This window comes from Anomaloglossus baeobatrachus, chromosome 7 (assembly GCF_048569485.1).
Source record: "Anomaloglossus baeobatrachus isolate aAnoBae1 chromosome 7, aAnoBae1.hap1, whole genome shotgun sequence".
Lineage (NCBI taxonomy): Eukaryota > Metazoa > Chordata > Amphibia > Anura > Aromobatidae > Anomaloglossus > Anomaloglossus baeobatrachus.
Window position 1 is genome coordinate 33,869,256 of NC_134359.1, and position 72,089 is coordinate 33,941,344.

The 72,089-nt window shown below is 44.6% G+C and overlaps 1 protein-coding gene across 1 annotated transcript; it reads right to left on the reverse strand.

Annotated features, from left to right (window-relative positions):
• Positions 1-14,254: 14,254 nt before the first annotated feature.
• Positions 14,255-50,006, reverse strand: RND3 (Rho family GTPase 3). Its single transcript, XM_075317187.1, has 5 exons — positions 49,681-50,006; positions 48,689-48,776; positions 20,009-20,118; positions 17,443-17,577; positions 14,255-16,029 (listed from the first exon to the last, which is right to left on the reverse strand). Exons 1-5 carry the CDS (start codon positions 49,951-49,953, stop codon positions 15,778-15,780), a joined length of 858 nt encoding a protein of 285 aa, XP_075173302.1. The 5' UTR covers positions 49,954-50,006; the 3' UTR covers positions 14,255-15,777.
• Between the last annotated feature and the right edge of the window lie 22,083 nt (positions 50,007-72,089).

The following is a 72,089-nucleotide window of genomic DNA, read 5'->3' on the forward strand; positions in this document are numbered from 1 at the left end:
CCGAATATTGCACAGATCAGATCCTAGGAAAAATGGACATTTTCCATCACAGTAGTGAGCCTGTTCGTTCATGATTTATGGTACATTATGGCAGAGTATGCGAAGAGTTGTAGTCTTATAATAAATAAAATAAAATAATAAATCTTTATTTTTATATAGTGCTAACATATTCCACCGTGCTTTACATTCTTCAGACACACTGTCCCCATTGGGGCTCACAATCTAAATTCCCTATCTGTATGTCTTTGGAGTGTGGGAGGAAATTGGAGAACCCGGAATAAACCCACGCAAACACGAGGAGAACATACAAATTCCTTGCAGATGTTGTCCTTGGTGTGATTCGAACCCAGGACTCCAGCGCTGCAAGACTGTAGTGCTAACCACTGAGCCACCACAAGACTGCAGTGCTAACCACTGAGCCACCACAAGACTGCAGTGCTAACCACTGAGCCACCACAAGACTGCAGTGCTAACCACTGAGCCACCACAAGACTGCAGTGCTAACCACTGAGCCACCACAAGAATGCAGTGCTAACCACTGAGCCACCACAAGACTGCAGTGCTAACCACTGAGACACCACAAGACCGCAGTGCTAACCACTGAGCCACCACAAGACTGCAGTGCTAACCACTGAGCCACCACAAGACTGCAGTGCTAACCACTGAGCCACCACAAGACTGCAGTGCTAACCACTGAGCCACCACAAGACTGCAGTGCTAGCCACTGAGCCACCACAAGACTGCAGTGCTAACCACTGAGCCACCACAAGACTAGAGTGCTAACCACTGAGCCACCGTGCTGCCCTGATAATATAGAGGATAAAGAGTTTGCAAATAAATTCGGGCCTGATTCATCATTTGCGTTTGTTTTTCTAAGTCACTTTTTTTGTGTTATATTTATCGATGCTTTTTGCTCCAATTTTTTTTTTAAAAATGTTGCATGTGGTTCATTAATTTTGCACAAAATAAAAAATGCTCTTAGTTTTTGTCTTTAACATCTTTTGCAAGTTTTTAGCACAAAAAAAAAAATAAAGTCGAATTTTTTAAAAAATATTTGAAGCATACATAAATGAATTTCAGGGAAGGACTGAAGGACATTTGAGCAAAGTTTTTTGCAATTTTTTGAAAAGTCGCAATTGCTGAATCAGCAGGAAAACAACTGGAAATCAGAACAGAGACCATAATGGCGAACATGAAAAGAAAAATGAAACAGGCAAATATATAAAATAGACAATAAAAAGGATAAAACGCAAATGAAAAACAAATATAAAAACTAGCGCTGCAAGGCATCAATTCATAATTTGCAGCCACATTTGAAGCAACTTTTCTTTCTTTGTCTATTTGTATTTGTTTCTATTTTTTTGCTCCGAATTCTTCAAAATGGAATACACAGTTTATGAATTTTGCACCAAGTCAAAAATTGTTTTTACTTTTGTTCTTGACCGGTTTTGTGATTTCTTTAATTGCAAAATATCCATGTTTTACAAACTGGCCCAGACATTTTTCAAAAAGTTCAGATGTATAAAAAAAATCACTTAGAATAATGAGAAGTGGAGTACATTTGTAATCAATTTGTCAACTGTTACAAGCGTCGCAAATAATCAAATCGAGCGAAAACATCTGGAAAGTCCAAACCCTACCCACGATGATAAACATAAAAGCAAAACACATGGACGCTAATGATGAGTGAGCGTGCTCATCACTGCTCAATAGTTGACTGAGCATCATGGTGCTCGGGTACTCTCTGTGCTCAGCTGAGTAGCGCCAGTACTCAGATGCATCGTTTGTGAAATATCGAACAGAGAATGATGCAAGCCGGCAGCAGTGAAAGCCACTTGCTGACTCTGAATGACCCTCCCTGGGGGCTATAATGTTTTCAAATGTAGTGTGTCCCCCCGAAAAATAACCTGCCCAATCATTGACTTTAGTTATGGTCGTTACTCAGGTTCAGTCCGACTTGAGTAAAGAGCACTAGAGCATCGCAGTGTTCGCTCATCATTCCTCATTGTCAGTACAGAGCATGGTAGTGCTCACTCATCACTAGTGGACACTTAAAATAGTGATGAGCGAGCACTACCATGTTTGAGTGCTTGGTACTCTTAATGAGCAGTTGAATGCTCGGATGGGCGCAATTTGAGCTTCTGTGTATAATGGAAATCAATGGGAAACCCAAGCATTTTTCCGGATGAATATACTCAAGTCATGCCTATCCAGCTGCTTGTTATGAGTACGGAGCACCCGAGCATGGTAGTGCCCACTCATCACTAGTTACGAGTACAGAGCACCCGAGCATGGTAGTGCCCGCTCATCACTAGTTACGAGTACGGAGCACCCGAGCATGGTAGTGCCCGCTCATCACTAGTTACGAGTACCGAGCACCCGAGCATGGTAGTGCTCGCTCATCACTAGTTACAAGTACCATACTGAGCACCTGAGCATGGTAGTGCCCGCTCATCACTAGTTACGAGTACTGAGCACCTGAGCATGGTAGTGCCCGCTCATCACTAGTTACGAGTACTGAGCACCCGAGCATGGTAGTGCCCGCTCATCACTAGTTACGAGTACTGAGCACCTGAGCATGGTAGTGCCCACTCATCACTAGTTACGAGTACTGAGCACCTGAGCATGGTAGTGCTCACTCATCACTAGTTACGAGTACTGAGCACCTGAGCATGGTAGTGCCCGCTCATCACTAGTTACCAGTACTGAGCACCCGAGCATGGTAGTGCTCACTCATCACTAGTTATGAGTACTGAGCACCTGAGCATGGTAGTGCCCGCTCATCACTAGTTACCAGTACTGAGCACCCGAGCATGGTAGTGCTCACTCATCACTAGTTACGAGTACTGAGCACCTGAGCATGGTAGTGCCCACTCATCACTAGTTACGAGTACCGAGCACCCGAGCATGGTAGTGCCCGCTCATCACTAGTTACGAGTACTGAGCACCCGAGCATGGTAGTGCTCACTCATCACTAGTTACGAGTACTGAGCACTCGAGCATGGTAGTGCTCACTCATCACTAGTTATGAGTACTGAGCACCCGAGCATGGTAGTGCTCACTCATCACTAGTTACGAGTACTGAGCACCCGAGCATGGTAGTGCTCACTCATCACTAGTTACGAGTACTGAGCACCCGAGCATGGTAGTGCTCACTCATCACTAGTTACGAGTACTGAGCACCCGAGCATGGTAGTGCCCGCTCATCACTAGTTATGAGTACTGAGCACCCGAGCATGGTAGTGCTCACTCATCACTAGTTATGAGTACTGAGCACCCGAGCATGGTAGTGCTCACTCATCACTAGTTACGAGTACTGAGCACCCGAGCATGGTAGTGCTCACTCATCACTAGTTACGAGTACCGAGCACCTGAGCATGGTAGTGCCCGCTCATCACTAGTTACTAGTACTGAGCACCCGAGCATGGTAGTGCTCACTCATCACTAGTTACGAGTACTGAGCACCCGAGCATGGTAGTGCCCGCTCATCACTAGTTACTAGTACTGAGCACCCGAGCATGGTAGTGCTCACTCATCACTAGTTACGAGTACTGAGCACCCGAGCATGGTAGTTCTCACTCATCACTAGTTACGAGTACTGAGCACCCGAGCATAGTAGTGCCCGCTCATCACTAGTTACGAGTACTGAGCACCCGAGCATGGTAGTGCTCACTCATCACTAGTTACGAGTACTGAGCACCCGAGCATGGTAGTGCTCACTTATCACTAGTTACGAGTATTGAGCACCTGAGCATGGTAGTGCCCGCTCATCACTAGTTACGAGTACTGAGCACCCGAGCATGGTAGTGCTCACTTATCACTAGTTACGAGTATTGAGCACCTGAGCATGGTAGTACCTGCTTATCACTAGTTACGAGTACTGAGCACCCGAGCATGGTAGTGCCCGCTCATCACTAGGTACAAGTACTGAGCACCCGAGCATGGTAGTGCTCACTCATCACTAGTTATGAGTACTGAGCACCCGAGCATGGTAGTGCCTGCTTATCACTAGTTACGAGTACTGAGCACCTGAGCATGGTAGTGCCCGCTTATCACTAGTTACGAGTACTGAGCACCCGAGCATGGTAGTGCCCGCGCATCACTAGGTACAAGTACTGAGCACCCGAGCATGGTAGTGCTCACTCATCACTAGTTATGAGTACTGAGCACCCGAGCATGGTAGTGCCTGCTTATCACTAGTTACGAGTACTGAGCACCCGAGCATGGTAGTGCTCACTCATCACTAGTTACGAGTACTGAGCACCCGAGCATGGTAGTACCTGCTTATCACTAGTTACGAGTACTGAGCACCCGAGCATGGTAGTGCCCGCTCATCACTAGGTACAAGTACTGAGCACCCGAGCATGGTAGTGCTCACTCATCACTAGTTACGAGTACTGAGCACCTGAGCATGGTAGTACCTGCTCATCACTAGTTACGAGTACTGAGCACCCGAGCATGGTAGTGCCCGCTCATCACTAGTTACGAGTACTGAGCACCCGAGCATGGTAGTGCTCACTCATCACTAGTTACGAGTACTGAGCACCCGAGCATGGTAGTACCTGCTTATCACTAGTTACGAGTACTGAGCACCCGAGCATGGTAGTGCTCACTCATCACTAGTTACGAGTACTGAGCACCGAGCATGGTAGTACCTGCTTATCACTAGTTACGAGTACTGAGCACCCGAGCATGGTAGTACCTGCTTATCACTAGTTACGAGTACTGAGCACCCGAGCATGGTAGTGCTCACTCATCACTAGTTACGAGTACTGAGCACCGAGCATGGTAGTGCCCGCTCATCACTAGTTACGAGTACTGAGCACCGAGCATGGTAGTACCTGCTTATCACTAGTTACGAGTACTGAGCACCCGAGCATGGTAGTGCTCGCTCATCACTAGTTACGAGTACTGAGCACCGAGCATGGTAGTGCTCGCTCATCACTAGTTACGAGTACTGAGCACCGAGCATGGTAGTGCCCGCTCATCACTAGTTACGAGTACTGAGCACCCGAGCATGGTAGTACCTGCTTATCACTAGTTACGAGTACTGAGCACCCGAGCATGGTAGTGCCCGCTCATCACTAGTTATGAGTACTGAGCACCCGAGCATGGTAGTACCTGCTTATCACTAGTTACGAGTACTGAGCACCTGAGCATGGTAGTGCCCACTGATTACTATTTACGAGTAGCATGTTAGTGCTCGCTCATCACTAATATTTATAGGGAAAAAAAAAAAAAAATATAAGGAGAATAAGACCTAAATGAAAAACAACAAAAACTAGAAAAAAAAGTTGTAAATGCAATAATGAATTGTGCCCTTTTATATCTCAATGAAAGCCCAAAAAGAATGTCTCATTATAAGAATTACATTAGAGAAATATGTCCGTCTGCAAATTTCAGGATAGTTTCCCGGTTCTGGCTCGTCCCCGCTCTTCTACATGTGCACAGTATGTACAGTCATGCCCGTCTTATCCTGTTCAGGACATATAATCTCCAGTGACAGAATTCCTATTCCCTTTATGGAAAAAGTTGAGATTGAAGTTTCCCATTGTTTCTGGAGGACGCCATATTAGGGGGCCCCCTTCGTGTGTCCGGGGTTTCCTCTGAATTCAGCCACACGCTACTCTTCATGGAACTGGTTCTTCTTCTCTCTGTGTCTTAGCACATCTCTATATGACTCACCCAGCGGTAATTATAGAGCTAGATCTAAGCCTTAGTAAACAATAGCTCGGGGGATGTAGAAGAAGATATATTTGTCTACAGTTTACATTGCGCAATTGTTTGGATCATTTCACTAATAACCTAGTATGGGCAAAGCAAAATATGCATCTGAAGGAATCCGGAGTAAGGCGTCACTTGGCAGCAACTAATGGATTTCTAACTTCTCAATTTTGACATCTGAGTTAAAGATGTAGAACAGGAAGAGCTGAATTTGCCATTGAAGCGTTACTTTAGAATGATTTCTTTGGAAAATCACAAGTAACACCCTTGTTGCGACATCAAGACAAACTTAGCTCTGTTTGATCTGTGTAGGATCAATGGCAAAAAGCAAAGGGGTTCAGGGGTGTAGACTATCATATGGCCTGGTCCTAAAAAAGTTGTGTAGCGCCCCATGGGGCAGGTGGTTAACCTACTCGTCACCGGGCTGTTTTGGGTCGGGTCAGGCGTTGTCACGGGGTGGCCTTGCTCGGTTTTGTTCCCCCGAGGCGTACAGTAAATGGTGGGGGAAGCGAGGTATTGGGAAAAGTTTGTCGTGATGCCACCTGTTGTATGCGTCACTTTCCAGACAGGAGCATCTCAGCTACATAGAAATACATGCAGCTATCCTTCTCCTGTCAGGAGAGTGAGCGGCAATGCCGGGTGGTGCCGATGCAAGACTCATGCGAGTCACTTACAAGTGTGACTCCGGTCTAACATTGACGGCCTATCCTTAGGATAGGTCGTCAATGTATGATCAGCTGGGATCCGACATCCAGGGTACCAGCTAATCAGCCATTCTCTGTGCTAGTGGCCGGTAATGCTCAGTTGAGTTGGCATGTCAACTGATAGAGGCTGCAGCCGGATACTGCACATCAGCCTCCCATTCAGATCAATAAAAGGTGAATGTTCAGTACTCGGCCACAACCTCTATCAGAAGATGGAGCAGCTCCAGAACTAAGCATTTCCTGCTACCCCTGGTGGCACCGGGGCTGCTGGGTGTCGTACCATGACCGATCAGACATTGATGACCTATCCTAAGGGGCCCTTTGCACACTACGACATCGCAAGCGGATGCTGCGATACCGAGCGTGATAGTCCCCGCCCCCATCACAGCTGCGATATCATGGTGATAGCTGCCGTAGCGAACATTATCGCTACGCCAGCTTCACATGCACTCACCTGCCCTGCGATGTCGCTCTGGCCGGGGAACTGCCTCCTTCCTAAGGGGGCAGGTCGTGCGGCGTCATAGCGACGTCACACAGCAGGCGGCCAATAGAAGCGGAGGGGCGGAGATGAGTGGGACGTAAACATCCCGCCCCCCTCCTTCCTTCCGCATAGCTGGCCGGGACGCAGGTTGGAGATGTTCCTCGCTCCTGCGGCTTCATACACAGCGATGTGTGCTGCCGCAGGAATGAGGAACAACATCATAACATCAGTCTTTCCAAATTCATGGAAATGACCGACGCTACACCGATCATACGATTACGACGCTTTTGTGCTCGTTAATCGTATCGAAAATGCTTTACACACTACGATGTCGAGAGCGACGCCGGATGTGTGTCACTTTCGATTTGACCCCTCCGACATCGCAGCTGCGATGTCGTAGTGTGCAAAGGGCCCCTAAGGATAGACCATCAATGTATAAATAGTTGACAACCTCCTTACTGATACATAAACTGTAGGTATTATTAAGTCCTTAAGAATTGGACAATTTCTTGTTTTTGTGAGTTTGTTTTTCCTCCTCTTGTCCTAAGCGCCATAACTTTTTTATCTTTTGGCAAACATAGGCATATGAGGGTTTTCTACTTTTGTGGGATGAGTTGTACTTTTGAATGACGCCAGTGATTTTACCATGAAGTCTACTAAAAAAAATCAAAGTGGAGGGGCGGAGATGAGCAGGATGTAAACATCCCGCCCACCTTCTTCCTTCCGTATAGCCGGCGGCGGCAGGTAGGGTGATGTTCCTCGCTCCTGCGGCTTCACACACAGCGATGTGTGCTGCCGCAGGAACGAGGAACAACATCGTACCTGCCGCGGCAGCGTAATTTTGAAAAAGTCGGAGCCTACACCGATGATACGATTACGACGCTTTTGCGCTCGTTAATCGTATCATCTAGGATTTACACACTACGATGTCGAAAGTGATGCCGGATGTGCGTCACTTTCGATTTGACCCCACCGACATCGCACGTGCGATGTTGCAACGTGCAAAGCCGCTCTTAAGGCTGCTCTACACGGTACGACCGATTGTGCAATTTCACAATCGATCGTACCCGCCCCCGCCCTTTTTGCGTCACTGGCAAATCGCTGCCCGTGTCGCACAAAGTCAGTAACCCCCCGTCACATGTACTTACCTCTCGTGCGACCTCGCTGTGGGCGGCGAACGTCCACTTCCTGGAGTGGGAGGGACGTTCGGCGTCACAGCGACGTCACACGGCCGCCGGCCAATGGAAGCGGAGGGGCGGAGATGAGCGGGACGTAAATATCCCGCCCACCTCCTTCCTTCACATAGCCGGCGGCGGCCGCGTGACGCAGGTGAGCTGCTGTTCATCGTTCCCGGGGTGTCACACGGAGCGACGTGTGCTACCCCGGAAACGATGAACAACTAAATTAAACGATATTATGGAACCTAGCGAGCAGTACACGACTCACGATTTGTGAGCGATACTGTGTCGCTAGGAGGTGTCACACAGGCCGGCATCGCCAGCGATGCCGGATGTGCGTCACAAAAACCGTGACCCCGACGATCTATCGCACGATAGATTGCCTGGTGTAAAGCAGCCTTTAGACCTGCAATTCAACCCAATTAGTGAGGTTCCCATATATTACACCACCTACATCCCAATATTTATTGCCTCTTAAAGTGGTAGCATGAATAGTAAATCAACAAAAAATGTCTTTGATTTTTTTTTACCCCCTGATAGTGAATACTTGAAATTCCACGCAATATATATGTAAATATGGAAGCTGCCCAGTCATCATGACATCTATGGAATAAGCACCTGCAGGTTTTTGCGGAAACCAAACTTTCTGCCATGATATAAAACAGGCAGAATTTTAGCAAGTCTCCTACTAAAGCACAAAGCTATCTGCACTGCTGCACCGTTATATATTTCAGCTCTTATCTCCATCCAGCTGGTGCGCTTTGCTCAGCCAATGACTAAAGGCCGCTTTACACGCAACAACATGGCTAACGAGATGTCGTTGGGGTCACGGAATTCGTGACGCACATCCGGCCTCGTTAGCGGTGTCGTTGCGTGTGAAAAGTATGAACGACCGTTAACGATCAAAATTAATTACCTTATCGTTGATCGTTGACGCGTCATTCCTTTCCCGAATATCGTTGCTGTTGCAGTACGCAGGTTGTTCGTCGTTCCCGCGGCAGCACATATCGCTGTGTGTGACACCGCAGGAACGAGGAACATCACCGTCCCTGCGGCCGCCTGCAATGAGGAAGGAAGGAGGTGGGCGGGATATTCCACCCCCTCCGCTTCTATCGGGCGGCCGCTTAGTGACGTCGCTGTGACGCCGCACAAACCGCCCCCTTAGAAAGGAGGTGGTTCGCCGGCCACAGCGACGTCGCTAGGCAGGTAAGTCTGTGTGACCGTTCTTAGCTATGTTGTGCGCCACGGGCAGCAATTTGCCCATGACGCACAAACGATGGGGGCGAATGCTTTCACCAGCGCCATTGCTAGCGATATCACTGTGTGTAAAGTGCCCTTAAGACTTTCATCCTCCATTTATCTTTCTGTATGTCTTCTTCTGTGCTGCACCTAGTTCCCAGAATTTACCCCCCCAAAGGCTATTGCTCCTAACATTCCCAGTTTAAATTTTTGCTCAGCCGATGATCTACAACTTTCATTCCCCATTTATCTTTTGGAAGGTCTTCTTCCGTGCTGCACCTATTCTCCAGTATTTACCCCCCAAAAACTATTAGACTTGCTCCTAACATTCCCAGTTTAAGTTTTTGCTCAGCCAATGATCTACAACTTTAACCCTCCAATTATCTTTCATAGGTCTTCTTCCGTGCTGCATCCATTCCCTGGAAATCACTACCCCCATAACATAAGACTTATTCCTTACAGTTCCACTTTCAATAATATTTTGAGACTTAATTTAGGTAAAGGAGTTCTAGATCCTTATCATAATCCATGTCCTGTAAACTACCTCACCTGATCACCGATATCGCTACTCAATCTTCATTTATCATTGCATTTCTGCCAAATTTTTGGGGCCTGAAAACTTATCAATTAATGATTTTTTGATTTGCGCCAAATTTGACAAATATTTTTCCCCCTCTTTTTTTCCTAATTGTCATTTGTGGTTTAGTTCATTTTCTGATGTTTATGTCAATGTAGCTTTTCCAGATGTTTTAAAGGGAATCTGTCAGCAGGTTTTTGCTCCCCCATCTGAGAGCAGCACAATGTAGAGACAGAGACCCTGATTCCAGCAATGTGTCCCTTACTGAGCTGTTTACTGTCATGTTCTCTGCTGCAGATCTAGCAGTTATACAGAGCTCATGAATTTGCTAGAACTACCTGCAGCACTCCAAGTAGTCCTGTAATGATAATCTCCTGCTGATTAAACAGGGCTTTTATCATAACTACACTAAGCAGCCCAGTAAGTGATACATCGCTGGAATCAGGATCTCTACCCCTAAGTTATACTGTTCTCAGATTTTTAAAAGGACGCAACATTTGTCGCAAATGTACTCTGCTCCCCTCCCTTGAGTGATTTTACATCTGTCAGCTAAAAAAAACAAACCATTTTTTAAAGACATTTTGAAAAACATGCAACTTTTCGGGCTACAAAAGTTGCAAAAACAGTTAAAGACAGAAAAAGAAAATGACAATATTGTCTTTGCACAAAATCATTAATCGTGTGCATCCTTTAATTGAATTTGGAGCAAATTACCTTAAAAAAAATAAATAAATAATTCGCAAAGGAAATTTCCCCTTTGTAATTTTTCATTATTGAAGGAGGGACCCTCAGCAATGAACAGAGTTGTCCAAAATATCCAGGTTTTTTTTTTTTATACTTTGAGATTTTCCGTGTCCTCTATCCAGCGACTTTCTTTGACCCATCATCCTACTCGTTCCGGTCACGTTTCCATTCCACGTTTATAATTATCTAATGCAATTAATAAGTTAAGTGACACCAATGATGCCAGCTGCTAAAAACCATATTAGCATTTTATCCAAGGGATTCTGGAGGAGATCCAAAACGTCTATCCTTGTGACGGCAGCAGAGGACGTTATCTCTCAGGCCACCACCAAACAAGGACCACAGACCGGGGAAAATGCCATCATCCGATTAATGGAAAACAAAACCAGAAAATGTAAAAAGACACATCGACAATATTGAATGTAGAGCAACTGGGGGCGACAAATAGTCGAAGAGTACGGTCTTATGTATGATGAAAAAAGTGTAAAATCAAGAAACATGCTCAGCTGAAAAAGTTGTCAAAGTCACAACTACCGAAGAATTGTGACCGAAAATGGACTATGAAGCACTGACCATACGTGACAATAATGTCAGAAACATCACAAGTCTTTCACACGCCAGTAACACCCACTAAAAATGACTCCTCTACGACTATTTATTCAGCGGAAAACATGAAGCATGAATATTCAGTCTGGTTTCTCCGAGCTGACCCCGGGCATTGTTAATCTTGCTGAATGTGCCAATCCGCTTCATGAGCAATGTTCACTTGTGCGATTTCCATAACTCAATTAGGGACCATCTAATGAGTTCCGCCCGTCTTCTGATATATCGCAGGCTCATAAGCGCGCCATTATGGCCGTATTATGCAGCTTGCTTATTGTTCTATGCCATATTTTACTGTCATCGAATATCTCACAGCTCTACGGGATTTTGTTTAGATGATTAGGAGAGATTCCAATCTAGAAAGAATGATAGATGTGTTCCCGCCATGATTTCTTAATGGAAATATTGTGTAAATTAGGCCATAGCGCTGGTCTATCCAGAGATGACAAATGATCTCGACACCATCGCAATGAATGGTAACAAATTTGGTATGTGTGGGGGTGGATAGACAGAAAAAAAAATATTGGGACACAGATCATCATTGATTTCAAGTCTTTCATTCCGCCCCATTGTCCTCGCGGATAAAATCCATCGCATTGTCCCTGGTGTATAACATCCGGCCCCATTGCCCCCAGTATTTAACATCCAGCCCCTGGCCAGGCTTTCTGCATTTACCAACATTTAATTACTAAAGAACAAAAAGTGCAATAGGGTTTTATCCAATTGAAAAGTCAGTAAAAGTGCAGGAAGAAACTCAACTGCTGGGTTTGTGTACCCCCACCAAAAATCAGAAATATGCCAGAGAGGAGTAAGTGGACTCTGCACTGCTAAAAGAGATCCAAAAGAAAATCCCAGGAGATTATATGGATTATTGAGGTTTATAGTCAACATGTTTCTGTGGCTCCCATGAGGGTCCAGTCGCCACAGAGGTACTGCACCTCAGCCTGAGGTGTGATATCCCATCCCTGGTAACAAGGAGCACACAGATCACAGTACACACACACTCTTAGTACAGCTACACTCCATCAGGCCGTGGTTAGAGCGAGACTGCTCATTGGGGAGAGCACAGTCCTGGAGCCAGTCTGGAAGTGGAGTTAGTTAGTGGGTGGACACTTAGAACGGAGTGCAGAACGAAGAAGGAAGCGGAGTGGAGAGGTCCTGAGGACTGGAGCCGGAGGAGCTCATCCTAGGACCAGGAGGAAGAAACGAAGAAGACGTCCTAGAGCCATGGGAAGTGAGAGATCTACCCGTGGACTCGCATCCACAGCCGACTCACTGGTGTGGAGGGACTAGGCCGCAAAGGGGACTGCCCCTAGACTAGTGGAGAACAATCAGGCTCAGCTATCAAAACCGGAGGCTGAGGTAACTTCATGTGCCGAAGCCACAACCACGGTATAGGGCAGAAGAGCCTCCCAGACAAGATCCGCGGACACCGGTTCAGGGCACTGTGTGAGGATGCGGGGTAGAAGGGCAAAGCCAGCATAGGAAGACGACCAGGAAAGGGACAAAGAAAGTGACACGAGTCATGTGCCTCCAAATGACCTGGGGATTGGCTGGATCCCTACACCGCAGGACTCAGCACTCCAAGGGCAGCATTTGACCGGCTGGCCATGATAATCTGGAACTGACAACTGTGAGTAAAAGAACTAATTACTGCATCCCACTGCGTCCTAGACTTATTGCCTGCGCCACTAGTCCCGCGCTGTTCAAACACTTCATCGGCTAACAACTGCCTACGGTTGCCCTGGGATCCCAGCTCCACCTGTGGAGCGCTGTACCATCTAAGTTGCGTCACCATCTGCCCCAGCGCTTCTGTCTAAGCAGCGTTGGCCATACCTGGCCGAAGACCACAGGTGGCATCACGATTCATTATCTCCTGTAAATACATTCCCCTGTATCTTTAAATGACACCGCCAGGGCCACGGATTTGGGCCCTGTTGCCGTGACATCCTCCCAGAACAGAACCGGACAGGTTCCTAGTGTCCCCTCAGACGGTCTTTGTGGGGCGTGTCATTTCAAAGTCATCCGACGTCTTCATCAGCTCAAATCGTATAAGAGAGCAAGTATGAGCTCTAGTACATGGTTTGTCCAGATAAAGTCAGATGATATTGAAACGCGTTGACAAATCATGTTTAGCGAGCACTACCAAGCTCGGGTGCTCAGTACTTGTAATGAGCAGTTGGATGCTTGGATGGGTGTGACTCTAGTACCCGAGTATAATGGAAGAGTTCCAGAAAGAGTTCCGGAAGAGTTCCAGAAAAATGTCAAGTTCCCTATTGACTTCTATTATACTTGGGTACTCGAGAAGCGCCCATCCGAGCTCCAACTATTCAACTGCTCGTTATGAGTACAGAGCACCTCATCACTAGTTACGAGTACCGAGCATGGTAGTGCTCGCTTATCAATAGTTATAACTGCTGAGCATAGTAGTGCTTTTTCATCACTAGTTACGAGTACTGAGCACCCGAGCATGGTAGTGCCCGCTCATCACTAGTTACCAGTACCCGAGCATGGTAGTGCTCACTCATCACTAATAGTAATCCATCTAGTCTACTGGGATTTTCTTGTGGATCTCCTTCAGCAGTGCAGAGAGTTCACTTATTCCTTTATGGAATATTTACCAACATGTGAGAACGGTTTCTGATAAAGACCTCACCGATACCAACGCAGTCCTATAATAGCAGCCACCGGGGTAACAAGTCAGTTAACGTAATTTCTCCATTCCTAAATCTTCCCCCATCACCTTTGAGAAGTGGAAGGAAGTGCAGCAACTCAGCCATGAAGAGGAGACCCCCCAAATGTTACAGAGAGAGGTCCTCAGCTGTTCAGGACCAATCAGATCTGTTTATTACATATACAGCTTATTATTTCAGAAGGTACCATGTAATTCTTGATGTCTCCTGTGATGGCGCTGCAGGAAAACAGATTATTGTTGAGGTCACAACTCGTGTCTTGTTTTAAAAAAGGACCTTTCCAATAAAAATGAATTGCCAAAAACGGAGAGTGACCTTAATGAAGCCTTTATTACATAAAGGAGAAAAAAAAATAAATGTAATAAATACAGCAGAAACATTTACAAATCAAAACATACAGAGTGACAAACATTGAACGAAGAAAAATAAAAATAAAAAAATGTAACGTTGTCCAGTTTTAAGACCGATATAACTCATCTTGGTTGGTGCGATATTTAGAATACAGAGAAAGCACTTGCTAGCTATTTTGTTGTAATACTGCCCAAAGCACGTGGTTGCGGTATGGAAAGTGTACTGCGGTGTTTAATATTGGAACCTTGTGGAGAAGGACAGGAGTAGGATCTATCATCGGACATTCCAGAAGAGGCTGAAAAACGTCTGGAACGTCGGGGTTTCCTCATGCTGTTGTACAGATGTGACACAGTGCTTGTCTACACATGAAACAAGAGTGTTTAATGGTCATAACACAGATCCGCGCTTCAAATAATGAAGCCATTAATGGAGAAAATGCTTGCATTCAAACAAGCAACAGTCTGCAAGATATCTACTAGCTGAAATCTTTGTTTAGGTGAAAGGACCTCCCAAGAAAAGCTTCGAAGACTAAAATTCCGACACGGCCGTCTATATATTTTCATCTGCATCCCAACAAACTAAAGGGAGTTTAAACAGTTTAATCATCTCCTTAGCAGAATGCTCAAACATCAAGGCTGGCAAGAATCTAAGCTTCCAAGAGATTCGCAACGGTATATATATTGTCCTATGTAAATTGGGGAAGGGGGTGAGGGGAATTAATTAAAAATCAAGACCATATTTAAGCCAACGGCTAATATGTTAACTTTCAAAGACCTGTAATTCTTCGAGTCTCCGACCCTCTAACTGATAAGCACTTTCCAAAATCATTTATACAAAAAGGAATTCATGCGTTTCGTTGCCCGGATCCTTCCCAGTTGAAATAACAGCTATTCGTATCTTTTATTTTTTTAAAGGAAAACAAAAATATGAACATTAAAAAGCTAAAATCATAAAAAAGTACCATGAGCTACCTAGGTCTACATTATAAATTTTTGGAAAGCTAGGGGGAAGGGGGGGAAGTTATCAAAAGACTTTTTCTATAAAGCATTGCAATCAATCCTTCCGGCATTCTTCTACAGGTCATCTTGTATAGAACTCTTTGTGTAAGAAGAGCGCGAACCCCGGCACTAAAATAAAACTAGAGTACTCAAGAGAACTTTTGAACTTTTTGGCTAAAAAATGGGAATAGATACAGGGAACTGAAATTTGAGATTGAGTTTTTTGAGAAAGAGAGAGCGAGAGATGAAGACAAAAATTTCCTTTCATCCACTTCATATTTTTTTTGGTCTAAACTTCTTTCCAAAGTGTCCAACTTTCTTCCTCTGCGCGGTCAACATGCTTCGTCGTTACGTACCAAATCGAATCTGAAGAAAATCCTTAACGGCTCTGGTTTACCAACAGTATAGTATCTAACACTTTGGCAGTGACCTTCATTGAGTATTCAACCAAATCTTCATTTTAACTCCATCCGCTAAGAAGCCCATCACATTACACTGCAACTCTTGGCTTTGTCCTTTCTCAAGTCCGTGGACACTGAGGTCAGTTCTGGTCTGCTTGGCATGTGTGAAATTCTTTTTGTGGTTCTCTGCGTTTTATTCCTTTTCAGGTTTTTATTAGATTTGTTTACACATGCCAGGGTTGCGACATGAAATATGTCCCTTACGCTGTTCTCAGACTGTAGGGCCGAACATTCTATATAAGTGGCTGCTCCGATTTGCTTGGCCATGTTAGCACCCTATGAAAAAAAACAAAAAACGTGAGAAAACAAGACCACCAAAGACAAATAAGGATTAATGAACTTGTCTAAAGCTTTTTGTACATATGAAAGAACTCCCAGCTGAGCTTACATGTGTCTTCAACTTGGAAAGAGGATAAAATTGCTGCCAAACCTCTTTGGCAGAAAGCAAAAAGTATCAGGAGGTGAAATTCCAACTGTTCTATTCCCTTTCCTCCAAAATTATCTGATGGAGTAGATATAAGGAGGGTGGAGGGGAAGAGTCAGGAGGCCACATGTCCATCAGATGGTCATCTGGTTCCACCGAAATCACCGAACTTTCATCCAACTTGTATGGGGTCCTTAACAGTTTTCGGTAGACTTGAGACTAGTCATCCCAGCTATTAAAAAAGCGTTGTCCGGTGATTGGTGGAGTCTAACTGGTAGAACAGGAAATTTTTGATCCCCCGAAAAATAAAATAGTAATAATTGGAGCAATAGTTTGAATGCCCAACTGCAGCTCCATAGTGAATGAATGAAGCAGTCAAGTATATACACTCCAGGTTCATTCTCACAGGGCTAAATCCGTGTCGGTCACAGTGGACGGACCCCACCGATAAACAAGTTATCACCTATCCTGTGGATAGCTGAAATCTTGTTTTCAGTGGACAACCCGTTTTAAATATATTTCATACACACATTTATATATATTTTTTTACACATTATATTCTGGATGATTTTAAACTCAGAGTACTATTCTCATGACTAAGGCCACAGTGTTAACCCCTTGCTCGTCATGCTGCCCAGTTTGTAAAAAATATCTTGACAAGTTAAATTAGAGGCAATTCCCACCTCTTACACTATATCATCATAGATGGTTGTGAAAAGCAATGGCAACACACAACATTTCATCAGAATGATGTCATAATATGACATCATCATGAAGTCAGGAAATACAGTATGTTACATCAGGTATTATTGTAAGTCAGATGCCTGTTCCCTACTATACACCAATGGTCATATAAATGCTAATAAATGTTCCCCATGTAGCGGACAATGAAGGAACACACACAGTCACCCTTACTCATACGTTCTTCTTATATAATTTGCTCCTTATATAATATTCACATGAGCCGCGGCCTCGTTCCAGAGTCACATTCCAGAATTCCTTCTTGAATTGTACAAAGCTGAATCCAGCCAGATGCTAATTGCACAGTGTAAGACCTTCATCAGGCCTGACTTATGTGAAGGCCTAATGGATGTAGATAACATATTGTGATAAATCTTAACCACCACGCACAGAAGGCAGAAAGCATGTAATTAGTCGAGATTGTATTATCTAAAATTAGCTATCTCGTGGGAACAAGAAAACTTGGGATTTGTTCCGAAAACCAAAAATTGTAATCTAAAAACCACATGAAATAAAAATTGTACCTGATCGTAAGATACCGGCGTCTGCCTGTGATTGGACAGTTCCACCAGCGTCGTGAGGTCTGTTCGCAAATCAGATTTGCATCCAACCAGCAGCATTTTGGTGTTGGGACAAAATTCCTGAATTTCACCTTTCCACTAAAAGAAGACGATATATTGAAAATATTAGTTTAATTTTCCTAAAAGCTTTCACATGAAGGCCAATGTTATAATAAAAATAAAATAAATAATAATAATAATAATTTACTTGTTGCTTTTTGAATGGAACACTAATTGTAGAAAAAAAAACAAAAAACAGATATACATACTGTACATTATATATAATATATATATATATATATATATATATATATATATATATATATATATATATATATATATATATATATAAATAAGTAATTCTTTTTTTTGTCCCCTAAATTTGAATGCAGAGTATTTAACTATAACGGTGTCTGCCGTATTTAAAAAAAATAAAATAAAGACAAAATAGTTATTTATTATAAAATAATATCTATATATCTATATAAATAGATAGATATATATATGTATATATATATATATTTATATATATATATATATTTTTTTTTTCTTTTTACAATTCGTGTTCCATTACAAAAAAAATTATATATATATTATATATATATTATATGATATTATATAATATATTACATAATGATATTGGCAAACTAGATAGCTAACAGTGGAAATTTTAATTTCCTAGAAGTGTAAGAAGTGAGTACTAAACAAATTCTAGTAAAGCGCAGTTACATTAACATGCAAGCATGAAATTCATCTCAAACATGCCTGCCAGGGCAATGACAGGCCGCCGAACACGTGACGAGCAGGAATCTCATCACTAAAGGTGCACACACTCACTTTACGCGAGTGTTGGTCAAATCACTTGTTCAGCGGCCCGCTCTGTCTCCCGGAATCTCTCCCATCCCCACTCGCCTTCCATGAGTATTCGTGTGATCTGGCGGGAGATCAGAGTAAGGCTATGTGCGCACGTTGCGTACAGTCACTGCAGAAATTTCTGCAGCGATCTGAAGAGCACATGTGCGCTTTAAATCGCTGCAGAAATGTCCGTAGTAAAAAAAAAAAAAAGCCGATTCCATGCGCTCTGCCTGCAGCTCCTGCCATAGACAGAGCAGGAGCTGCCGGCAAAGCGCACGGAAGAAGTGACATGTCACTTCTTAGAACGCAGCGCTTCGGCAGAAGCCGAAGCGCTGCGCTCTAAAACGCCACGTGCGCACGGCCCCTGCACAATCTCCATAGACTGTGCAGGGGACGCAGGACGCATGCAGTTACGCTGCGCTACAAAGCGCAGCATAACTGCATGAATTTACGCAACGTGCGCACATAGCCTAAGCTGCTGCCAAACTTATCTGGCAGCGGCTTATTTGCATGAGAGAAAAAGGGATTTGGCAAGAGCTGTAATCAGAACAAAGCACCTACAAAGATTGGACAGAATTGAAAAAAACCCAAAGACATGGCTGTTTTTCAGAAAGAGCACCATAGTTGCTTACAGCTTGTATTTGGTAGTGCAGATCATTTCCATAAAAGGTCCAGATGCAGAACAATTTTTAAAAGAATGCAACTAGAGATGAGTGGACCCGTTGAAGTTCGGTTTGGCTTGGGACCCGGACTTGACCTGAACCCAATGGAAGTCACTAATAGGGCACTTTGGTTCTCCACTCACATAGAGCCAGCCATAAACAGATCACTTCCAAGGGCGGGTGGACGGGGTTTTTCCAATTTTTTTTTTTTAAAAAACTGCATCCGATCACGCTGCTGTTACCCCCAGTGTGAGCCGATCAAACACTGCAAGCGGCTCACACTGGGCTGAGCACCTAGTGTACCCGAGCACAGCGATGCCCGCGAGAGTGGTGTTTATGCGTACAGCACCCGAATTTTGTTGTTTTTTTTTTTTGGTAAATTTTGTTTGGTATGAACACCAAAACTCGGGTTCGCTCATCTCTAAATGCAACCTAAAAATCCCAGTAAATCTCCCCCTTTTTTTTTTACTTTAGAACTTTGCTTTTCACTCTCTCACAGTTTACAATGAAGCATGAAAAAGTTAGGCAATCCTTAACTTCCATGCCTGATGCCCACAGGCATTCCTGAGAATTTTGGTGTGGCAACCCATAATGATAAATCTAAAATGTGGGACTGAGTAAAATTACAAAGGAAAAAAAAAGAAGAGAAACAAAATAGATAGATAAATAGATAGATAAAAATTGAGAATGTTCTACATAGAAGAAGTATTTTCGGAAAGGACTATGCAAGCTTGACTATCGAAGTTCAAATGGTCTAATCTCCTTGTGTCTCCGGACACCCTCCAAGTGTTTTTTTTTTACTTTAAAGACTAAAAAAAGCAAATTAGTCCTCCTCCTCCTCCTCCACCTACTCGATTAATTAACGGAGATCTTGATTGCTCGACTCTAAATTTGGCACGCTCAATTTTTACTACAAGAAATGGCCAATTAACGTGTAGAAAAATTATGACTTGCAAATGAGGGTTGTTTGATTCTGCTGACGGAACACGTGCGGCAGATATAAAAAGCCTTACCTTTTTAAGAACGCTATCGAGTGTCTCAGGGCGGCTGATGTCAAAACATATTAAGACGGCATCGGAATCTGGATACGAGAGTGGACGGACGTTGTCATAATAAGGAGAACCTGAGAAGAGGAAATATATTCATGTTACCGTAACTGGTAATGAAAACTGAAAGGATCCGTAATTAAATGCATTTTTCAAGTGGCTAAAGCTTAGAAAAAAGGAAAGAAAAGAAAATTCAAAATTTGAAATAATTAAATGGATCAAAAAGGTGCATTTTTAAAACCATTGTGAAAGATAAAAGTCGATAGTTTTGAAGTACGATTAATCAGCGGCAACATTATACCATAACTGTCCCTCCCAACATCCAGCTCCGGCACCGGATAGACCTCCACACAGACATCCCAATATGCGTCATTCCTCGCTGTGACATGAGGTGGCACACGTCATGATGTCATAAATGCGCTGAGGTCCATCCAGTTCCCAGTAGCACAGCCAAAAAGTGTAGAGTAGACCGGCGTTGGATCAGAGTGGGTTTATTGGTAAGCCGGTGGAGGATAGGCAAGAAACGGCAGCAACAGGTTGGGGGCTACTATGAAAAAAATAAACTAAATCCCTTTCTGACCCATCATGCTTTGGTAGCAGGAGATCTCAGACCATTATAGACGGTAATCGGGCACCTTCAACTAGAATTTGAACAAATTTCTCAAATTTGAATGGTTGATTTGCTCATCTCTACCCCATCTTGGCTGAATATTTGAGCAAAGTCGGAAAAACCCTTTAATGGGACCAACAATATAGGTGGGCTTGAGTTCTCGTAGACACATGTAATGAAGCAGTGCGAAGATACAAGCACATGTAAGCCGTCTGGCCTTGAAATACTACTTTGTATAGACAAAAGTAAAGCATGAATTGAGGCCTCTACAAGAAGCAGCGGAGAGAAGATCCCGATGATCTCACCCGGGAACATTCCGCAAATGTTTGCTCTGTTCTACTTCAGATTACATTAAACAAGTGACAGCAGATTATGTTTTTTTTAAACTGACGATTATTTTAAAAACGGTCATACACTTTGTTGCAGACTCTCCACTAGATAAATCCCCCTACCATAAGATCAGCGTTTGGTGATTATTGTGGAATTTTACATATAAAAGGCTTGGACTCTGCTGCTCCCTAGCTGGTGTGAAATACCCATAGTTGCACGCTCCACCAGGAATGTGTAATGTTCTTGGAGAGCTAAACTTTTTGCACGGCTCATTTATTTCTCTACAGCTTCTTTTTAAGAGCCTGTGCTGTTGAATGATGTACTCCGGGCACAATATCACTTAGGCGGAAGGCTCCACACATGTAGAGCGAGCTATAGAGCAGTGGTCTCCAACCGGTGACCACACTACAGGCTTGGATTTGGAGAAATCACAGGTTGAAGTTCTGCCACAAACCATAATATCCACGTTTTTAGAATTAATTTTCTTCACTTCTACAGACAAGAGATCTTAGAATGCCAGGAAGAGATTGTGCAGCAGAAAGGCCCCATTGGAAGAAAGGGCATTTGGAATAATAAAAAATATATATGTTATGAAACATAGTAATATGAGTTATTGGTTTATATATTTTTTTCTAGCACATGGTTCAAAGGAGTGGAACATCCAGCCCGCGATAACCTTTTCTGTAGACCCCAAAGATTCCCGGGGACCACAGTGCTTGGGCCATCAACCACATTTTGTAGGCTGCCGGCCCTTTAAACCCCTCTTAACTGCAAACAACATGTGCATGCAGTCTTCACTACTGAACACTGCGTGCTCATGTATTCATTCAAGGATTAAATCCTCAAGCAGGCCAGTGCTGACTTCGAGGGCAGAGATGGTGCACAATGCGCTCCCATCCCATATATAAAGACAGCAGCAGGATAACCCAGCTCTCCCCAATGATGTAAATGCCCCTGCATCTCCTGTGCTATACAGTATATACTCAAGGCTATGTGATCTATATGCGGCAGCTACAGTATCTCCTATGTGATGGATATACAGTAGTCTGTGTCTCCTATGTGATATATACAGCAGTCTGAATCTCCTATGTGATGTATATACAGCAGTTTCATCATCTCCTATGTGATATATATATATATATATATATACACACACAGCAGTATGTGTCTCCTATGTGATGTATATACAGCAGTCTCAGCATCTCCTATATGATGTATATACAGCAGTCTGTCTCCTATGTGATGTATACACGAATCCGAACATATCTTATGTGATGTATATACAGCAGTCTACGTATCTCTGCTGTATACAGCAGTCTCCGTGTCTCTGATGTATACAGCAGATCTCCCACTGCTTAAGTTCTATAAATCTATATTGAGCAGTAATGAATTTCCCACTGTGAGGAGAGATGGAGTGTAATATACATCTGTGCTCAGTACAGCTTACGGTTGCGAGTTCTTTACAAAACCTATCACAAAGACTTGACTGCGATCCAGACTAATGCAAAGGTTTATAGCATTCAGTCCAGCCTACATCGGCATAGAAAATGTAATCTTCTGCCTCGGTTTGTGAAAAATGTCAAGGGGTGATCCAATACTGGACAGCCTTTTGTTAACAGACTCTAAAGGGCCCGTTACACGCTACCATATATCTAACGATATGTCGTCAGGGTCACGTCGTTAGTGACGCACATCCGGCATCGTTTGACATATTGTAGCGTGTGACAGCTACGAGCAACTGTGAACAAGCAAAAATACTCACCTTATCGTTGCTCGTTGATACGTCGGTCATTTTAAAAAAAAAAAAAAAAAAAAATCGATCGTCCTTCTGCGCGCCGGTTGTTCATCGTTCCCGAGGCAGCACACATCGCTCCGTGTGACACCCCGGGAACGATGAACATAGCTTACCTGCGGCCGCCGGCAATGCGGAAGGATGGAGGTGGGCGGGATGTTATGTCCTGCTCATCTCCACCCCTCCGCTTTTATTGGCCGGCCGCTGTGTGACGTCGCTGTGACGCCGAACGTCCCTCCCCCTTCAGGAAGAGGATGTTCGCCGCCCACAGCGAGGTCGTTCGGGAGGTAAGTATGTGTGACGGGGGGTTAACGACTTTGTGCGACACGGGCAACAAATTGCCCGTAACGCACAAACGATGGGGGCGGGTGCGATCGCTCATGCGAACGCATGATAAATCGAGGCGTGTAAAGCCTCCTTTAGTCTATATAAAAAGTATTAACTTCTATAATTTATCTCCCAGCCTGGCGTCATTGCTCTGATCCGAGTGCTGTGCCCTCCACTGGTTACCTAAGAATGCCGCGTTACCACTGCAGCCAATCAATGACAGCATTTAGTTTTGGCCAAAATAAAAACTCAAAATCCTGGGATATAAGGGGTGGTCCAGTATAGTAAGAACAATCACAGCTGTAAGACTAGGATTCATATCAAGTATTTGATGGCCAGCAGGGCCTAAATGGGCAATTTCGCTTTTTGCCATTAATGTATGATATCTGATGGATGCAGGTTCCCCTTCAAGAACGAGACCCGTCTTTTGCTGCTGTGAATAGGAGGAGAGGCAGTCGCGCAAGTGCAGTTCTCGCCATTGACTTTAGAGATAAGATCAATCTCGGCCGACGTCTGCACCCACATTTCTTGATGGATCATATTTATACCCTTAAGGTTGGGCACTGATTTCTAAGATTTGCCCCAGTGATGGAGTGTGCTGGGCCTCATTTTAAGAGAAGCTCATGGCTGTCAACTGAATATACTTGGAAAAGCACAACCATGGCTGCCAGACACGTACATGTGAACTGGCAACGAAAATGCCGTGAAATCTCCAACTCTATTTACCGGTGATCAAGTTAATCCGCGGCTTACACTTCAAAGGCAGCAATGCAAAACGGCTGCTCACCTTGTAGGCATTACGCAACTAGCTCGTCCTCGAAATGTGATGTGATTCAACAATGAGTGAAAATGAATGCCATGTGTGATTTTCTCATACCTCGCCCATAGGCAGGAACTCCTAGCTGACATACCTGCCCTCTGAAATCACCGCAGATTCATCCAATGCACCATATATGTCCATAAACTGCACCCAAGACGGTGGTGGCATAAACCAGTTCATTTGTCACGCTGATCTCGAAGCATTCACTGAGCTCTTAAATTCTTTTTTTATGATGGTAGGTGAAGGTTTTCAGGTTATATACACACTCAGTGGCTTTATGGGAAGGATATACAACACCCACGCAAACTCGTGGTGGTGCTCAGAGCATCATTACAGGAGAAAAGTGGGATTACAAGTCACCGATAGTAACAGTCTATGAGTCTTACGAGTTACTAGTAAGAGTCGGTGCAGATTTCTTTTTATTAGGATTCATCACCTAATGGCTTGTACGAATACATACTAAAAGCACACGTAACAGCTTTTATTTTTTTCTCTGCAAAAAAAACCAAATCCCTACATCACAACCCATATTACTCAATGACATGGGGCACTGGGATCCCAAATTGTAGTAGTCAAAGCCCATGTTAGCCCTGGCCACAACTTTGGCTCAGTGGTTGCCCAAATGATTTTTAAGATCTTCGTTTAGTAGCCTATCCTTAGCAAAGTAGTTATCTTCCAAAAGAAAAGTTGGCGTGTTTCTTCAAAAAGAAGTTAATGAAAAATATCTCTGGTTTGGCAAAATATTCCATGTCTTATGGCATGGCTGATTAAAGGGTCAGACCTTGACTTACAAAAGACAGAAAGCAGTAGAGAAATAGCTTTCTTACCTCCTAGAAGAGAGTTTATTTGCATATTTTTTTCTCCAGGAAGCATTACCCGCCTTATGAGTCTCCCCAAGGAGAAAACGCATCCTTCTGAACCGCCATCTAAGGTCTCAGCACCTTACATGGGACCAACATAGGTAAAGAAGACCCCAGTTTGGTCAAATATCCTAAGTTGTATAACGGGGTTTGGTAAAGGGTAGCCGCCTTTGATAGGAGGGACTAGAAAGCCAATTTTCATGTTGGGTAATAGTATTAATGAGCTACAGGGATCACTTCTGCCGATGGTTGTGACAACCACAATCATATACAGATATTCTTAGTGTAGGCTATGTCTTACCAACCTATCCTCAACAATGGGACATCCAAAAGCAATGACCATATATCTCGGGACTTTAGGACTAAACTGGTCAAGTGGTCACTAATTTATTCATAGTAATTCAATGGTTATAAACCGTAAACAGTGCTCATGCTAACAGATCCGCTTAGCTCAGGGAGTGGCTGTATTTTTAATGTCACCGCTGCAGCTGTGATGCCTCCGCTGCAGCTGTAATGACTCCGCTGCAGCTGTAATGACTCCGCTGCAGCTGTAAAGTCTCCGCTGCAGCTGTAAAGCCTCCGCTGCAGCTATAAAGCCTCCGCTGCAGCTGTAAAGCCTATGCTGCAGCTGTAAAGTCTCCACTGCAGCTGTAAAGTCTCCCCTGCAGCTGTAAAGTCACCGCTGCAGCTGTAAAGCCTCCGCTGCAGCTGTAAAGTATCCACTGCAGCTGTAAAGCCTCCACTGCAGCTATAAAGCCTCCACTGCAGCTGTAAAGCCTCCGCTGCAGCTGTAAAGCCTCCGCTGCAGCTGTAAAGCCTATGCTGCAGCTGTAAAGTCTCCACTGCAGCTGTAAAGTCTCCCCTGCAGCTGTAAAGTCACCGCTGCAGCTGTAAAGCCTCCGCTGCAGCTGTAAAGTCTCCGCTCCAGCTGTAAAGTCTCCGCTGCAGCTGTAATGTCTCCGCTGCTGCTGTAAAGTCTCCGCTGCAGCTGTAAAGTCTCCGCTGCAGCTGTAAAGTCTCCGCTCCAGCTGTAAAGTCTCCGCTCCAGCTGTAAAGTCTCCGCTCCAGCTGTAAAGTCTCCGCTGCAGCTGTAATGTCTCCGCTGCTGCTGTAAAGTCTCCGCTGCTGCTGTAAAGTCTCCGCTGCTGCTGTAATGCCTCCGCTGCAGCTGTAATGCCTCCGCTGCAGCTGTAATGTCTCCGCTGCTGCTGTAATGCCTCCGCTGCTGCTGTAATGCCTCCGCTGCTGCTGTAATGCTTCCGCTGCTGCTGTAATGCCTCCACTGCAGCTGTAATTTCTCTGCTGCAGCTGTAAAGTCTCCGCTGCAGCTGTAAAGTCTCTGCTGCACCCAAAACAGATGGGAGATGGGAGAGCCACACGCTGGACCAAGCGAATGCAAGAACCCTCTGACTTTGTTATTCTACTTTAATGAATAAAGGGGACCTCAAATAATGGCAAAGTGGAAAACCCCTTTAAGTAATTCAATGGAGAGAGGGAAGTGGTCTCTAAATAAGAAGACCTAAAAGCTAAATATCCAATTTATGGAAAAAAAGTGTTAAAAAAATAGATATTATAACTCAGAAAACCCAGTAGCATTCACAATGGAATAAAAAATAACGGTCTCTATGAACTGGTGTACAAACAAGATTAATAAATCATAAGCTCCAATGTATAGTTAAACAGCCCAACAGCAGTGCCAACACTATAGGTGGCTGTAATCATATTATCTATTTGTATACAGTGTAAATGTAGCACAGCATCGAGGCTCCTCGTATGTGCATAGCCCAATCCTCTAAAGACCCAAATCTCATTTTCACATTCCCAGTTCATAATCTGAATTGGCACGTACAACTAATATGACGGTGCTAGGACCCTATAGGATCCCCGCATGCACCCTGTAGGTAGGGCAGCCACAGGCAAGGAAGGATTTGCAGCCCATCAATCATCCTGCCTGAGCGATTATCTTGTAAGGCTTGAATTTTATTAGGAAATAGGGCTGTAAAAGCCACTGGCAAGAAGAAGGCGAAGGAGGAGGAGGACGAGGCAGAGGGCGCATGTAATGAAGATACAAAATTATGTAATAAAAGGAAAATATAATACACGCACATGTGTCAGTCAATATATCTCAACATGGGGCTAAAAGTTACTGAACCTCGTTTTTTTGAAAAATTTAAGGGAAAAAAAATAATTATATATATATATATATATATATATATATATATATATATAATCTTTCTGGATCATAAAACCGCTGAATATTGACTATTATTTGAGTAGAAGCTTGGAGGTCCCTCATTGGGTAGACCAGTGTTCACCACGAAGGAACGAGTGCCTTTGCAGGACTCCACACCATGCAATACTTCAGTATTCCTGTGGAGGCGCTGCAGGAAAACTTATAGTCTACAATCATCTAGTTTCTAACCTTTTCTATTGGCTGAATTCAAAAATGTATAAAACACCGCACCAGCAGCCGGAACATCTCAGTTCCCAGAATTCAGGGTCACATTTTGAAACATATTTCAAAAAGTTTTTCACCTCGTTAATCCCATTGGGCCCAGTAAAGCTAACATTTTCCACTAACCACAAAAATAAAAATAAAGAAACAACTTTCAAGAACTGTCTGTCTCTGCTTACTCAACATAAAACAAAATATTCTCCCAGTGAAAAATAAGAAGTAGACTTTGCATACGAGCAGATTCGGTTCTGTTGGCAGATTTCCAAGGACAATAAGAAATGTTATTACAACAGTTTACAAACATCGGCGTAAGCATATAAGAGAGGATTAACTAGGAATTCATATGAGTGGGGCCACCAAGACCACCCCGAGGTACAAATACCCACAATGGATTTCTGAAAGGAGGAAAATGAAAAAGGGTTTCCCCATCTTATAAAGTGAAGGCATATCGTTGGAATTTGGCATATCGTTGGGATCTGGCATATCGTTGGGATCTGGCATATCATTGGGATCTGGCATATCATTGGGATCTGGCATATCGTTGGGATCTGGCATATCGTTGGGATCTGGCATATCGTTGGGATCTGGCATATCGTTGGGATCTGGCATATCGTTGGAATCTGGCATATCGTTGGAATCTGGCATATCGTTGGGATCTGGCATATCGTTGGGATCTGGCATATCGTTGGGATCTGGCATATCGTTGGGATCTGGCATATCGTTGGGATCTGGCATATCGTTGGAATCTGGCATATCGTTGGAATCTGGCATATCGATGGAATCTGGCGTATATCGTTGGGATCTGGCGTATATCGTTGGGATCTGGCATATATCGTTGGGATCTGGCATGTATCGTTGGGATCTGGCGTGTATCGTTGAGATCTGGTGTGTATCGTTGGGATCTGGCGTGTATTGTTGGGATCTGGCGTATGTCGTTGGGATCTGGCGTATGTCGTTGGGATCTGGCGTATATCGTTGGGATCTGGCGTATATCGTTTGGATCTGGCGTATATCGTTTGGATCTGGCGTATATCGTTTGGATCTGACGTATATCGTTTGGATCTAGCGTATATCGTTGGGATCTGGAGTATATCGTTGGGATCTGGCATATATCATTGGGATCTGGTGTAGATCGTTGGGATCTGGCGTATATCGTTGGGATCTGGTGTATATTGTTGGGATCTGGCGTATATCATTGGGATATGGTCGAATCCCTCAACATTCCTGAAAACTATGAGCCCGTGAAGAGAGGAGAAAAGCCGCACCCGCCGTAAAACATCCACACTTTATTGAAAATGGTGCATAAAAATCATGGAGGTCCAGGGCCAGGTGCTGCAACCTAAAAGGACGGCTGTTTTGCGCAAAAGCGCTTCTACGGGTCCTTGCAGCAGGACCTTACCTGGCCCCAGACCTCCATGATTTTTATGCATTGTTTTCAATAAAGTCTGGGTGTTATTTTACGGCGGGTGCAGCGTTTTTCCTCTCTTCACTGGCTCACCTTTGGATCTGCCTGTTCACACGAGCACCGTTGAAGCACAGGACCAAGTAATCAAGTGGTGCGTGTCTTCATCTACCTTTTCGTTGTTACTGAAAACTATGCAGCTCTTTGACACTTCTGAAGAACCCCATACACATTAGATGAAGGTCATTCCGAGCCACCAATTTTCCTGGGACCATCTGACATGCATGGGGGTCTCCTCACGCTTCCATAAAGGGTGTCGGCGGGGTGGGGAATATGGAATGGTTGGTTGTATTCCTTTTGTTGTCAGGGGAGAGTGTCGCTGCCTGGAGTCTGGTTGGGGTTTTTTCTCCTCTCCCCACATTTAGCACACATGAAAGCTCGGCCACCAGTTGTCTCATACCCATGGCCAGCTTTCACTTCTTGGCTGTGGGTTCTGCTGTGCAGGGAACGGCAGCAGATTCCAGTTCTGTAAATAAGGCCATGTAGTAGATTCCTGCACAGCCGATGGTTAGGATGCCACTATGCATTGTGAAAAAAAAATGTTAAAAAAATCAACATGGCTGCCTTTTTTATTCTTCGGAGTTACGGTGATAGTGGAGGTTGTACTAAATTGATGGCATCAGATTAGAAGATTGGAATATCCCTTCAAAATTACAATCACCAATTTGTAGTACTGGGGTCTTTAGTAGAGATGAGCGGACACGTAGAAGTTTGGTTCATCAGGTTCAGCCGGACTTTAGATAAAGTTTGGTTTGGGAACCGGAATTGACCTGAACCCCATTGGAATTCACCTGTTGGGTAGTTCCGGTCGCTAACATGCAGCCAGCCATAAACAGATCACTTCCGGGGGAGGGTGGGCAAGGTTTTTCCATATTTTTTTTTGGTGCACACTACATCTGATCACGCTGTTGTTACCCCCAGTGTGAGCCAATCAACACTGGGCTGAGCACCGAGCGTACCCGAGCACAACGTTGCTCGCGTGAGTGGTCAGTAAAGCACCCGAAATTTGAACTAGAACACTGATGTTTTAGTAAAGTCCGTGTTTGGTACGAACACCGAACTTAAATTTCAGGTTCGCTCATTTCTAGTCCAGAGTCATTCGTTCCTCCTCGTTATCGCGGACATGCTACTACATGGAAGATCTTTGAATGGACTTTATCACCATAGGCGTTTCATTCACCAGTATTAAACCAAAAACCCGCCAGGAGTAAGGATTACCAAATTAAAAAAGGTAGGAATTTCAATAAGTTTACCGCATCTTTAGATAACAAGGAGCCAGAATATCAGATAGATAAAAGCTCCGAGATGAGGAAAGGGTTTTTGTTTTTTTCTTGCACAAATTTTCAATTTTTTGGACACGAGGAACGAGAAACGTATCCTGTTTGTATACTTGCTTTTCTTAATAAAGGCCACTTTACACGCTGCAACATCGCTCAAGCGATCTCGTTGGGGTCGCGGAATTTGTGACGCACATCCGGTCGCTTTAGCGATGTTTTTGCGTGTGACACCTATGAGCGATTTTGAATCGTCGCAAAAACGGTCAAAATCGCTCATTGGTGACATGCCCCCCTATTGTCGAATATCGCTGCTGCTCGGTGTACGAAGTAGTTCGTCGCTCCTGCGGCAGAACACATCGCTAGGTGTGACACTGCAGGAACGAGGAACCTCACCTTACCGGCGGCCGCCCGCAATGAGGAAGGAAGGAGGTGGGCGGTATGTTACGTCCCGCTCATCTCCGCCCCTCCACTTCTATTGGGCGGCGGTTTGGTGACACTGCTGTGACGTTGCTGTGATGCTGAACGAACCGCCCCCTCAGAAAGGAGGCGGTTCGCCGGTCACAGCGACGTCGCTAGGCAGGTAAGTAGTGTGACGGGTCCGCGTGATTTGCCCGTGTCGCACAACCGATGGGGGCGGGTACGCACGCTAGCGATATTGGTCACGATATCGCAGCGTGTAAAGCGGCCTTAAGACTTTAAAAGTTCAGCATGCAATTAACATGAGTATCACTTATGTTCTAGGGGTTTTGTTTGTTTGGTTTTTTTTTTAAAGGAAACCCAAAAAGTAAGAAGACCCATTCCTCTGTCCCTTTCCCAATACCATGGCCCTAGTTTTCCATGTATGCAATACATGTATACAGACAGCTGTGTGGATGTGCGAGTTGAAGAAAACAAAGCGGGATCCTGCAGGAGGGGTCCCAAGATCTCCGCATGGGGGATCAAATCGCTACCTCATGCAAACTACAAGCCAAAAGCTTTTTATTAGCCGCCTTTAACTATCTGATGTTCTACTGCTTATTCATAAAATAATCTAATTCCATTTATTTCTTCAAAGGTTTTCATAACTTATAGCTGCCCTCTCTCCGAATTGGTCCGGAAAATCCCCATAGGGGCTGTGTGCATATGTCGTCTGTCATGTGGACATTCCTGCTTCACAACAGTCTTTCCGTTGCATAGTAAATTATGCAGACCGTATATGATAGACACATGTAGAAAGGAGAGAGAAGACAGGAGCAACAACTGCCTATGATTGCATATTCCCATGCAAGATCAAAGCACCGAGAGCAGCTCTGGAGCACAAACTTCTGCTCTGACAAGTAGAACTGTATATACTGTACATGTAATAAGCTTAAGGTTTTAATTTTGGGGGTACAGAAGAGCTTTAAAGTACGGTAAATGTCCACCTTTAAAATATCTGTGGACAGTGAGCTTTGTTTTACTGATACAAAACTCCAAAAATCTCGGCACAATGAGCGCTAAAGGAAACCTATAGCTAGGATTTAGGCTAATGTCACACTTGCGTTGAACAGCATCCGTTGCATTGCGTTGTGTGACGGATGCAACGGACGTGTTGCATATAGTGGCACAACGGATGCAACGGATCATACAAGACAATGGAATCTGCTTTTTTTTTGTTTGCTTGGCCGGCCGCCGGGTGATCAGCTGATCGCTCACATCAGCCGGCCGCCGGGTGATCAGCTGATCGTTCACAGCAGCCGGCCGATCAGCTGATCATTCGGCCGCCGAGAATGTGTGCTGGGGGGAGTGCGGGGGGATGGAGCCGAGCGGAGCCATGTCGCTGAGGACGTCAGTGGCGCGGGGACTGCATGGCTGGGGACAGGTGAGTGTGTGTGTGTGTGCGTGTGTGTGTGTGCGTGTGTGTGCGTGTGTGTGTGCGTGTGTGTGTGTGTGTGGGGTGTACATGCGGAGTGGAGTGCGGGAGGGGGCGGAGCTGAGCGGGGAAGTGTCGGGCTCCCTGCACGCGTAGCCAGGGTAAATATCAGGTAACTAAGCAAAGCACTTTGCTTGGTTACCCGATATTTACCTTGGTTACCAGCGTACACCGCTAAGCGCTGGCTCCTTGCACACGTAGCCAGGGTAAATATCGGGTTACTAAGCAAAGTGCTTTGCTTAGTAACCCGATGTGTACCCTGGTTACGTGTGCAGGGAGCCAGAAAGAGCATGCGAGCGAAATCCTAAGGATTCCGCTCCTCAAAAAATGTTACATGCAGCGTTCCCTCCGCCCGGCGGAACTCAGATCCAGATCTTCAGTTTCCCCATTAATTGTCTGCATGCACAGAACAGATATGGTTACTCTGTCCACACAAGCGCACGCCCTCTGCGTATGCACCAGTTTTCTATTCTACCAATGCAGACAGGCAGCACATTCCATTTTAAAACCTACTGTATTTTTCGTTTTATAAGACGCACTGGATTATAAGACGCACACCAAAATTTAGAGGAAAAAAAAAGGGTGAATAAAATGGGGTCCGTCTTATAATCCGGTGGTTTCTTAACGGAGGGTGGCCGCAGCGGTGGTGGAGCGGGGTCACAGGAGGCAGGGGCGGTGGTGGGGCAGGGCGATGCAGTGGGTGTCCCAGATGCTGTCACAGAAACTGTCAGCGGTGGCGGCTGTGCTGGGACAGCTGTGCTGGTGCGGTTGTGCTGGGGCTGCGGACTTCAAATAATCGTGCCCAAAGTCGGCGCGTGTGCATATTGAGCTCTCAGCTCAAAGACACACCAAGATCTCATCTGCGCACGTGCCACCTCCAGGCGCCATTTTACCTTACGTCCGCAGCTGGGAGATCCATGGGATGGAGGCGGCGCATGTGCAGATTGAGCTCTCAGCTAACTGACATGCCAAGATCTCATCTGCGCATGCGCCACCTCCAGGCGCCATTTTCCTTAAGTCCGCAGCTGGGAGATCAATGGGCCGGAGGTGGCATGTGCACAGATGAGATCTTGAGCTGAGAGCCCCATCTGCGCACGTGTTGACTCCCGATGCCATTATTTGAAGCCTTCACCGCCTGCAGCCCCAGCCCAGCCGCCGCCAAATTTCTGGGAGGAAAAGCGTGTCTTATAATCCAAAAAATATGGTATATTTATCCAGGAATTTAGAACTGACCACTTCCAAGCTAGATTAATTGATTAGTCCAGGATTTCTAGGAAGGAACATTTGTTTTTCAGAAAATTAGAGATTTTATTATTTTCTGTAACACTTGCAGATGGAATCTTTATTTTTAGCAAAATAAGTTAACAGTTTAAAAAGTTATCAGACCCTCTGAAGAGTTTGATATATTGCAGCTCCCCGAATTCCCACATTAGTTTCCATTATAAAGGGAGCTCTGTGAAGCTTGGTAAACACAATTCAGTCTTTTCTAAAAAGTCTCCATTTCTATACCCCGCATTCCTGCCGGTATAAATTCAGCGCATATGTTCCATAGAGCACATTGTTATTGGCTTACGTGGGAACGGCCTCTTGGACTGGAGCCATTGTGTAAGAGAATCCTTAGAAGTGGAATTTTTTTTGGGTAATGTCCCCCCTGTTTGGTTAATATCAGTAACAGGCAGGAGCGCAGGGCTTTGATGTAGGGCAGATTCCCCCCCCATTACTGGCGAGTGAGGCGGCTGCAGATAGTGACACGGAGCATCTAGAGTTTCCACAGAGCCGTGACGATAAATGTATTTCCAATCGTGGGGTCTGACATCTGTCTCCTCCCCAGACTCGCTGAATATCCGCGCTAATCTTCAATTCTTGAGAGACGAGTCAAAATATTTCCAGTACGACAGCAAGGACTACTTGTCCCTTGTCTTTGAACTGGAAATATCCAAAAAGGAAAAGATAATGGAGCAGAAGGGCCTCGCACTAATTCACAGTAACTTTTATTATGATGGATTTGACGGCGAGTGTCACCACCACAAGTCTTATCTCACTTTGGCAAAGCTGCCCAGGAATGGCATCCATTTTTTTCCGGAATGGAGTTACGCAAAAAAAATTAAAAATAAATGACTTTCAACATTTCAAGGAGTTTTACCAAGCGAAAAATCCGAGATATAAATTGGGGCCATAGACTTTATAATATACTGTTTGAGGTGGGTATAGGGCGGTGGAAGACCGTTAGTTCAATATGGCGCAGGTCAGTAGGAAAGATTGTTGGTGGACTCTAAAGGGGGCTTTACACGCTGCGATATCGGTCCCGATATCGCTAGCGAGCGAACCCGCCCCCGTTGGTTGTGTGTCACGGGCAAATCGCTGCCCGTGACGCACAACATCGCTGACACCCATCACACGGACTTACCTTCCCTGCGACGTCGCTCTGGCCGGCGATCCGCCTCCTTTCTAAGGGGGGGCGGTTTGTGCAGCGTCACAGCGACGTCACACGGCAGGCGTCCAATAGCAGAGGAGGGGCGGAGATGAGCGGCTGTAACATGCCGCCCACCTCCTTCCGCATTGCCGGTGGACGCAGGTAAGGAGATGTTCGTCGCTCCTGCGGTGTCACACACAGCGATGTGTGGTTCTGCAGGAACGACGAATAACATTGCTACTATCCAGAAAAAGATATTTGGTGTTAGAACGACCTCTCCAACACCAACGATTTTTGTCTTTTTTGCGATCATTTTAGGTCGCTCCTTGGTGTCACACGTTGCGATGTCGCTAACTATGCCGGATGTGCGTCACAACCACCGTGACCCCGACAATATATCGTTAGCAATGTCGCAGCGTGTAAAACGGCCTTAAGAGACTGGTGATGTGGGGGGGAAAGCGGATATTGATTTATTTTACTCACTTATATAACTGTTACTTCTGCAACACTTTACAGGTGTGATCATCACTGTCCCCCTGAGCTACCATACAGTGCCAACCAGTGCACCACCGTACAGTGCCAACCAGTGCACCACCGTACAGTGCCAACCACTGCACCACCGTACAGTGCCAACCAGTGCGCCCCTGTACAGTGCCAACCACTGCACCACCGTACAGTGCCAACCACTGCACCACCGTACAGTGCCAACCAGTGCGCCCCTGTACAGTGCCAACCACTGCGCCGCCGTACAGTGCCAACCACTGCGCCGCCGTACAGTGCCGACCACTGCGCCGCCGTACAGTGCCAACCACTGAGACACCGTACAGTGCCAACCACTGAGCCACCGTACAGTGCCAACCACTGAGCCACCGTACAGTGCCAACCACTGAGCCACCGTACAGTGCCAACCATTGAGCCACCATACAGTGCCAACCACTGAGACACTCTGATGCCCAGGTACCAAAAGGGTATTCGATGCCAGTCTACTTAAGTCATTAGCGCAATGACTAAATGTGGGCAAGGAACTTGCCTTCTCTTTCCAAACCCCCCTGCATTTATTGCCTATCCAGGACTACGATATTAATAACCCATAAGTCCGGTTAAACCTCCAACACGTGTTCCTTTTATATACGGCTTGAAAAAAGCCCTTTATAGACGGAACATTGTATTGATTTACCCATTATATATGGTGACCAATAGAGATAACTTTTGGAGGAGAATGTCTGGTCCCTTTGATACTTTCGAAGTTTCTACCATCTGGCATCCTCGCTGATCAGCTGCTGTCAGTAAATTGTGCTGCAGTTGGAAGCTGGAAGGCAACAGCGCCATACACTATAGTGGCCATTTTTTTGGGGGGGGGGGGCAGAAGACTGCAGCTCAGCAACCTTTCACATCAATCACTGGCAATGCAATGAGCTATAATGTTGCACCTTCTCAGAAACAGATTTTATTTTAAAAAAAAGGGGGGGACTGCAAAAAAAAAAAAAAAATTAAAGTAAAAAAAAAAATTATATATATTCTTAGTATATATATATATATATATATATATATATATATATATATATACACACACACACACACACACACACACACACACACACACACACACACGCATATATTAGTATATGTGCCGTATACCGTATGTATGATATATAAAGGGTGAAGAGGAGTTTTAATAATGACCAGATCTCAGGATCATCTTCCTGAGAAAAAAGGAAGGAGAGGTTGTAAGAATCCGGCCTGGGCCACACAAACTGCGGGGCTTATTTAAGAGTCAGGAAGCGATTTGTCTGGAATGTCACATAAACAATCCCATACAATATACATTATATACCGCTGCTGAGCATGAGCACACCCTCCTCTCGACTGAGACCCATAACATGTCCTAGCAGGGGCTAGTTGCACAATCGAGAACTGGAAGCCGTCCAGATATACTGGGAGCCTGACATTTTTTGGCAGATCTATTTAATCATTTTCATGCTTTGCTCGAAACCTCCATCCCCCAAAACACAAAAGGAGCCGGAGCACAACTGGGAGATGGCAAACATTTTTAATTAAAACGTAATATCCTTCTACATAGAAATTGCATCAGATTCTATACACCAAAATTGGAAAGTACAAAGCCAAAGCCAAAACTAACTCTCCGCTCGGGGACTAGAAGAAGGATAATCAAACGTTTACCGAGCCTTTGATGGAGGAAGGATCGGGGGAGAAGACATCTGGCATCCGACACTTCACACGGATTGTGTTTGGTTGGGTCTGGACCAACATAATTACAAAGTCAGGAAATCTAAAGAAGACCCAATGCTTCCAAGAGTAGTCAAGTAATGGGAAAAAGGCCTCCTGAGATAGTCCTGGAGTTACATGACCGGTCTTGGAAACCTCAACCTCACGACTTGTGGAAATAAAAACTGACAACCACTCAAGATTCCATTTGGTGTCCACAGAAGTTGTCAGTTCCATTCCCACACACAGAAGTAAAGAACGGAGGCTATAAAAAAAATTCCAGAACGCAAAATTGACTTTCTATGCTAATCAAATATGAGAAGTATTCACCAACGGACATGTCATAAATCCACTTGACACCGGTTGCTGGAGGGGACTGTAGATTTGGTAGCGGTGACATCATCCGACAAGTCAGAACTAATCAATCAGTAACCTAGAATGTGATGATGACAGAGGTGGACTGACAGACCCTAAAACCCTCGGGTGGGAATTAGTAGCGGTAACATTAGCACCAGGTGCCAATCTAGTCCTCGTTGCCGGGACCAGGAACGTAATCTGCTCCATGTCAGCTCTAATGAGGGACCATTACTCTGCCACACCATCGTTTTACGCCTTCGGGCACCATCATAGTCCATGCACAGATCATAATGAGCATTCATTTACTAGTTTGGAGAAGAATAGATTTTGTAATAGATATTCGAGTGCCACCATTTTTTTTTTCTTGCTCGTTACAACTTCTGGAGTTCAGTATCTGGCTCCAATATCACAGAGATTAAGCGTTATATGGCACAGATTACACACGCATTACCGACACATCTGCAGCAACGCTGAGCAAATAGCTCCATACTGCCGTGTGTATCGTCCCACCGCTCTGACGTTTGATAAAAACCCCAGGAAATTGCTTAGATTGCTATCAGACGCGGGTAAATGGATTCCCTGTGCTTGAGGTTAGGTGTGATCACACTAAGGGTGTGTGCGCACGTTGCTTTTTACCTGCTTTTTACCTGCTTTTTTGCTGCTTTTTCTTCTGCGCTGTTTAATGCCAAAATGGATGTGTTCTTCTATTCAAGCAAAGTCTATGGGAATTTGGGTTTCTTGTTCACACTATGTTGTTCAAACTGCAGCCTTTTTGTGGCAGAACTTTGGTCAAAAACTCAGCTTTGCAGTGCAAAACCCAAATGGCAAAAACAATTGACATGTTGCTTCTTTGAAAAGCTGAGTTTTTGACCAAAGTTCTGCCACAAAAAGGCTGCAGTTTGAACAACATAGTGTGAACAAGAAACCCAAATTCCCATAGACTTTGCTTGAATAGAAGAACACATCCATTTTGGCATTAAACAGCGCAGAAGAAAAAGCAGCAAAAAAGCAGGTAAAAAGCAGGTAAAAAGCAACGTGCGCACATACCCTTATGGGCCGCAGGGGAGATGTGGATACAATGTGGATATATTCCTGGTGTTTTTGCATTCCTTGAATTTGGATGACTACAATGGCCACATGTGCTGCCCCTCAGAGGTTGAGCTTATCAGCAGGATTCATCAATATTGATAAAGCTTAAAAAGGACACCCGCCACCAGACAAGACCGCCGGAGGTAAATGCATATAGTGGACGAAACTGCACCTACTGTGTTTCCCCAAAAATAAGACAGGGTCTTATATTATTCTTGACTCCGAAATATGCGCAAGGGCTTATTTTCAGGGAATGTCTTATATTTTTATTGCTTTATGTTGCCCTATTGTGTTGCAGTCTGACCTCACCAATCCCCGACGCCAGCAGAGAGGGGTGAATATTCATTTTGTATTAACAACAGGTACGCGCAACTATAACATTTTCTGGAACGAACAGCAACACAACGGGTCAACATACAACAATATCCTGAAAGAGCTGCACAAGCCCTATTTCAGGATACCATTAGTATGATGAAATGGAGCTAGGGCTTATTTTTGGAGTAGGGCTTATATCACATGTAAAGCGCCATGGAATTGATGGCGCTATAATAATAAATAATAATAATAATAATATACTCCAAAAAGACTAAAAAATCCTGGTAGGTCTTATTTTCGAGGGAAACACAGATACTAAACTTCCAAAGTGCAGTACGGGACCAAACTGCACCAGTAACCGATTCTTTCTGTACACAAAGAGGTCACAGGGGCAACACTGATCATTTCCAGTTGTATTTAGTATATCTGTCCGGCCTCTAATTTATCTGAATTTTTTAATGGTGTGACCTTCTGTTTAATAGTTATTGATTTTGAGCATCAAGGATAAGAGTTGAGCAAAAATGATTTGCAGACCCATAATTCCGAAGTCCCATGATTTGCAGGACCGTGGCTCAGAAGTCAGATGGGTAAAGATTGTCCACCAGACCGGAACGCTGCAAGCCCCCTCCTACATGCGGGTATTTTGGGAACCTCTAATTTATAAGCCCATGATGTCATCGTGTGATCAACATCATGATGTAATCATAAATCTAGCAGGGGCCTAGCAATCAGAGAAGGCGCCCAGAATGTTGGCAGGTAGAAAGTCCATAGTCTGGTTGCCACAGAGGTCTGACGTGGCTCTGGACCAGGGTCATGCAAATAATTTGCTCAACGCTAGTCATGTAAAATACACGGTGCCTCTGTTATTCCTCCTGAAATGTATAAATAGACAACTGGGTGTTACCATTCGTCTTGACATTAGGGGACGGACACTTAAGTAGTGCTGATAGAGACTCAACTTATTCAAACATTTCCAGGAAGTACAACAAAGGAACAGCACAAAGAAGGAAGAAGTGAAAAGAAAGACGGAATAAGAGAGAAGGGAGAAGAGAGAAGGGAGAAGAGACAAGGGAGAAGGGAGAAGAGACAAGGGAGAAGAGACAAGGGACAAGGGAGAAGAGACAAGGGAGAAGAGACAAGGGAGAAGAGACAAGGGAGAAGAGACAAGAGACAGGGAGAAGGGAGAAGAGACAAGGGACAAGGGAGAAGAGACTAGGGAGAAGAGACAAGGGAGAAGAGACAAGAGACAGGGAGAAGGGAGAAGAGACAAGGGACAAGGGAGAAGAGACAAGAGAGAAGAGACAATCAAGAAGAGACAAGAAACAAGAGACCAGGGAGAAGAGACCAGGGAGAAGAGACCAGGGAGAAGAGACCAGGGAGAAGAGACCAGGGAGAAGAGACAAGGGAGAAGAGACAAGGGAGAAGAGACAAGGGAGAAGAGACAAGGGAGAAGAGACAAGGGAGAAGAGACAAGGGAGAAGAGACAAGGGAGAAGAGACAATGGAGAAGAGACAATGGAGAAGAGACAAGGGAGAAGAGACAAGGGAGAAGAGACAAGGGAGAAGAGACAAGGGAGAAGAGACAAGGGAGAAGAGACAAGGGAGAAGAGACAAGGGAGAAGAGACAAGGGAGAAGAGACAAGGGAGAAGAGACAAGGGAGAAGAGACAATGGAGAAGAGACAAGGGAAAAGAGACAAGGGAGAAGAACATACTACTCTAGAAGAAATTATGAGTTATGCAAGGTCCTGTCGTGGTCGTCAATCGGTTACCCAGCTGTTGAACTACCAGCACGTCCTGAGAGCTGCAGTGCTGGAAACTGTTGTAAGCTTGGATACACGCTGCCTGGTACATCTTCAATAAGGAAATCCTTCCATCTTTTCTCCCTGGCATATGTGACTGTAGAGAGGGGTGCACCAGTAATAAGCGGCAGGAGATGCCATTGTGCTTCGCTTTCATTACGCAGCTCCAGATTTCACTTCTTTGCCAAGTGAAGTGCGGTAGCAGCTGCTGGATGTCGGATAATGATGTGCCTGATGCAGACATGCAAACTTTCCTGCGCAGACCTTGGCACCGGCACTTGGGTCGTCACAGCAGGTTCCAACTACAGAAATGCTATGAGTTTATAAAGCAACGGGCGGGAAGGAGTAAGTCTCGTCCTCGTTGGATGACCCTCGGAGTCCTTGATAAAAAGAGGATTCCAACATTGCTGCGATCAGCTGTAATCTATGGAAAATCTACCTGCAAAAAAGTTATTTTCTCCTGCAGCGCCACCAATTGAAAAATGAGGTATTACACAATGTATATTGATACAAAACAGGATTTCCATGAAATATACGGATAAGTTGAATAGAGACTTTTTGTAGCTTTTCTCCAATCGGTCTTGGATAAGGAGGCATCTCCAGGATTACAAAAACTTGGCTTTCATCTTCCAAAACCAAAGCGCCAATCAATAACAGGTTGAGTCTGGAATTGCACATTAGCTCCATATAAGCGAGTGTAGCAGAATTGCAATACCACACACAGCCTGTAGACACGTGTGGCCCTGTTTAGGAAGAAGAATTTTCTAATCCATGACAATCCCTTGAACTCAATTCCTACCAGGGCTTTGCTCCAATATTAGAGCAAAAGAAAGAAAAAAACGAAAGGAAGAACGAAAGAAAGAGTGAAAGAAAGATGGCTAGAGCAAAAGAATGAGCGAAAGAAAGAAAGAGCAAAAGAAAGGAAGAAAGAGAGAAAGAAAGATCAAAAAGAAAGCGAAAAAAAGAGCAAAAGAAAGATCAAAGAAAGAGTGAAACCACGAAAGAAAGAGCGAAAGAAAGAAAGAAAGATCAAAAAGAAAGCAAAAGAAAGAGCGAAAGAAAGATCAAAAGAAAGAGCGAAAGAAAGCGAAAGAAAGATCAAAGAAAGAGTGAAACAGTGAAAGAAAAAGCAAAAGAAAGAAAAAAACGAAAGGAAGAATGAGAGTGAAAGAACGAAAGAAAGAGCGAAAGAAAGAAAGAAGGATAGATCAAAAGAATGAGCGAAAGAAAGAGCAAAAGAAAGAAGGAAGGATAGAGCAAAAGAATGAGCGAAAGAAAGATCAAAAAGAAAGAGTGAAAGAAAGAGCGAAAGAAAGAGCGAAAGAAAGATCAAAAAGAAAGAGCGAAAGAAAGAGAGAAAGAAAGAGCGAAAGAAAGAGCGAAAGAAACAAAGCGCAAAAGAAAGATCAAAGAAAGAGTGAAACAGTGAAAGAAAGATCAAAAGAAAGAGCGAAAGAAAGAGCGAAAGAAAGAAAGAAAGAGCGAAAGAAAGGACAGAGCAAAAGAATGAGCGAAAGAAAGAGCGAAAGAAAGAAGGAAGGATAGAGCAAAAGAATGAGCGAAAGAAAGAAAGCGAAAGAAAGATCAAAAAGAAAGAGCGAAAGAAAGAGCGAAAGAAAGCGAAAGAAAGATCAAAAAGAAAGAGCGAAAGAAAGAGCGAAAGAAACAAAGAGCAAAAGAAAGATCAAAGAAAGAGTGAAACAGCGAATGAAAGAGCAAAAGAAAGAAAGCACAAAAGAAACAAAGAGCGAAAAAAAGAGCAAAAGAAAGAGCAAAGGAAAGAAATTAAGAAAGAGCGAAAGAAAGAAACCACCACTAAACTAATACTCTATTACTGTAATATACACAGCTAACTATATTCACATTTTTTTGGGTGGAAACCGCTTTTTAACAAGGAAGCGATGCCAAGAGAAGCTTTAAATGTGGTTTAGGAACTTTTAGACCGGGTGCTCAAAATTTAAGAAAAATTAAAAAAGTCTTCCGGAAGATCTTAACTTCCAAGTATGTGGCCTAATCAATGCCATATTTGTCTAATTGTTAACACAATTCTTGGCAGAAGGATAAATACACAGAAACCACAAGAGAAATCCGGCTCTAGAACGCAGGCTACAATGAAGAAGAGTAGACGTGACCCAGCTACACAGACTAAATTCACCCGAACTGAAGTTGTCCCTGATTTCTCAAAACTCTAGGCCGGAGGGGTTGGGGTTTGGGGCCCACCCAAAAGTATCCATTCCTAGATGGATTTGGAGCAGTACATAATCACCGACAGAAATATTGGCAATTATGTAACTAACACTTCCCTCCCAATAACACAGATTTCTCAGATTTTTGTTTTATTCCCGCAGTTTGTTGACCGATGTTTCATGGATTCAGTTCAGAATACACACCATAAACCACATGGACATTGTGCTATGTGCATATACCCTTAAATTAATGGAATGATTTAGTTAACCTTGGGGGTTAACTAACAATTACTACTACTTTTTATACATATATATAATTTTATTCTTCACTGTTTTACCTTATATAGTCTATTGCTAGCTTCAGAATGAGTTAACAGAAATTCTGTCAGTAAGCTCATCATGGCAGGAGTGTTTAACTGTCTTCTGAGCTCCTGTCAGCTATTTGTGAAACCACCTTGAAGGAATGTTGCTGTATATCCAGGAGAGAGACAAAACAGGACAAGGAGGCGAGAGAAGCCACAAGTCAGAACATGAGAGATTTTCGCCATTTCCCCTTCCCCCATCCGCTTTTGCTTGGGATCAGCTTTTGGGATCTTCCCAACTCTCTGTCCCCTTGGGATCATCTTTCGGGATCTTCCCCACCCTCTGTCCCCCTGGGATCATCTTTCAGGATCTTCCCCACCCTCTGCCCCCCTGGAATCATGTTTCAGGATCTTCCCCACCCTCTGTCCCCCTGGAATCATCTTTCAAGATCTTCCCCACCCTATGTTTCCCTGGAATCATCTTTCAGGATCTTCCCCACCCTCTGCCCCCCTGGAATCATCTTTCAGGGTCTTCCCCACCCTCTGTTCCCCTGTAATCATCTTTCAGCATCTTCCCCACCCTCTGCCCCCCTGGAATCATCTTTCAGGATCTTCCCCACCCTCTGTCCCCCTGGAATCATCTTTCAGGATCTTCCCCTCCCTTTGTCCCCCTGGGATAATTTTTCAGGATTTCCCCACCCTCTGCCCCCCTGGAATTATCTTTCAGGATCTTCCCCACCCTCTGTTCCCCTGGGATCATCTTTCAGGATCTTCCCCACCCTCTGTTCCCCTGGAATCATCTTTCAGGATCTTCCCCACCCTCTGCCCCCCTGGAATCATGTTTCAGGATCTTCCCCACTCTCTGTACCCCTGGGATCATCTTTCAGGATCTTCCCCACCCTCTGTCCCCCTGGGATCATCTTTCAGGATCTTCCCCACCCTCTGTCCCCCTGGAATCATCTTTCAGGATCTTCCCCTCCCTTTGTCCCCCTGGGATAATTTTTCAGGATTTCCCCACCCTCTGCCCCCCTGGAATTATCTTTCAGGATCTTCCCCACCCTCTGTTCCCCTGGGATCATCTTTCAGGATCTTCTCCACCCTCTGTTCCCCTGGAATCATCTTTCAGGGTCTTCCCCACCCTCTGTCCCCCTGGAATCATCTTTCAGGATCTTCCCCACCCTCTGTCCCCCTGGAATCATGTTTCAGGATCTTCCCCACTCTCTGTACCCCTGGGATCATCTTTCAGGATCTTCCCCACCCTCTGTTCCCCTGGGATCATCTTTCAGGATCTTCTCCACCCTCTGTTCCCCTGTAATCATCTTTCAGGGTCTTCCCCACCTTCTGTCCCCCTGGAATCATCTTTCAGGATCTTCCCCACCCTCTGCCCCCCTGGAATCATGTTTCAGAATCTTCCCCACTCTCTGTACCCCCGAGATCATCTTTCAGGATCTTCCCCACCCTCTGTCCCCCTGGGATCATCTTTCAGGCTCTTCCCCACCCTCTGTCCCCCTGGAATCATCTTTCAGGATCTTCCCCACCCTCTGTCCCCCTGGGATCATCTTTCAGGATCTTCCCCACCCTCTGTCCCCCTGGGATCATCTTTCAGGATTTCCCCCACCCTCTGTCCCCCTGGAATCATCTTTCAGGATCTTCCCCACCCTCTGTCCCCCTGGAATCATCTTTCATGATCTTCTCCACCCTCTGTCCCCTTGGAATCATCTTTCAGGATCTTCCACACCCTCTGCCCCCCTGGGATCATCTTTCAGGATCTTCCCCACCCTCTGTCCCCCTGGGATCATCTTTCAGGATTTCCCCCACCCTCTGTCCCCCTGGAATCATCTTTCAGGATCTTCCCCACCCTCTGTCCCCCTGGAATCATCTTTCATGATCTTCTCCACCCTCTGTCCCCTTGGAATCATCTTTCAGGATCTTCCACACCCTCTGCCCCCCTGGGATCATCTTTCAGGATCTTCCACACCCTCTGCCCCCATGGGATCATCTTTCAGGATCTTCCACACCCTCAGTGCCCCTGAGATCCGCTTACAAGGGCTGCACATGAAATCCGGATGTCCTTGACGCTGCAGGACACAGACCCCCCCTCCCTTCCTCCCTCTCCCTACAATGTGCCTAGGAGGTCATCAGAGGTCATTCCCCCATTTGTCATCATCTTTCTTCTTGTGACCCTCATCTACATTACTGCACATTCTACTCGGAAGTAAATCCTCCAGGAATGTCCAAACATTGCCAAAAATGGATAGATGTATCAAGTGATACTCCATGGGAACAAAAAAACGTTTTTTTTTTTTTGTTTTTTTTTAAATTGTATGCAAAATATTACTTATTTGGAGGAGAATTACTTACAATATATAGTAGAATTTTTTTTTGAACCTCTTTTTTTAGGTTAAAAATGAAATTTAAATATTTAAAACTTAGTTTAGCTATCCAGCGGGATTTATAGGGATGGCTTGAGCACCGAGAATCCTGTATCTACACAGCATGACTATCAGCATTACATTGGTGCCAATAATAAAACTGTATTTTGAAAATTAAAAAAAAATAAATTTCACTACAGAATATAAATCATCAATAGATCAATACCGAGCTAAACCCCCCCCCCATATTCGCCAATGAAATCCTTTCTTAGAGGAGGAACTGCTATATAACAAGGTTATAAGCCTGTTAGCAAAGGGTTCAAAGTAAAGGATACAGCCAGATGGGGGTGGGGGGTGTGATAACTACTCACCCCTAAAATTGAATGATAAACATCAGGTCACACTCTACCAGCAGATCTCCAACCTCGCAGTCAGCAGATCAGGAGCCTGAAATCTCTGGAATGTCAACTATTTCCATAGGAGCGACTACATTCCTCCCCTACCTCCAGCAGCCAGTATGGGGCAAATTAAGGCATGAGATGTACTGTAGGAATGCTAGTGGAGCACATTAGGGTAAGGAATATAGAAAACCCCAAAAAACAAAGATTGGGTTGGTGTCTAGAGGTCATAACGATGGATGGTTGACTGGTGGGTCTACAATAAGTAAAGTCTACAGTGAAACTGTATACAGTCCCCCATACACAAGAGACCAAAAGTTAGCCAAACCCCTAATATCAGTTATCAAGTCCAATGTGTATGAGGCTTCCCAATACCTCCCCGACAGGTAACATTTGGGAAGTGAAGAAGGAACAGCAGATTCCTTTTGTTCTCACTGGAGAGATGCTGGCATCATGAGTCTGGCAGCAGCTCGCAGGGATGAGTAGTCCTCAATATGGCGGAGTTGTTGGCCAATCAGTTGTTTGTCTGACATTAATCAAAAATATTGTGGCCTTTAGGGAAAAACTCTTAGTTGCCCAGGGCATTATATCCAGTGAGCAAAAGAAGGCCTTCACAGAACTATTAAACAGTTTGGACCCAGTAGCCTATTGGGCATTTCAGACATCTACTCACACGGTCAGTCTGCAGACCAGAAGATGACCCCACCCATATTCACATTTTAACACCAGTGTGGCCTTAGTAGCATATTGGGCATCATGAACATCCACTCACATGGTCGGTCTGCAGACTAGAAGATGACCCTAACTACTGTATATCCATGTTTAACGCCATGAAATTTGGGCCAAGATTTTAGGAGATAATGAGAACATCCAACAACTCAACTAGGTTAGCAAATCTCCAATAAAGTGAGGTCAACCAGTCTCTGGAGGAAGCCATTTTTTTACATATGGTGGACAAGACCCACGCTTCACACCATCCATGGCTGCTTAGGTTGGATGCCTCATTGACCATCAGTAGTAGACATCTGCCCATTAGTGGTTGGGTTGAACAATATTTGTACACCCACATCTGTCATCCCAGTGACTTTACCATCTGCTGGACTGAACAGATGTTGATCAGAACCAGAAACCTTCTTCTGCCATCAACTCAAGCAGCTGGTGACACTATGAAAGTAACTTCTTAAAGGTTGCCCACACAAGCTGCTATTTTCATGGTGGCACCAGCTACTTGAGTTGATGGCAGAAGAAGGTGTCCAGTTCTGATCAACATCTGTTCAGTTCGGCAGATGGTAAAGTCATTGGGATGACAGATGTGGGTTTACAAACATTGTTCAACCCAACTACTAATGGGCAAATGTCTACTAGTGATTGTCCATGATTCACACCGTCCATGGATGGTTAGGTTGGACACCTCATTGACCATCAGTAGTAGACATCTGCCTATCAGTGGTTGAGTTGAACAATATTTGTACACCCACATCTGTCATCCCAATGACTTTACCATCTGCCGGACTAAACAGATGTTGATGAGAACCGGACACCTTCTTCTACCATCAACTCAAGCAGCTGGTGCCACCATGAAAATAGCTTCTTGAAGGTTGCCCAGACAAGATGCTATTTTCATGGTGGCACCAGCTGCTTGACTTGATGGCAGAAAAAGGTGTCCGGTTCGGATCAATATCTGTTCAGTACGGCAGATGGTAAAGTCATTGGGATGACAGATGTGGGTTTACAAATATTGTTCAACCCAACTACTAATGGGAAGATGTCTACTAGTGATTGTCCATGCTTCACACTGCCCATGGATGGTTAGGTTGGACACCTCATTGACCGTCAGTAGTAGACATCTGCCTATCAGTGGTTGAGTTGAACAATATTTGCACACCCACATCTGTCATCCCAATGACTTTCCCATCTGTCGCACTGAACAGATGTTGATCAGAACCGGACAACTTCTTCTACCATCAACTCAAGCAGCTGGTGCCACCATGAAAATAGCAGTTTGTGTGGGCAACCTTCAAGAAGCTGAGAAGACGCGCATACACACACACATATGGCTCGTGCTGGGTTCCTGACAGCTACGCTATGGGTTTTCTTAGCACTTCTTGATACACTATATATAGTAAGTGAGTACTTTCCGATCTATTCCGGTCTCCATTGTACAGCGTCTTCCTGTGACGGTGCTTGGAAGAACCTCAATTTTTTTTCTCCTTTAGAAGGAATATACTTATACCAAAGATATCTTTAGAAGAAATATATTTAATAAATCATGAGGATAGATTTCAAACAGATTATAGAAGGGACTATGAAACACTGGAGGAAGCCAAAAAGAAAAAAAATATATATATTTCATAGAAGAGAAAAATGTGTTCCCTCCAAAAACCATGACGTTGAGTACAAAGCCCCCCAAATTTTACAGAGCTGCTCAGCGGAACGTAAAATAAGACGGCGCTGATAACTTTACGATACCGCAGCAGAGATGATGAACGGCTATGACAATGGTCATTAGTCTGATGTGTCCGGTGGCAGAGGCTCAGCTGGCGAGGTGGCATTTTAAGAAGGTCTGAGGAACCCGCTCAGACACCTATATAATCAAATTACAGGCTCGTTATAACTCAATGTCACCTTTACAAGATCCTTCTCTCCAGACTGGGGAAACTTTAACCATACAAGTGCTCTACAGTAACCGTAACATGATCTCGGGGAAATATTTGAGGCCGGACGTCAGAGCATACCGCATGCCACCCTCCTGGCGTGATGACAAAAGTGAAGCATGCCTTTCATGTGTGCGGCGTATTCCATCCTGCGCATGTAACATTGTACATGTGATGGTCAGCGCAGGCGTACGGGTACGGTCAGATCTTATGCAATCGCTGGCGACGTCCAAAGCTCATCATCATCATCATCATCAATCATTGTGATTGTGCACAAGCAAAAATTCAGCCCTTGGTAGATGGCATAGACATAAAGCAAGCACTGCATCAGTAGAGATTTGGAAAAATGCCCGCCTGGCAACAGAGGAACTGACAGCAGGATGAAGACAGAGCGGAGTGACTCTTAAAGGCAATTGTCCCCAGAGGAGCTGGGACTTTAATTATATGACCCTAGTCTGTCATCACCAGTGCCAAGGAATACTGCAGAGCAGAGATAGGCAGGACGGGCAGCGATGCCTGACCACAGATTAGGCCTGAATCTGTATCCCCATGTGACAGAAAGCCCTATAGAGGGTTAACGAACCGCCCTTCCCAATCAACTCCGAAAACATATGGACCTGAAAATGAATCCCCCCAAATATCAAACCCCCCCCCACAAGTTCTACAGAGACCACCCAATGCACATTGGTTAGAGAAATGAAGGCTTTCTTACCAGACGTATCCCACAGGCTCAGCTCTATCCTCTGGGTGTCAATCTCAAAACTGGCCGTGTAATTCTCAAATACGGTAGGAACGTAATTCTGAGCGGAAAGACAAAAATCAGGTTATCCCAAGGGTCGAATATATAGATGGACGCAATGATAAATAACGTGATGCACGCACAAACTTATACAAATGTCCCTACAAAGGGGGGGGTGATAAAATCCTGAGCACTGGCTACAAAATGATACAAAAGCCTCAGAATTCTACAAATATTTACATTAAAAATGATACATAGTATAAATATTTAGATAGAAACAATACACAGTATAAATTTACCTAGAAACAATAGAGTATATATTTAGACAAAGATTATATATATATATATATATATATATATACATATATATATATATATATATATATATATATATACTGTGTGTGTGTGTGTGTGTGTGTGTGTGTGTGTGTGTGTGTGTGTGTGTGTGTGTATATATATAATATATATATGTTGAGGAGAGCCATAAGATGAAATACCTAATTAACCTCTGGACATAGAGTACTGTGAGTATATTGTATATATATATATATATATATATATATATATATATATATATATATATATATATATATATATATATATATATATATACATATAGTATATTATACACAATTATATATATTATACATATTATATATGTGTAATATATGTATTATTATATATTATATAAAACAATTTTATTTATATATATATACATATATATATATATATATATATATATATAAATAAAAAAGTTAATATTTGCAATAAATGCATCTCCATGTGCATATGTGTGGGTGTAGATTGCAAGCTCTGCAGGTTACAATCCAAACCTGTAGCTGATATTACACTATTGCAGTAATCATATACCCCTGAGAACAGATGGGGGGCGAGGGATTAGTTCTCAGTAGGGGGCTAGTTAACCCCTGAGTGGCTGGATAAGCCTTAAGCTTTTAGTGACTTACCTCTGGGAAGGAATCCTTTGCAAAGACATGCAGTAAAGCAGTCTTCCCACACTGGCTGTCTCCCACCACCACAATTTTGCATTTTACATTTTGGTTGGGATCCATCATAGATTTGCTAGACAGTTTCTGGCTGCTTCTTCTCTCCTTCATTGATGAGAACTTATTCCTCTTTGCAGATACAATAGAAGTTGTGCAGAGAAAGGGGCAGCAGCAGGTTCCCAGCAATCCCCTCCAGCTGTTGTGTCCTCCCAGAGCAGAGCTGTAATAACACATCCAATAGAGAGGTGACTGAGCTTTGTTTCACTACTCCTGGCTGGTTTTATGTGTCCAGCCTCCTGCACTATCCTTATGTCACAGATCCTCCCTTTTTCATTGTAGGGAGCCTTGCTGTATGAGCACCATGCTGCAGCCTCCCACTGCTGATTGTATCCAGCGCGCCATCTAGTGGACACTAGTGAAATTACACGATGCAGGAGTTTTTAATCATTTTTTACCCCCTCCTCGGAAGGTTTCTTTTCTTGTAGCTATAGCAAAATTGCATTGAACTTTACTGCATAAAACAAAATGAGTAGAAATCAATGAAACTGAGTGAAGCAAAGAGCTATTATGGTATTCTATTTATTGCACTGGGAACAATACATTGCATTTGCTTTTGCAAAAGGGGCAAGGTCTGAGCCATATTCCTCCCCCACCAGATGTGGCTTACATTGTGTGGGGAAGGGAATGCAAACAGTCCCAAGAATTCAATAATTGCACAGTTCTTCAAGGACAGATCTGACTATAGGCATACTAAGGTCTATGGAGACCAGGGTGTAGCAATGGGAACTACAGGGCTCCATAATGGTGAATGCGGACGAAATGCTCACATGGAAAGCGCCATGGAATAAATAACGCTATAATAATAATAATAATAATAATAATAATAATAAAAAATGCACACATGAAAAGTGCCATTTAATAAATGGCTCCATAATAATTATAGTAATAATAAATATTAGTGCTAAATGTACACAAAATGCACACATAAAGCACCATGGAATAAATAACGTAATAATAACAATAATAATAATTGGTATTAATTGCACAAAAAATGCACACAATGCACCATGGAATAAATAACGCTATTATAATAATAATAATAATAATAATAATAATAATAAATGCACACATGAAAGGTGCCATGGAATAAATGGTGCAATAATAATAATAAATAATAATAATAATATTAATAATAATAAATGCACACAAAATGCACACGTAAAGCACCATGGAATAAATGGCGCTATAATAAATATTATTATTATTATTATTATTATTATTAACACATGTAAAACACAATTATTATTATTAGTAGTAATAATAATAATGGAAATGATGCAGATTTGCACAAAGACTTCATAGAGGATTAAAGTACAAACCAATTGCCCATTATCCTTGTACTGTGACATCACTGTGTGTATTATCCCTGTACTGTGACATCACTGTGTGTATTATCCCTGTACTGTGACATCACTGTGTATTATCTCTTTACTGGAATATTACTGTGTGTATTATCCCTGTAGTGTGACATCACTGTGTGTATTATCCCTGTAGTGTGACATCACTGTCTGTATTATCTCTGTACTGTGACATCACTGTGTGCATTATCCCTGTACTGTGACATCACTGTGTGCATTATCCCTGTACTGTGACATCACTGTGTGTATTATCCCTCTACTGTGACATCACTGTGTGTATTATCCCTGTACTGTGACATCACTATGTGTGTTATCCCTGTACTGTGATATTACTGTGTGTATTATCCCTGTACTGTGACATCACTGTGTGTATTATCCCTGTACTGTGACATCACTGTGTGTATTATCCCTGTACTGTGACATCACTGTGTGTATTATCCCTGTACTGTGACATCACTGTGTGTATTATCCCTGTACTGTGACATCACTGTGTATATTATCCCTGTACTGTGACATCACTGTGTGTGTTATCCCTATACTGTGACATCACTGTGTGTATTATCCCTGTACTGGGATATTACTGTGTGTATTATCTCTGTACTGTGACATCACTGTGTGTATTATCCCTCTACTGTGACATCACTGTGTGTGTTATCCCTATACTGTGATATCACTGTGTGTATTATCCCTGTACTGTGACATCACTGTGTGTATTATCCCTGTACTGTGACATCATTGTGTGTATTATCCCTGTACTGTGACATCACTGTGTGTATTATCTCTGTACTGGAATATTACTGTGTGTAATATCCCTGTAGTGTGACATCACTGTGTGTATTATCCCTGTACTGTGACATCACTGTGTGTATTATCCCTGTACTGTGACATCACTGTCTGTATTATCTCTGTACTGTGACATCACTGTGTGTATTATCCCTATACTGTGATATTACTGTGTGTATTATCCCTCTACTGTGATATCACTGTGTGTGTTATCCCTGTACTGTGACATCACTGTGTGGATTATCCCTGTACTGTGACATCACTGTGTGTATTATCCCTGTACTGTGATATTACTGTGTGTATTATCCCTGTACTGTGACATCACTGTGTGTATTATCCCTGTACTGTGACATCACTGTGTGTATTATCCCTGTACTGTGATATTACTGTGTGTATTATCCCTGTACTGTGACATCCCTGTGTGTGTTATCCCTATACTGTGACATCACTGTGTGTATTATCCCTGTACTGTGACATCACTGTGTGTGTTATCCCTATACTGTGATATCACTGTGTGTATTATCCCTGTACTGTGACATCACTGTGTGTATTATCCCTGTACTGTGACATCACTGTGTGTATTATCCCTGTACTGTGACATCACTGTGTGTATTATCCCTGTACTGTGACATCACTGTGTGTATTATCCCTGTACTGTGACATCACTGTGTATTATCTCTTTACTGGAATATTACTGTGTGTATTATCCCTGTAGTGTGACATCACTGTGTGTATTATCCCTGTACTGTGACATCACTATGTGTGTTATCCCTGTACTGTGATATCACTGTGTGTATTATCCCTGTACTGTGACATCACTGTGTGTATTATCCCTGTACTGTGACATCACTGTGTGTATTATCCCTGTACTGTGACATCACTGTGTGTATTATTCCTGTACTGTGACATCACTGTGTGTATTATCCCTGTACTGTGACATCACTGTGTGTATTATCCCTGTACTGTGACATCACTGTGTATATTATCCCTGTACTGTGACATCACTGTGTGTGTTATCCCTATACTGTGACATCACTGTGTGTATTATCCCTGTACTGGGATATTACTGTGTGTATTATCCCTGTACTGTGACATCACTGTGTGTATTATCCCTCTACTGTGACATCACTGTGTGTGTTATCCCTATACTGTGATATCACTGTGTGTATTATCCCTGTACTGTGACATCACTGTGTGTATTATCCCTGTACTGGGATATTACTGTGTGTATTATCCCTGTACTGTGACATCACTGTGTGTATTATCCCTCTACTGTGACATCACTGTGTGTGTTATCCCTATACTGTGATATCACTGTGTGTATTATCTCTGTACTGTGACATCACTGTGTGTATTATCCCTCTACTGTGACATCACTGTGTGTGTTATCCCTATACTGTGATATCACTGTGTGTATTATCCCTGTACTGTGACATCACTGTGTGTATTATCCCTGTACTGTGACATCACTGTGTGTATTATCCCTGTACTGTGACATCATTGTGTGTATTATCCCTGTACTGTGACATCACTGTGTGTATTATCTCTGTACTGGAATATTACTGTGTGTAATATCCCTGTAGTGTGACATCACTGTGTGTATTATCCCTGTACTGTGACATCACTGTCTGTATTATCTCTGTACTGTGACATCACTGTGTGTATTATCCCTATACTGTGATATTACTGTGTGTATTATCCCTCTACTGTGATATCACTGTGTGTGTTATCCCTGTACTGTGACATCACTGTGTGGATTATCCCTGTACTGTGACATCACTGTGTGTATTATCCCTGTACTGTGATATTACTTTGTGTATTATCCCTGTACTGTGACATCACTGTGTGTATTATCCCTGTACTGTGACATCACTGTGTGTATTATCCCTGTACTGTGATATTACTGTGTGTATTATCCCTGTACTGTGACATCCCTGTGTGTGTTATCCCTATACTGTGACATCACTGTGTGTATTATCCCTGTACTGTGACATCACTGTGTGTGTTATCCCTATACTGTGATATCACTGTGTGTATTATCCCTGTACTGTGACATCACTGTGTGTATTATCCCTGTACTGTGACATCACTGTGTGTATTATCCCTGTACTGTGACATCACTGTGTGTATTATCCCCGTACTGTGACATCACTGTGTGCATTATCCCTGTACTGTGACATCACTGTGTGTATTATCCCTGTACTGTGACATCACTGTGTGTATTATCCCTGTACTGTGACATCACTGTCTGTATTATCTCTGTACTGTGACATCACTGTGTGTATTATCCCTCTACTGTGATATCACTGTGTGTATTATCCCTGTACTGTGATATTACTGTGTGTATTATCCATGTACTGTGATATCACTGTGTGTATTATCCCTGTACTGTGACATCACTGTGTGTATTATCCCTGTAGTGTGATATCACTGTGTGTATTATCCCTGTACTGTGACATCACTGTGTGTATTATCCATGTACTGTGACATCACTGTGTGTATTATCCCTGTACTGTGACATCACTGTGTGTATTATCCCTGTACTGTGACATCACTGTGTGTATTATACCTGTACTATGACATCACTGTGTGTATTATCCCTGTACTGTGACATCACTGTGTGTATTATCCCTGTACTGTGACATCACTGTGTGTATTATCCCTGTACTGTGACATCACTGTGTGTATTATTCCTGTACTGTGACATCACTGTGTGTATTATCCATGTACTGTGACATCACTGTGTGTATTATCCCTGTACTGTGACATCACTGTGTGTATTATCCCTGTACTGTGACATCACTGTGTGTATTATCCCTGTACTGTGACATCACTGTGTGTATTATCCCTGTACTGTGACATCACTGTGTGTATTATCCCTGTACTGTGACATCACTGTGTGTATTATCCCTGTACTGTGACATCCCTGTGTGTGTTATCCCTATACTGTGACATCACTGTGTGTATTATCCCTGTACTGTGACATCACTGTGTGTATTATCTCTGTACTGTGACATCACTGTGTGTGTTATCCCTATACTGTGATATCACTGTGTGTATTATCTCTGTACTGTGACATCACTGTATGTATTATCCCTGTACTGTGACATCACTGTGTGTATTATCCCTGTACTGTGACATCACTGTGTGTATTATCCCTGTACTGTGACATCACTGTGTGTGTTATCCCTGTAGTGTGACATCACTGTGTGTATTATCCCTGTACTGTGACATCACTGTCTGTATTATCTCTGTACTGTGACATCACTGTGTGTATTATCCCTCTACTGTGATATCACTGTGTGTATTATCCCTGTACTGTGATATTACTGTGTGTATTATCCCTGTACTGTGACATCACTGTGTGTATTATCCCTGTACTGTGATATTACTGTGTGTATTATCCCTGTACTGTGACATCACTGTGTGTATTATCCCTGTACTGGGACATCACTGTGTGTATTATCCCTGTACTGTGACATCACTGTGTATATTATCCCTGTACTGTGACATTACTGTGTGTGTTATCCCTATACTGTGACATCACTGTGTGTGTTATCCCTATACTGTGATATCACTGTGTGTATTGTCTCTGTACTGTGACATCACTGTGTGTATTATCCCTGTACTGTGACATCACTGTGTGTATTATCCCTGTACTGTGACATCACTGTGTGTATTATCTCTGTACTGGAATATTACTGTGTATTATCCCTGTAGTGTGACATCACTGTGTGTATTATCCCTGTACTGTGACATCACTGTCTGTATTATCTCTGTACTGTGACATCACTGTGTGTATTATCCCTCTACTGTGATATCACTGTGTGTATTATCCCTGTACTGTGACATCACTGTGTGTATTATCCATGTACTGTGACATCACTGTGTGTATTATCCCTCTACTGTGATATCACTGTGTGTATTATCCCTGTACTGTGATATTACTGTGTGTATTATCCATGTACTGTGACATCACTGTGTGTATTATCCCTGTACTGGGATATTACTGTGTGTATTATCCCTGTACTGTGACATCACTGTGTGTATTATCCCTGTACTGTGACATCACTGTGTGTGTGTTATCCCTATACTGTGGTATCACTGTGTATTATCCTTTTACTGGGATATTACTGTGTGAATTATCCCTGTACTGTGACATAACTGTGTGTATTATCCCTGTACTGTGACATCACTGTCTGTATTATCCCTGTACTGTGACATCACTGTGTGTATTATCCCTGTACTGTGATATCACTGTGTGTATTATCCCTGTACTGTGATATTACTGTGTGTATTATCCCTGTACTGGGATATTACTGTGTGTATTGTCCCTGTACTGTGACATCACTGTGTGTATTACCCCTGTACTGTGACATCACTGTGTGTGTTATCTCTGTACTGTGACATCACTGTGTGTATTATCCCTGTACTGTGACATCACTCTGTGTGTTATCCCTATACTGTGATATCACTGTATGTATTATCCCTGTACTGTGACATCACTGTGTGTATTATCCCTGTACGGTGATATCACTGTGTGCATTATCTCTGTACTGTGACATCACTGTGTGTATTATCCCTGTACTGTGACATCACTGTGTGTATTATCCCTGTACTGTGATATCACTGTGTGTATTATCCCAGTACTGGGATATTACTTGGTGTATTATCCCTGTACTGTGACATCACTGTGTGTATTATCCCTGTACTGTGCCATCACTGTGTGTATTATCCCTGTACTGTGACATCACTGTGTGTATTATCCCTGTACTGTGACATCACTGTGTGTATTATCCCTTTACTGTGACATCACTGTGTGTATTATCCCTGTACTGTGACATCACTGTGTGTATTATCCCTGTACTGGGATATCACTGTGTGTATTATGCCAGTACTGGGATATTACTTGGTGTATTATCCCTGTACTGTGACATCACTGTGTGTATTATCCCTGTACTGTGCCATCACTGTGTGTATTATCTCTGTACTGTGACGTCACTGTGTGTATTATCCCTGTACTGTGATATCACTGTGTGTATTATGCCAGTACTGGGATATTACTTGGTGTATTATCCCTGTACTGTGACATCACTGTGTGTATTATCCCTGTACTGTGCCATCACTGTGTGTATTATCCCTGTACTGTGATATTACTGTGTGTATTATCCCTGTACTGTGACATCACTGTGTGTATTATCCCTGTACTGTGCCATCACTGTGTGTATTATCCCTGTACTGTGATATTACTGTGTGTATTATCCCTGTACTGTGACATCACTGTGTGTATTATCCCTGTACTGTGACATCACTGTGTGTATTATCCCTGTACTGTGACATCACTGTGTGTATTATCCCTGTACTGTGACATCACTGTGTGTATTATCCCTGTACTGTGATATTACTGTGTGTATTATCCCTGTACTGTGACATCACTGTGTGTATTATCCCTGTACTGTGACATCACTGTGTGTATTATCCCTGTACTGTGACATCACTGTGTGTATTATCCCTGTACTGTGACATCACTGTGTGTATTATCCCTGTACTGTGACATCACTGTGTGTATTATCCCTGTACTGTGCCATCACTGTGTGTATTATCCCTGTACTGGGATATTACTGTGTGTATTATCCCTGTACTGGGATATTACTGTGAGAATTATCCCTGTACTGTGACATCACTGTGTGCATTTTCCTTTTTACCATGACATCACTGTGTGCATTTCCCTTACACTGTAATATCACTGTGTGCATTCTTCTTACACTGTGATATTACAGTGTTCACTGTGGTCATTATCCTTATGAATAATTGTAGCACCCACGGGGCAGGGGTTAAAATTACTCATTGCCGGGCCGGTGTTGTCGTGTCTGAGATGTCACGGGTGGCCCTGCCTGGTTTTGTGGCCCACTTCGTACCCCTATTGGTGTACACTTCGGTACACCAATAGGGGAATTGGAGATGGGATGAGGATGTTGGGAGTAGTAGTACTCTCGTGACGTTACCTGCGGTATGCGGCCAGGGATTAGCCGCCACTGCGGTCGCTGTCCTCTGGGGTGGATGGTGTCGCAGCTAGGATAGTTCAGCTTCCCGCAGGTGAAGCTAGGCCCCAGGGAGGATGATGGAGGCGGTAGTAGCAGTTGGCCCCAAAGCGCAGGGTGATGGCGACGGCAATGAAGGACTGACACAGAAGTTGCGGTTCCAGGTCTTTTACTCACAGTTCATGGGCTCCAGCCGATTCCTTGTAAGTCAAAGGTCAGAACTGGAGTGGTAGTCTGTGGGCCCTTCCTTGCTGTGCTTTTTAGTGTGGATCCCCATGACCTGAAGTGCTTGGGGACCCCTGTTTAGTTTTAAAGTTCCTGTCCCCTGTGCAGGTGGCGCAGATTCACTGTGGGGTCTGACTGTAATCACGACTCCGGACCCTATGTGCTACTGTGCTCCGGGATCTTGTTGTGGACACAGGGACATGAAATCCCCCTGTCTGGCAGATTCTGGTAATCCAACGTAGAGTATGTTCCACCCTAGAGCTCTGCACCCTGTACTGCGCCGGTTCCGAGAAGCAATGAAGCTCTCCGCTCGGCAACCGTGTTTCTCCTTCATCCCACAGGAGCTACCGGTCAGCCAGCTCCTCTACTGTCATCTCCTGCTCCTTCCAGTCTGCCCGCTCCTAACTGTGGAAGCTCTGAAGCACTCTCCACAGCGACCGTGTTGTTCTAACTCTCAGACTATTCTGAGGTAAAAACTGTGTGTTCTCTCACTTCCCCTGTGCTGCCCCCACCTTCCTGATGACTCACTGTGGCTGGGAAAAACCCGTTGTTATGGTGACCACATTTAGCCCAATTCCAGCAGGAAAGCACCTGAGCTGTGTGTGTTGTGTAAGTGAAAACCAGTGGTTAACCTCTTCCTTACCCGGGATGAGTATTGCACCTTAAGTCAGATACAATACCCTGTGGCGTCTGAAGCCTCCGGGGCGCCACATAATCACAAGCTAATTTTGCACCTGAAGTGGAGGCCACAGGATATGTTTTGTTCTGAGGCCAGATGGTTAGGTGTGACACTTTGGGTGGACCCTTCTATGAGGCCTGTAAATAGTCCTAGCTCTGTTAGACCTATCAATCATTCCAACAGGGATGTCCTCTTTATATGATCACAACCCAGATCAGGGGCGCAGCTCTCGAAAACCCGTCCAAATGTTAATTCTTTGCTGTTTCCAAATAAAACATTGAATTGTATTTTCAGCACTTCTAAATTATCAGAATTATTAATATTTGTTGCCCCCAACAGCTCATCCTGCAAAGACAGTAAATCATTGCAGTTACCTCACAGTCAGAAATCATCAGACACAAAAATCAATCGTCAGTCTCATCCTAAATACAGTTATACAGAACATCAATACATACAAATCAAACATACTGAATCGGATTTACCGGTATTGACTGAAGATTTATTTCTTATATTACATTTCAGTTTGAATAATGATTAAATGAAACTCTAAAAGAAGCAAAATAAAGATGACCACTACAGTAATATACAAACAGACCACATTTTCTGGAGACTTTAAGGCTTTACACCTTGAAGGGGATGTCCACACCATTTTGTATTTCTAATAAAAGGCTCAAAGTGGTCTAAAAATAAAAAGAAAAAAAAGAATATCTATCTATATATATATATATATATATATATATATATATATATACACATACACACACACACAAGATAGGATGATGAAACAATTTATTCCACATACTCTCCACTGATGACATCACACTTCTTGCATCATATTCCAAGGTCTGTAAGCCTAGCAGAAAGAAGGACTTTGGTTGTGCCTCAAACCAGGCATCCATAGCAGCCTTGGCATCAGAAATTGAGAGAAACTTGGTACCCTTCAGGTGTTTCTTCAGGTTTGGAAACAGATGATAGTTTGAGGGTGTTAGATCTTGTGAATAAGGTGGGTGGTCATCCAGCTCTGCCAGTTTTGCCGTGGTCGCTTGTGCAGTGTGAGCGGAGGCGTTGTCTTGTAGGAACAAGATTCCTTTGGACAGCTTGCCGTGACTTTTGGCCTTCAGAGCTGCCTTCAATTGGTCCAAAAGTTCAATGTAATACCTTGCATTGATGATGGTGGAACCCTTTTGAAGGTAGTCCACTAGCAGAACACCCTCCTTATCCCAGAACACAGACGCCATCACCTTAGTGGCTGATGTTTGCACCCTGAACTTCTTTGGACGCGGAGAACCACTATGCCTCCGCTCTGACTGTTCCTTGTTTTCAGGGTCATACAAATAAATCCAGGTCTCATCCATAGCCAAAGACTTATTACCAGCCCCTCATATATATATATATATATACATATATATATATGTATATATATATATATATATATATATATATATATATATATATTATACACACACGCACAATTCTCATCTATGGATCCACCATAATTCCTCTGTGCTGCTGTCTGTGTCTCTCGCCAGTTTTCTTGCTTCCTTTTCCTGCAGTGTCAGGCATGTGACCATTGCAGTCAATCAGTGGCAACAGCAGTAATCACATGTTCATATGACATTAAGTGGTTAGATAAGTGGGACCTTTCTAAACCCCATTGGGTCCCCATGGTGGATTTGCAGGAGCCCAATAGTTCTTGGAATGATGTGTGCCCTAATTGTTTGTCCTTTTTCTTCAGGGATTTCTGTGTACGTTCTTAGTTGGGATCCAAACGTTAAGTTCCCCACTAACTGCTCGGTTAGCTACAGCATTCTCACAGAGAAAGAATAGAGCGCTGGTCGAACCTGCTCCATTCAAGTAGGGACAAACGTGATAGGTAGAGGTCTCCGTGCCCTCTTCTATAGATAGGTGGAGATCTCCGTGTTCTGTTCCATAGATAGGTGGAGGTCTCGTGCCCTGTTCCATAGATAGGTGGAGGTCTCGTGCCCTGTTCCATAGATAGGTGGAGGTCTCGTGCCCTGTTCTATAGATAGGTGGAGGTCTCTGTGCCCTATTCTATAGATACGTGGAGGTCTCCGTGCCCTGTTCTATAGATAGGTGGAGGTCTCCGTGCCCTGTTCTATAGATAGGTGGAGGTCTCTGTGCCCTGTTCTATAGATAGGTGGAGGTCTCTGTGCCCTGTTCTATAGATAGGTGGATGTCTCCGTGCCCTGTTCTATAGATAGGTGGAGGTCTCAGCAGTCGTACCGCCACCAATCTAAAAGTTAATACCTATTCTATGCTTATTATTCAAATACCCCTCAAGAATGGTAGGTGTGCAAGATGCAGCTTATGTGGGCACTATATGATATACTGTAAAATAAGGGTGTACCAACAAAAGATGCTGCCCATGACACATTCAACAGAACGTTTAGAGCATAAGTTTGAGAATTTCCTACTAGATCATATCCACGACATGGCGAATTATGAGGGTACAAGCATAGTACTTCTCAAGTGATTGCTCCATACTGCCTCTTATAAAAGGTTATCATTCAGAGTCAATAGTAATGTATAAATAATGCCGATATGAGTGCCAAATAACAGTGCCCCAATGGCGCTATGATAATTACAGAGGGGAAATTTAAGATAGTTACCAAAGAACCCAAAATGGTGCAGGTGTTTGCCCATTTTTCATATTGTATAATCTTCCCCTGTTCATATCTTAGGTGAGGAAGATGGTTCCCAGGAGTAGTTGAGTTGAGGAAGGACTTGAAGTCCCAAGAAATCTTGGCAACTTTAGATTTGCATCTTTATTTTTTGTGGTCCAAACTCAGACTCCAAAAAACAAATGTTCTGCTTCTAGGCCATATCACAACATCACCTTAAGTTGGATTTCTCCCTTTAAACATGGAGGACAAAGTAAGTTCTTATGTATGGATCTAGATACAAAGCCATGATAACAGATAATTTGACATTCGTGTGCTTTCCTGATGGAGATGGTTGTGGAGGAAGTGATGAATTTATAAGGCTCTGCCCAGCACCCTGGCGCTTACAATCCACCCTGTACTTTGGAGCGGTTTCACTATAATGATGCAAGGCCAGGAATGCAGTTGGAGATGATGTCATTGAATAATAGTGAAGGGTGTGGAGACGTTGTGGTTCAGAAAAGCTGGATATGCAGATGCATCAGTCACGTCTTCTCTAGACTCACGCGATTAGGGAGAACCATCTACAATACACATGTCAAACGCTGGCCCTCAGGAGAAATCTGGCCCAAGAAGCCAGGACTGACACCACCCGCCCAGCATCACACTTCAACTGCACCGGCATCCCGGATACAGTTGAAAGCAAAGATAGAAGAGGGAAGCCGTCCGCTCCCTCCACATATATTCTCCCGCTGTGTCTGAGGTCTCATCATCACATAGGGCATAAGGATATCACTATTTCGTGCCCACTGGGCCGAGCAGTGAAGAGCTTCCGATCACTCGGTGCCTAGACCGGAGAAGCGGGGGAATGAGCAGAGGTGGACATTTATTCTTTTTTTAATGTGGGATTCAGTAAACTATATGGAGGACTATGTGGGGGTTTATAATCCTATATGGAGGTCAATATAGAGCCCATTATTATGTATGAAGGGCTATGTGTGGCCCATTATTCAGTATGGAGGACTATGGGGGCCCATTATACTGTATAGAGGGCTGTTTGGGGATCACAGTTGGGGCATCATACTGTGTTGACGTCACCATACTTTGCCTGGGTGGTTGATACTGTTCACGTGGAGGGTACTGTGGAGTAATTCACTGTGGGGCATTATACTGTGTTTGGGGGCCCTTTTGTTGGCATCATTCTTTATAGAGGCAATGAAAGAGCAGTCTAGGGGCTTCAATAGGAGGAAAATTACTTTGTAAAGGCTACAAAGTTGTTAGATATGCTCTTCTGTGACCCCACCAAATATTAGGGATTTTTTATTGAAGGAGAGGGGGCAATTAGAACATCTGCTATGGGGCCCTATGCCATGATTTCTATTTATGCCTCTGCCCTTGAGGAAATACCCAATGCTCCTATCATAGATTGTCAGCAGCGAGCAGGGCCCTCAATCCTCTTGTTATCTGATGAATTTTGTTATTCTATAATGTCTCATTGTCGGTACTTGTCACCTTTGAATTGTAAAGCACGTCTGAATATGTTGGCGCAATGGAAATAAAAATTATTATTATTTTTGTATATATCTGAAGCCTGCTTTACACGTTGCAATTTCGCATACGATATCGTATGCGATTTGCAACGCCCCCATCGTATGTGCGACACGTTCAATTTGTTGAACGTGCCGCACAAACGATTAACCCCCGTCACACGTACTTACCTGTCCATACGTCCTCGATGTGGGCGGCGAACGTCCACTTCCTGGAGTGGGAGGGACGTTCGGCGTCACATCGACGTCACGCGGCAGCCGGCCAATAGAAGCGGAGGGGCGGAGCTGAGCAGGACGTAAACATCCCGCCCACCACCTTCCTTCCGCATTGCCGGCTGGAGCCGCGGGAGGCAGGTAAGATCTGTTCATCATTCCCGGGGTGTCACACACTGCGATGTGCGCTACCCCGGGAACATTGAACAACCCGACGTGCAATTCGTCAGGATTCAACGACGTGTATGCGATGAACTTTTTAACGTTCAATTGCAATCGCACGTACCTGTCACACACTACAATGTACCTTACGATGCCGGATGTGCATCACTTAGCACGTGACCCCGCCGACACATCGTAAGATATATTGTAGGGTGTAAAGCGGGCTTATCTCTTAAGATCTGTTAATTAAAATGTAATAATAATAATTTTTAATTATATAGCGCCAACATATTCTGCAACGCTTTACAATTCAAAGTACTTTCTATGTGGGAGCACCCCTTTAGGTTTTTTCCATTTGAAAAGGTTCATCTCTATTTTTGATAAGGAAAAATTTCCTCAATTGTAGACATTTTTTTTTAATAAACATCAAGTTTGGCCCACGACTATGTCCAAGTTTTTAATTTTGTCCTTCTATGTATTGGAGTTTCACCAGATAACCCTGATCTATAGGGTTCTCTAGTTCTTCCATAAAGTATGTTATTTGACATTTCCAAAGGCTCAGCGTTTGGAGAACATACTCTACATTAGAAGTCAAATCCTCAAATTTCATGATGTAAATACATCCAGAGAAAGAGCAGAGGACTAATTGTCCAAATCTTCACTTTACAGGTCTGGGTTATTTTGGATCTTTATCAAAATTTCAAAAAATCTTATACAATTCCCAATAGGTGCAGGTCCGACACCTAGGACCATAACCCATTGCCCCAGTTCCTTGAGCGAGCAAGCTCACTTTGCTCTGGCCTACTGTGGGCAAGGCCAAATACATAGCTGCACATGCACGAAACGGCGAAGTCTCTTCTCAGGTGCAAGATTTAGCCCAGGTATGTGGATGATACAGGAGACTTCATCCACATCGAGGGAAAATCTTGCACCTGCGCAGAGACTTCACCATTTTGCGCATGCGCAGCTATGTATTTGGCGCTGCCCACAGTAGGGCAGAGCAAAGTGTGCCTGTGCAAACCGGTAATGTCCATGCGCAAGCGCAAGATTTAGCCTGGGTATGTGGATAGTGCAGGAGGAATCATCTTCATCAATCATCAGCAGAGGAAGGCGATCAGAGCAGAGAGGAGGGACAGGAGCTGCAACCAATGTGATAGATTTTTAAAAGGTATTTGTCGGGTGTACAGGACAAGTCAGGGGGTAACACGCACCTTGGTAGAATACAGCACAGGCGCTGATTAAAGTGCTAGTTTTAGTTTATATCTCCAAAAACTAGTGAGAGGTTCCCTTTAAGGAGGTATTAAGATGATTATAATAGTATGTTCACACTGAGGGTTTTTCCTGGAGTTTTTGGAACAGAAAATCTTCAAATACCACAAAAAAATTAAAAAAAACACAACTTTTGATTGGAGGGGTCGAAAGGGACTTCTCTGAAAACTCAGCAAAAAAACAAACAATTCAGTGTGAAGAAACCTTAATACTTTTTAAAGGAAGCACCACTAAGGAGGGCATTATTTTTTTTGAGGGCACTAAGGGGGATTCATACTTTTTAAAGGGGGCATAATTTTTTTCTAATGGCACATTGAGAGATCATCATTTGTTTTTCATAGGAATCAACTTTACTTTTAAGGGGCACCAAGAAGACAATAATTTTTTTCTAAAGAGGGCACTATTTGTTTTTGAGGGGGCAAACACATGGGGCAATAACACATCATGCTTTCTAAAGGGGACACTCATGGGCATTATTTTTGAAGGTTCACTAATGGGGCTTCTTTCCTTCTCATGGGGCAATAACATATCATGCTTTCTAAAGGAGGGACTCATGGGGCATTATTTGTTTTTTAGGGGGCACTAATGGGGCTTCTTTCCTTCTCATGGGGCAATAACATATCATGCTTTCTAAAGGGGACCTCATGAGGCATTATTTGTTTTTGAAGGGGCACTGTGGCGCCCCAGGACCTGGTCGCCACAACAGCATTGCCCTCCCAAAGGATTAATGCTGAGCCTGGTGGTAATTGGGAGGTCCATTGGCCAGCAAGTTTAACACCCAACGCAGTTCTCCCTCCGGCCAGCAGGGGGAGCTCTGAACCTGGGATTCCAGGGAGCATCCCTTAAGTCTGATCTGAGAGAGGAAGTAGTGTTCAGTCTGTAGAGAGCAGTGGAAGTGAACAGACGCAGAGTGTGCTGTCCTGTGTATCTGGGGCCTAGAGCTAGAGTAGCTTGGCCCAGAGAAGCAGGAGTAGCTGAGAGGCAGCGGAGAGACTAGGACATCGGAGTCTGTGGCCACCAGGGCTTAAACATACTCCCTGGTAGCCGAATCCGAAGGGCAGGAGAGCTGCAAGCACCTGGCCAAAAAAGATCCCAAAAGTACAGCTGCAGCATCAAGGCCCGGTGTGGATTCCAGCAGAGAAGCACCAGAGAGAGGGCCTGCGCAGCCTGCTACAGAGGGAAAGGGACGTACCATCAGTCCCAGCAGCACAGAGGGCCATTGCTGGATTCAGAGAAGCAGAGTCCTATCGTAACAAAGCAAAGTACAGGAGTAGGCCTCATACTCAGCTGGCCAGAGAGATCACCCCAAGTACATCCAGGCCGACCGGATCCCCATCACCACCTGTAACGGTCTCCCAGGACTGGACTGTTTCCAAAGTAAAGAGGAAAAGGTAAAGAGACTGTTGTTTATGCCTGGTTCTTTCATCGCCTGTCGGCCCTGCACTGTGTTAGCCACACAACCTCATAGACTTCCACGAGCACTAACAGTGTCCCCGGGGCTCCGCTCCACCTGTGGGGAGCAGTACCACCATTGCTGCCATAACATCACCCCGGAGGCCTCACACAGCAGCGGCGGCTTTATAGCCGCAGACCACAGGTGGTGTCACGAACACAACCATTAATAAGCAAGCCACATATTTTCTGACACCCACCAGGGCCACGGAGCCGGGCCCAGCCACCACTGACCACCACTGGAATAATCCGGCCCGGCACCGGGTGTCACATAGCCCTGGGGTGGGCGAGTCAGCACTAATGGGGCTTCTTTCCTTCCCATGGGGCAATAACGTCATGCTTTATTCAGGGGGCACTCATGGGGCATTTTTTGTTTTGAATGGGAACTGATGGGGCTTCTTTCCTACTCAAGGGGCATTAACACATCATGCTTTCTAAAGGGGACACTCATGGGACATTATTTGTTTTGGAAGGGGCACTAATGGGGCTTCTTTACCTTTCATGGGCCACTAACACGCCATGCTTTCAAAAGTGGGCACTCATGGGACATTATTTGTTTCAAGGGGGCTTTCATTATTTTTAAAGGGGCATTCTTTTTTAAGGGGGCATTATTTGTATTATAGGAGAACTAAGGAGGAATCACTAAATTTTAAGGTACACAGTTCATACTTTTTAAATGGCATACTGCCTGGGGACATTTTTTGTTTCGAGGGGATATTTATAGTTTTTAATAGGAGCACTATTCATTATAGAGGGGCACTAATTGAGCATCTATCTTTTTAAGGGGCCATTCATACTTTCAAAAGTGGACTTTATTTGTTTTAAAGGGGCATTATTTCTAAGATAGGGGTCTCAATACTTGTCATTGCCCAGACCTGCAACCGAACAGGACATCATTGTTTCTAACAAACAGGGATTCTCCAAAGTAGAAGGCCTGACCCATTATTGAATGATTGAAGTAGGAACCTGAGGGTCTTAGTAAGTACAGAGGCCCCCATTTGGTTTCTTTTATTTCTGGCTGATCCCCAATTAAAGGGTCGGTTTGGTGACTATAGGGAGCGTTAATTGCCTATGTAATATTAATGAAATCCTACAAGGCTGGTTATCCTAATATTACATATCACGTCCCCGACCCTGTATACTGAATATCGTATTACAGTGGATGTTAACGACCCCTTAATATATGTATCCCCTGTGACACCTCTCTCCGTCCGTCAGCACAGATGAGCTGTAATGATTTGCCTCCATGGCTCGGCCTTGGGGCTTAGTGCGTTGTAGTTTCCATAGCGATGACTGTAATGGAGCCCGTGAAGAGAGATGACATTTTCTGTCCTGGCTTCAATTTCATGTCATCAATTTATACTCATGACTGGGGAGGAAAAATTAAGATAAAGGTGTTGAAGAAGGAGAGAGGGGGGCGTCATTACATTTGCAAAGTGTATTGTATTTGATATTTTACACTGAGTGTTGGACTAATTAAGTGCAAACTGCACAAATTCACACATTAGACTCTGGGATTTTGGCAAATGTTCCTGTCCACGCTCCTGACTTGTCTATTTAGTAGATACCAGTGTTCCCCATTAGCAATGTGTGCGCACGACGTCTTTTCCAGGCGGGCGAACCTGACAGGAAATGCCGGTGGTTTTTTTTCCTGAAGTATCTTTCTGTACAATTTTTAGTGTTGCTTTTTCCTGATCACTTTTTTAACTTGTCTTTTAGTATTTTTGTGGCATTTTTTTTTAAGTCCAACAATGAAGAAAGCGCAAGCAATGACGCTAGGAAAACTGTCAAAAAGACCCCCGGTGGTCTTTTAAGCCATCTCCTTGGCCTACATACATAGAAATCAAGGGGCCCATAGCAGAATTTCTAATAGGGCCCTCCCCCCCAAAAAAAACCCAACAATAATATTCGGCGGGGTCACAAGAGAGCATACTTCACAACTTTTCAGCCCTTACAAAATAATTTTCCTCCTATTGAAGTCCCTAGATTCCCCTTTCATTTGCAGCCATGTTGTCAAAAAATTGCCTCACAAACGCTGTATGATCCCCCACAGTGAATTCATCCACACGCATAGTATGATGACCCTACTGTACCCACCCACCCCTTCAACTACCCCGGCAATGAATGGTGACCCCAACACAGTAGGATACCCAACTGACCCTACACAGCCCTCCAAACAGAATAATGGGCCTACATATAGTATAATGGCGCCTACTATCCCTCTAAATAGTTTAAAGGCCACCACATGGCCCTCCACACAGTATGATGGACCCCACACAAACCTTCACGCTGTATATATGTATAAATAATGCATACAGTATAGTGGCCCTCAAATAAATGTAGATAAAGTATAAAGGCTGTCTTATAGCCCTCCAAATATTATAATGCCCCACAAAGCCTTTCTTATAGTATAATGCTCCCCCAAAGTATAATAGGCCACACCTAGTCCTCCATATTGTCTAGTGCACTTCATAGTCCTCCATATAGTATAATGCACCCCATAGTCCTTCTGGCACTTAATCTGGGGCCTCCTGACTCACGGGCCTCATAGCGGCTATGTGGTCTGCCACCATTGGCGGTACGCCACTGCCTGCATTATAAATTAAAGCGCATCTTCTGAGTGGAAAACACCTGAAGAATGGTCAGGTCACTTCTTTTAAGCAGTTGAAGACATTGGAAAGACGTTTTTACATAGAAGTGCATGTGTTCATTCTTTTCTTTCTCTACTTTTTGTTCGGAGCAGCCAGAAACAAAGTCATGTCACGTACCCTTGGGTTTGAGCAAAGATTACTTGCAGGGTACTGGTTCAGCACCATCGGTATCCCTTGGCTGCCGGACAAAAGGCCTGATAACCCCCTCCTAATTGCCTTCGGTCCCAGTGTGGCGCCCCTGACCTGGTCAGGCACCACTGAGTACTGCACCCATGCTGGGGACAGTACAATACAGGTAATCCAGAAGGCTGACCGGGGTGTGGTACACAGGCGCATAGTGATCAGGTCTCACACATGTACCTATGAGAGGACCCCTGGGGATCCCAGGAGGGGGTGAAGCATGAGCATGGCCTCCATCTCCTCTCAAGGGGTGTGGTAAGAGAGTCTGGTTGCTAGGTGGCGTAGGCAAGAACAGGAGAGGAGGGGCAGTGAGTCAGTTAGAGCAGAACTCCATAGGGCTCAGTGAGGAGCAGACCTGTGGGGCTGTTGCTGTCTAACAGCGCCCGCGCAGTGGCTACTGACGGGGGAGAACGGTCAACTAGGAGTGCTACCCGAAATCCATCTTCAGCTAAAGAGAGGGCACGGAGTGGGAAGTAAGGAGACTGCTAGAGAGTACCAGGCCCAAACGGGCGGCAGATCCCGGAGCGGAGATAGATCCAACTTTCTTTTGCTAAACCTGCCGGTGTGGGGCTCTCAAAGCCCACGCCACAACACCACAAAAGCCGCAGCCACGTAGCCACAGTTAGGGCCCATAGGTCACAGGAGGCAAGCAGCTGGAGTGGCCTGGCCCAGGCGACAAGCAAACGGCAAACGAAGGGGAGAGAGGCTGCAGCATCTTCCCTGGGCGACCCCCATAGGGACTCAAAGTCGGGGTTACCCCAAACCACCAAGGGCTAAGGAAGGCGAGTTAGTAGTCACCCTCACAAGTCAGCCTGAAGGACACCTGGTTCTCACTTGGTTCATCCCAGCTACGCCTGGGTCACTCACCCTGCCATCAACTGTGAGTAAAAACCCTGAAAGACATTCTGCCTGTATTGAGTCATTCTGCGCCTTGTGGTACTACGCACCTACACAGGGCCCTGGGGCTTGCCTCACTCTCAGGAGGCTATTCCAACTAACTGCACACACCATCATCCCCAGGCGACCCTCAACCTGCAGTGGCGGTCCCTACTGGCCGCAATACTGAGAGTGGCGTCACGACAAGAAGAAGATCTCCTACCTGTGACCAAGATCCAGCTGAGTGGAGTCCCTGAAGGTAATGCACCGACACAACACCTGTGGGGCTTCACATCTGGCGTCACGAACAGGATAAGGACTAGACCTGTTCAGACAGGTGACCATGTGCCTAGGCGGTCCGCTTGGAAAATTGGAAGCGCCGCCATATTGCCACCATGAAAAGCGCGCTGAAAAACAACAGCAGCCCGCGCTGGGAGAAGTTACCGCCCACGAAGAGGTGTGGCTACCCAGAGATCCCCTGCAGAGTTCTGACCTCGCTTGTAAAGAAAGCGGAAGCGTCCAGAGACGGCGGAGCAGAAGAGAAGCCAGCAGCTTGCTAGAGAAAATGGAGTCCAGACGCGGATACCCCGAACCAGGCACTGCTGCCTGGTGGTGCCGGGAGCTTGCTATTTTCTGCGACCAGCTGGAGGCCAGGATTGTGCGACGGCTCAGAGAAGAACGCACGGAGCTTCTGGAGATGGCGGCGGCGGTTCGGACCTACGAGGAGGGAGCCGCGCGACGCATGCCAGACCGAGTGGCGACGACTCAGACCCCGATGGTGCCACCGATGGGTGAGTCCAGAGATGCCCCGGCCAGCGCAAGTGCACCGACCCCTGCTGCCACGCCCGCGGTCCCAGAAGAGGCGCCCGGCGCGGCGCCACCGGACCAGGCCGCAGCCACGCTAGATGCGGCCCGCCAAATCCAGGCCGCCGCAGCCATGCCCCGCCTGTCCCGCAAAGGTCCGACTACCACTGCGATACTGATCCGTGCCGCAGGTGTGACGCTGACCCAGGCTGCCACCCTGCTGAGCCCAGTCCGCCAAGACCCCACCGCAGCAGCGACGCTCGTCCGCGCCGCAAGTGAGATGCTGAACCAGGCCGCAGCCACGCCAGGTGCGGCCCATCAAGCCCCGATCACTGCAGCGACGCCCAGCTCAGCCTGCACAGAGCCCTCTGCAACAGCGACGCTGATCCAGGCCGCCGCCACGCCAGGCGCGGCCCGCCAAGACCAGGCCGCCGCCATGCCAGGCGCGGCCCGCCAAGACCAGGCCGCCGCCATGCCAGGCGCGGCCCGCCAAGACCAGGCCGCCGCAGCGATGCCCTGCCCGGCCCGCCAAGACCAGGCCGCCGCCATGACAGGCGCGGCCCGCCAAGAACAGATGACCTCATCATTTTCCCCGGCCTGCAAGGCCAGAGCAGATACCGCTCCCCGGTCTGAGGAAGTCCCTACTAGGAAATCCCTGATAGGTGAAGACTCCGCATACTGGCAGCTGAAGGCTGACCTGGAGGCCAAGTTCCCACAGGAGATGGTGGACAGATACATGCTCCCTCCGCACACCCCTAAGGCAACCCCTGCAGCGACCACGCCGAAGAGTCCACCGCCTGGGCCAGCTGAGGAACACTCATCCCCAGCGCTGCCACAACCAGAGTGCAGCGAAGAACTAAGGGGGAGAGGAGGGCAAGAAGCTGAGGAGCTGACTCCGGAGCCACCAGCAGTGGATCTATACTCAGAGCCGGAGATGTTGCCCTATTCCCGTTGGGATGAGGAAGACCTGACACCGTCCGCTGACGAAGATCTGCCTAAAAGTCTCACCTGGGAGCTTGCAAGCTGTACCACGCAGAGTTCAGGCCGCAAGACAAGGCGTCGCAACAGAACAACGCTGTCCCCTGCACCGCCATCCCCAGAGCAGAGAGAAGTCACCGCCAGAGACCTACAAGAAAAGAGGTTCCTGAGAAGAGCCCAAGCACAGGTCAGAGGACCCCTCTGCAGAGGAGTAGTGGAAGACTTTAACCTGAAAAGCGGATACGGCTTTATTGTGGCACCGGGTATGAAAGAGGGCATTTTCGTTAATAGGAGGGATGTGAGAGCCCACTTGCCCAGAGGACACCCTGGCAGAAACTTAAAGATGGGAGACACAGTGCAGTTCACCATGCACCAAGGAGAAAGAGGCTGGTATGCCTTAGATGTAGCACCATGTCCCAAAGAAGAAAGAAAAGACAGAGATAAAGAAACAGATGCAGCAAAGGAAACAGA

Excerpts from the sequence above, each read along its gene's own strand:
- RND3 (XM_075317187.1), bottom strand. The coding sequence starts at position 49,953 with ATGTGTTATTACAGCTCTGCTCTGGGAGGACACAACAGCTGGAGGGGA. Across the intron at positions 20,119-48,688 it reads GAGCCTGTGGGATACGTCTG|GTTCTCCTTATTATGACAAC; the intron begins GTAAGAAAGCCT and ends TCCTCTTCTCAG. Across the intron at positions 17,578-20,008 it reads TCGATAGCGTTCTTAAAAAG|TGGAAAGGTGAAATTCAGGA; the intron begins GTAAGGCTTTTT and ends GTCTTCTTTTAG.